At 52.5% G+C, this 71557-nt stretch overlaps 2 protein-coding genes and 1 long non-coding RNA gene across 3 annotated transcripts; 2 read left to right on the forward strand and 1 right to left on the reverse strand.

Moving 5' to 3' along the window:
* The first annotated feature begins 17921 nt into the window (after positions 1-17921).
* LOC119095885 (uncharacterized) lies at positions 17922-26579 on the forward strand. Its single transcript, XR_005093943.1, has 3 exons — positions 17922-17940; positions 25327-25680; positions 25919-26579. It is a non-coding gene; the product is annotated as an uncharacterized LOC119095885 (long non-coding RNA).
* Positions 26580-34777: 8198 nt separating this feature from the next.
* LOC119096108 (2-oxoisovalerate dehydrogenase subunit beta, mitochondrial) lies at positions 34778-43135 on the forward strand. The gene is made up of 8 exons (XM_037218962.1): positions 34778-35078; positions 37015-37156; positions 37576-37714; positions 38763-38918; positions 39292-39463; positions 40048-40193; positions 41600-41686; positions 42177-43135. Exons 1-8 carry the CDS (start codon positions 34946-34948, stop codon positions 42315-42317), a joined length of 1116 nt encoding a protein of 371 aa, XP_037074857.1. The 5' UTR covers positions 34778-34945; the 3' UTR covers positions 42318-43135.
* LOC119096109 (guanine nucleotide-binding protein-like 3 homolog) lies at positions 43125-48183 on the reverse strand (the record flags this gene model as incomplete). Its single annotated transcript, XM_037218963.1, is given in 6 exon segments — positions 43125-43558; positions 43560-44250; positions 45321-45349; positions 45351-45494; positions 47813-48111; positions 48114-48183. Coding segments are annotated over 6 exon segments (1599 nt in total), but the record flags the coding sequence as incomplete, so codon positions are not given.
* Positions 48184-71557: the final 23374 nt, after the last annotated feature.

The following is a 71557-nucleotide window of genomic DNA, read 5'->3' on the forward strand; positions in this document are numbered from 1 at the left end:
ATTGATATTTCGGCAACATGCCTTTCTCGAAACAATAGCAGAAGTGAATTCAAAATTGCCTGCCAATGCACGTGAACACCTGAACACCTATTCGTGTGAGATATAAAGAACACCTGCGAGACGCTAAAAACAAAGCAGGGAATGCCCCTTTCGGTGACCATTTTTTGGCAAAACACGCTCGGGCTGAAATCGAGGGAAGTATGGACCCTATGCCCCTTTTAGAGTTCAAAGTCATCTACAGAGCACAGGACCACGCAGACAGGAAAATAAGTGAATCTTTTCTTATAAAAAGTCGGTGACCAAATCTTAACATACAGGGCTCATCATGGCCGATTATGCGAACGTGCATATGTGCCTCCATGTGTGATGTGCGCTAGCTTAATATCGTTTACATCAGGCATCACGTGCAGGTGATGCCTGATGCGTGATGTGCGATGCCTGTTTGATTGAAATCGTTTGCATGTAGGATTGGTGCGCGATGTGTGATGCCTGTTTACTTCAACTCGCTTGCATGTTCGAATGAAGCGTGATGCGTGATGCCTATTTGCTTGAATTCGTTTGCATGCACACGTATGTCCGGGCATTCTAATTCTTAGGTAGGCACTGTATCTTGGTAATGGCTGGCAATCGCTCTTTGTTTAATCCCCTGAATGTTGGTGTCCTGTAAAAACTGTGGCTTGCTCTTTTGAAAAGAAATCTGAAAATTCGAGTAAGATCATCGGCAGGCAATTTTAAATTCACTTCTGCTATTGTTTCGAGAAAGGCATGTTGCCGAAATCTCAACCTAGCTTTATCCCCATTGTAATGGCTTGCCCGAGGCATAAGGCTAATACTACTGCCTTATCTGTGTGACTAATATTCCTCGTTAAGGCACTGAACAACTTACAAACAAAACATTAACGAAATGATCGCGTTTCAAGCAGAGGCATAGTTTCAAAAATAAGTGCGTGCGTGAGGAAGGGCTGGACAGTGAAAAATGTCAATTTTCCACCCAAATATGTTTGTCTCCCCAGATTTGGCACACTTCCTCACAACTTTGGAAGAGGGGGGGGGGGTACAGCCCCGAACTTAATGGCAACTAGATACAAGCCCTGATTTGAAGACTTATTTGACCGGTAACCATCCTCAATCAGGAGCAAAGCAGCAATGACATGAAGTGGCACTTCATAAGCATTCTCACCTCCTGGCATTGCATTCGCTGCGGAGTGACATCAGCCCTCAGCACCGAACCCATGGTTTACTTCAAAGGGGGGGGGGGGGGGGGAATGTTCGGCGCTTGAGACTGATGCGTCAAACCAACAGCCGTTTCTGTTGCTTTTATGTGTCTTGAAATGACAGTCTGAATACTCACAGGCCAATTGTTTCCTTGATTGGATTACCACGCTGACTCTCTCTGAAGTTCATTAATTGACAGCCAACGAGGCCCAAAAATTAAATCTAGATAGGTGTTTAAGACACTGCAATGCGAATGTCGCTTGCAAAGCCACAGTGCAATGATAGTCACTGCCAGCCTCACATGTCTCAGTAGCATCGCAACGATTGAAACATCTCCTTATGGCCTTATGAATCGTCATGTCTAGATCTTTTCAATATGTCCTGCTGTCTGGTTTTAGACGCTGAGAGTCGGCTGGTACGAAGAGTGACTCGGATATCGGCCGTGCCATAGGAAATGCACTGACTTGTCGCCGAACTGTCACCAAAGCGAGCGACCAACTAAAAATCAGGATATTTGCCGCAGTATTGGGATGGAGTTTAGGAAGATACCAAGGTGCTGTAAGGTGCGGTAAAGGGTCTTTGCGGGAAGGCTTGCAGGTGTTATGGGATGAAATGTATTACCCTTCAAACACCGTACAAGGTTGTGGAATGCCCGCCGTAATATTTTGTCGTGGCCGTCACCACAACGTTCCGTCAAGAGTATTTTTGTCACCAAACGTCAGGTGAAAACACACACTTTTGTCACTGCCCTTACCCACCACGTCGTCAGTTTTACCACCCCAGCCTGCAGAAGACAGCACCGCACCAGGAGCATCGGCTGACAGAGTGAAAGGGAGCAACGGAGCGACCGGAAGGCCTCGGTCTCGTTGGCGGGGCAACCAACCGTCTCAAAACATGGAGTTGAGAAGGACCTCGGCGCATGCGATCACCCCATAATCCCAACCGCAGCGGCTGAAACTGCCGTGATCTCCTGGGAAATTCTAAGCTCCTGAAAGAGGAGCGTGGAATGTGAATGGACCAAGCTGGCAGATTGACCAACGCTACCGGCTGGCGATATCCTGGCCCGCGTATCCGCTGGTTCGTCTGATCCCCACACAAATGTAACGGCATTAGACAACCTGCGATGAAAAAGATGCATTCTTAGGATTTTAGGATATGGTCATTAGTGGGATCAAAAGGCACATGGAAACCTTATGCGCGAATAGTGTCAGCATTTCATTAACAAAATATTAACGATCAGTCTCGAAGCATGGGGTCACACGCGTTTGATATTAAAAGTGCAGGCCTGTCAAAGGACATATTGACGTAAAGCCCGGACACCGGCGCCATGTTGCCCTATAGGCTGATAACCGCTCATTAAATCTCATTGAAAGGCAGGTAACTGCTCTTCGCTTAAAACAATGCTTTGTCGCCACTTTGTGTCTACACTCAGCAGCTACCTCCAAGCATACAGTGGTAAAGATGCATTTTAAACGCTATGTGGCAGCCGCCAGCAAATGTCACCAGTCACGTTAAACCCTAAGCGCAAAATTACGGCAACTTTTAGAGATATTTATAATCGGGTCAAGAGAGCAAGGGCCATGCGCTTATGGTATCACTGGTGTAGAATTGTCGAATGACATCCGAATTTCGGGCCCGACCGCGAAACCATTTTGTTCCATAGGTTGATCTTTGTCCCACGTACGAAACCTTATTTAAAGGAAATCAGCCGCTTTGCGCTGAAAAACAAAAATGTTGATAGCAAGACCCATTTCAACCTGCATTTAGCACTTGCCGACGTCGCTACGGTAGATAGGGCGCAGTTTTAGAATTTTGGTGGCGGCCACTGCTAATGTCACCACCCATATGCAAACCCTATGCAAAAGTCCATGACTCCGTTTGAAATGGCGAATAATCGAGCGTGTTAAGTGGGACCGTACTTATTTGATGTCATGCGTGTAGGTCTATTGAACGGCGCGCAAACATGGAGAACGGCTACCGACGCCATTTTGCTCGACGCACTGATGTGAATGTCGCACGTTGCTTTACTGAAATGTGGGCGGCCGCTCAGCGTTTGTAAAAAAGTATATATATATATATATATATATATATATATATATATATATATCATAATGATAGTGATGACCTATAGGTCATCATTATCATCATCGGCAACATGGCAGTGCTACCAAAAACATATCCAGCGTAGAATGGTGACCGTGTGCGGCATTCCATTTTTCAGTTCTGACAAGTAGTGTCTAAAATCATTAGATGCGAGTCTCGAAACGGCAAAATGGCGGCGAGAGCGGGGCTGACGTATGAGAAAGTATCAGCTGACCGCTGCGGCAGTCAGTCGCACCCTGATCATGTGCCCCTACTCCATCTTCTTTGGATAGCTGGATACGCCTACTGCACATGCTATATAGGCACCATACCTCATTTGTATCGCATCGCTATGGTTGAGGCGGACAACAGCATGTTTGACTCCTTTGTCCTATCCCTTTTACCATCTAAAAAGGCACAATGGTTCTGCCTGCGCCAGCAACAGGTTTTCTACCTGTTTTAATGATAAAAGCAAACATCGTGATTTTTGCTTCGCGTGCGCTCAGTTATAACCCGTTGTCATAATTGTTGTTATTGCCTCACATTGTGTATCCTAGAAACAAACACAATTTTTGGGTTTCGAGCCTTTGACACTATGAAGCAACCTCGATTAGATCTGGTCGATCTGGGTTGGTTGCATCGAAATCGGTTCAAACGCTTCACAACTGCACTGAATCAAACACACTTAAAACCTTTGGGTTCTCTCTGCCAGTCCCAATCCCAAGTTCTTGAGATTTGCTTTACATGAATATGAACCTCGTTGAGCAAAATTAGACGGTGATTGATTTTAATCGTCACAGTAACTCCGGAGATCTCGGGGGAGGGGAGAGGAACCGCGCTCATGCCCGGAATAGGGTTGTCGGAAGGTCTGCCCGAGGGAGGAGAAGGAGATGAGCTAACAAGGTAGCGGCTGAATTAGATTAAGAGCAATACTTAAGTTGTGTAGGGCACTTGAATTAGGTTTACCTGCGTGCATTGCACCACAAAATGTAAACTAATGTGCCTATGCTAGGCCCCAATTTGCAAAGCTGTTAGATATGTAGTACACCATACAACGCTGGGATATACGTATACTACGCAAACTATAACACTATTTGACCACACCTCCTAAGCATGATGGCAACTGGTTGGGTTAAGTATTGTTTGCTCAAACTTCAAGCATGGCACCGTCAGTAACTACGGCACAGAACAGTGTTGTATAGTGTGTCAGAACAGTGTGTGAAGAACAGTGTCAGAAGTGTCAAATACAGTGTCAAATAACAGTGTCAGAATAGTGCCGTAACTACGACGCGACACAGAGCAGTGTCGCAGTTACTGACTTAATGGGTCATTGTCGCACTACACCGTGGTGGTACGACAACTATCCACCAAGCAGGTTTTTGAAAGATCTCGTCAACGACAGAAGATCCCTGAGTTGTGACGCTCGTCGACATGCATCTTGTCACGCACGACCATCTGCTGCTATGATGAAAGTTATGGTTATGTACGGAACAGACATTGCGGGCAGCCAGAAATGTCAAGCGCCAAAACACTTAACTGATGATCTTTCGTTTTTAACGGCATGTCCGATCTGTCCGTAAATGAACTCGGTGCTCAACTGTTGGCGAACATCCTTTTTCTTTTTTAGACCCTGGCGGGTGTCAGCGCAGATGACAGCCGCAGTAAGACGTGACTGATTTGTTACGGATGACATTGCCGATCTAGCACCACGTGACTGGTGCATCACACGTGGCGTCGCCGTTCCAGTACCGCGTGACTAATGTGTCACTTATGACGTCACCGTGCCAGCAGTGCATTACCGGTGCGTCACGCATGACGTCACTGTTCCAGCCCGCACGACTGATGTACCCCAAACCGAGTGTCTGGTGAGGGCGGATCCGACCTGCGGTACAGAGTCCGGGGGGGGGGGGGGGGCAGCGGGTGAAGCCACGTTGGCGACCTTTGCAACCTGGGGCAAAACAGGCACGGACTTAAGACGTGGTTGTTACACTGTGTAAACTGGGACATGTGGTGCGTGCAAGCCTAAAGCAACACTCGATGAGTTATAAGGCGCCCATGCCCAGTAAAAAAAGAAGCCACGTGACACTCGGTCTGAACACTCGAGCCGGACTTTGCGAGCCAGGGTTTATTTTGCGCTTAACGACCATTTCGAAACGGTGGGACAAAAGTAAGAAGCTCCTCATACCGGAGGTTTTGCGTTCCTCACTCAAACCGATCTTTGAATAAGCATTCTGGTGCAAGCGACTTCTATAAAAGCCTAGACAAAATCCAAATCATAATCCGCGCCAAACACTTCCGGTTGTCACACATTATCCACAACTTAGTCAAATAGTGTTACTGCTAACGGTTTCTGTGACTAAAAGTTGAATGCTTCTTTTTCCTCTTCTGGAATCACCAAAATACGCAAGACACATCAAATGTACAGTTCTGCATCCCGCAGTTCCACCAACTCATAATGATTATCAACGGAGGATATAGCTCCGATGTAATTTATGCCTGGTACCTATTGGCGACAGTTTTAAAGTGCATGTGCGTGCCGCATTCTTGTGTTGCAAACATCTAGACCGTTTGAAAGCAAAAACAAGGGCCCTTTCAAAGTTGTACGGGGTTGAGGATTTGACAGCGCCCTGTTGAGGTGCATGTCAAAAGCGCATTCACACAGCAGACAACGTTTGGCGTATTCGGAGCACAAGAGCAGCATTCGAAGCACAACCTTGATCGGATCCGTGCTTAAATCGCCAACGTCATAATTCTGAATCTTTCAGCTGACGTCTGACTGTTACGAAACTATGATGAAACCACAAACGATAATTTCCACCTACGTACCTCTTTTGGGTGGTAGGAGACCAACTGGTATAAGCCTTGCAGCAGATTATGGTTTACCTCGTTATGCTCGCTCAGCCTCTCCGCCTTCTTATTAACTAGTGAAAGGTCATAAACTGAAAGCTTCGTGTGTTAACCATGACCGTGCTAACCATGTAGGTGACATGATTATGTGACATCAACCATGTGACAAGCAAACAATCGAATCAAAAGCTCTCACACAAAGACAGTCTCGATTTCATGGGCGCAGGTGCCCGATATCGATTCCTCAACACCGGTCAGACGTATTTTACAAATGCATCCCTACCAACGTGACGTCACTCGGACTTTTGTGGTGCACGCTACTGCGTACCCTCAGGTTCTGATTGGATCTCTGCGACCGTTGCTTTTGCCGAATCGCTTGCTACGTACCTGTTTATGTGTGTTCTGGGAATGTTCAACTGTTCCATCCAGACGCACGCTCAGCAGTCGAACAGGGAGGTCCAGTCGGAGTTCATTGAACTTAAGAGCGTTTTGGCGTGCGGAAATCGGAAGGTGCTGCCAATTTCACACAGCTGAGCCCATCAGCACATTACGTCATATCACGGATGGTAACTGATAAAACGTGCTAAGTGAGGCTCTTTTCGATAAGAGCGGGAACCTCAGCTACTGAGAGTCACGCGAGTCTACCGCAAGAACACGATGCACGTAATACTAAGCGGCATGGGCGGGTGGAGTGTGAGACAGCAGATTACTAAGACACCGAACTTATCCTCTGGACCGCAGCCACTTCCGTTGCCTTAGCATGACCTATCAGACACATGCCTGGCTACCCTCTTATCCTCAGCTTTTATTCTTGTTGTTCCCCATCAAGCGTTCTTCAATTTAATATGATGCACCATATACCAGCTATTGGTCTGAGATCCAGCGCGTCCTCCGCCTCACGTGCGGCGCGCGTTCAACCAGCCCTCGTTTCGCCTTACGCCCGGTCCGCCCTCCCTGCTCGCTGTGCCGCGCCGGGCTTTCCCGCGCCCTATGCTCTCCCAGCGTTCTGTTTGTTCTGTGTCCTCCGCGCGCTCTGATCTTGAAAGCAGGCAGCGAGACCTCGCCGACAGCGTCAGCTTGGTACAGCTTGCGGCACATCAGCGGCCTCCGCTCTCGACCGCCTGGCACATCTCCGCAGCAGCACACCGGCGGCCTCCGCTCTCGACGGCCTGGCACATCTCCGCAGCGGCACACCAGCGGCCTCCGCTCTCGACCGCCTGGAACATCTCCTCAGCGGCACTCACTGGTACTTTTGCCCGCTCGGCGTTCTTTGCCTGAGGTGCCGAATGTGAATACGACTATAGTTTATTTGATATGGAAAGGTATGGAGACGTCTGTGAGACGAGGTATTCTTATCTCCTAAAACTGATCCGTGCAGTGTGTGATGCATCTCATCCCAGTCCGACAGGAAAACGCAAGCTCCACGGGATGTGAACAGCACGTGCAGGCAAGGTGAGCCTTATCTGTCAAACAGGGAGTGCTAACGAAGCTCTTGTGAGCAGGATATTTGCGTTCTTGGCGCACACAACATATGTTGGTGCATCCCGCGGATAGATTTGAGCGTTGGCATTTAATCGAAAACATCTTGTCGGAGGAGTAGAAAAGTCATACCCTTCTATCACGACCAGCAAATTGCTGTAGATAGATTGGTAAGCGTCATTGTTTTTTAGATGATCATAGTTTATTGAGCCTGTCTCAGATGAAATGTCATTTTTTGAGCCTGTTATGATATCAAAATGCCATGTAGGATATTCTAGGCCTGTAAAATTGTTCAACATAGCAAAGGACTGAAATTAAATGATATTATTCACTTTTTCATAAATGCGTGGTTGGCGTTTCCAGCAATCATTCCTTACCAGCATTGAACGCAATCATGTCGTCTGGATGCATGTCATAACAATTCTATTCACCTTCTTCCTCGCAAGTGCAATCGGAGTCAAACGGGTTACAAAAACACTATATGGCCAGACGCGGGCACACAGCGACCCTCCGCCCCTGCCTCCGCCTCCGCCTCCGTCTCTGCATCTGCCTCTACCTCTGCATCCGCAACCACCTCTGCCTCTGCCTCCGCCTCTGTCCCTGCCTCCGCCTCCGCTTCCGCCTCTGCCCCTGCCTCCGCCTCCGCCTCTGCTTCTGTCCCTGCCCTCGCCTCTGCCTCCGCCTCTATCCCTGCATCCGTCTCTCCTCTGTCTCTGCATCCGCATCTGCCTCTGTCTCCGCCTCTGTCCCTGCCTCCGCCTCTGCCTTCGCCTCTGCCTCTGTCGTGAGCCCCGCTCTTTGGCGCTCCAGACCTGGTGCAGCGAACAGGACCTTTGATCCCGGTGTTGACGCGTCAGCAGCTTCATCCCTCCCGAAAGCACTGGCTGACAGATTTTTGGAAGCAAGCGTGACAATAATTATTGACAATATTGTTTGCTGCAAAGCAGGCAGCAAGCAGTAACACACGTAATAAGCCCCCGGGGCACGTGCCCACACTTGCCAGATTTTGGCGTGTCTGATGCGTATGTGACCAAATGTTGCCAGTCAGAAGTGTCCGGTAGACACGCAAAATAGGAAGGTGAGGAACATGTCATGCTGTTTAACCTCAAGCGAAGAAATTGCGCACCATAGCAGTTCATCCAAGTTGGTTTTCAGAGGAAAAATTATGAGCTGCTCCCCTGTTTATCATTAATCAAACCTGCGGCCCGGTGCCCCGCCCCCCCCCCCCTTCTTGCTCTTCATTGGGCAGCGCTACAAGGCAGGTGTATTAGATAAATATCCCACGGCCCAGTGTCGACGCGCAGCACACCAGCGGTCGCCTTCCCTCCTCTGCAGCACTACGAGGCGGGCGTACCCGGCGGACTGTCGCCGGTCTCCACGGCGGCCCAGACCGGCTCGGCGGCGCCCCACTCGTCCCGAAGCGCCTCGGCCGCCGCCAGGCAGAGGTGGTCGGCGCCGGGCGCCGCCACTGCCTGCACGGCCAGCGGCAGGCCAGCGTCGCTCCGGCCGCACGGCACCACGCTGCTGGGCGCGCCCAGCGCCCCCCACAGCTGCGCCGGCAGCGCGTTCAGCGGGCGCACGTAGCTCTGGAAGAGCAGCGGCGCCGGCGTCGGATGGACCGGGAGCAGCAGCACGCCGTCAGAGCCCAGCAGATCAACGAGCCAGCGGCGAAGCTGGCGGCGAAGTGGCTGGCCGCCGCCGCCGCCGCCCAGCAGCGCCTGCACCAGCGTCGGCAGCGTCAGCTCGCTGCGGCCCAGCGGCCAGCGCAGCAGGTCGGCAGCCAGCGCGCCGTCGCCGGCAGCCAGCGCGTCCGCCAGCCGCTGGCCGGGCCGTGCCGCCCAGAGCAGAGCCGCCGCCTGCGCCAGCTCAGGCAACGCCGTGCGCTCCACTGCGGCACCGCGTGCCTCCAGCGCAGCGGCCGCGGCGAACAGCGCGCCGCGCACGTCGCGCTGGGTGGCGCTCGACGCCAGCAGCGCAGGCAAGTCGGCGCGGAGCACGCGCAGCTGCGCGACGGGCACGGTTTCGCGCAGCCGAGCGGCGGCCACCGGGCCGTGCGCCATAATCTGCGCCACCAGGCGCAGGTCCTCGGCGTGCTGGCTGAGCGGGCCCACCTGCTGGCCGACGCCGCTCTGCTCACCGTGGTGTTCACTGGTATGGTGCCCGTCTTGCTCGTCTTCCTGACTCGTCTCTTCCCACCTTTCGTGCTTGTCCTGCTTACCGCAATCTTGGTGTTTAACGAGCTCGGCATGCTTGTCTTCGTCTTCGCCTTTGTCGCACTCGACATGTTCGCTATGGCCTGCGCGCTTGTGCTCCCCATGTCGCCCGTCTTCATCGAGCAGCGCCTCCAGACCGACGCCTGCGGCGCTCACCAGCTCAGACGAAGCGGCGTGGCCGAACAGGCCGCAGAAGGCGGCCGACGTACGGAGCGCGCCGCTACCATCGGCGAGCAGCGCCAGCGGCGCGCCGGCGGCCGCCACCAAGGCGGCGCCACCGTCGCCGGGCGAACGGCGCCGGTCGTGCGGCAGCCGTGCGGCGCCGCGGAGCGCGCTGCTGCACTCCCACCAGCCGGCCGCCTCGGCGCCGGCCGTGCTGGCCATTAGCACAGCGCCGGCGGCCCGCAACGCCGCCACGGCCGGCGCGTCGCGCGCCCAGCGCTGGTCCGAGCGGCGCCGCAGACCGGCGGCGGCGCTCAGGCCGCGCGCCGCCACCGTCTCCTGCGCGACAAACGGCACGCCGAGCAGCGGGCGCCGGTCGCGCAGGCGCGCCAGCAGCTGCCGGTCGGACTCATGCGCGTCCTGCGTCTCGGCCAGCAGCTGATTGTGCAGCAGGGCGATTTCGGCGTCAGCGGCGCGCGCCTCGGCGAGCGCCTCGGCGAAGCGGGGCTGGGCGAGGCAGCGCAGCAGCGGCGACACCTCGCGCGCGCGCTCGACGAACGCGCCGACCACCAGCTCGCTGGTCAGCTGACGCGCGCGGATCTTGTCCGCCAGCTGGCTGACCGAGAGTCGGAGAAGCGACTGCCGCGGCAGCGGCAGTGGAGGGCGCAGTCGCCGGTACGCCCACTCGAACAGCAGGTTCAGCGCCTGGTCCAGCAGCTGGCGCGTCACGTAGAGCACGTAGAAGGCCGACGCCCGCCACAGGAAAAGCAGCAGGCTCACCAGGTTGAAGGCCTGCGGCAGGGTCCTGGGTCTGGCGCTACTCGGATGCGGCGCGGTGGCTGCAGCCACCGCCGCATAGAGCGGGCTCTAAGCATATTGCTCGATTGGCACAAGGCAAAAATCGCACATGCCTCAAATCACGAGCCTTAAATGCGAAATTAATCATCATGATTAGCATTAACGAAGGCTCTATCTGCAATCGGAAATTCCTGAACTATCCGACTCCGAAATTGTTTAAAATTAATTTGTTTTCTTTGCATGGTGCCCGGCTTAGTCGATGAAACAAGGTTTTAAGGCATGAGCCACTATGGGCGAAGCATTAATTGGAATAGCTAGACGCCATTCCACTAAGTCACCTAGACGACAAGGAAGAAACTTTAAATCCAACCGCAGCACATGACCACAAAAGAGCACCACGGCACAACAAAACTCCGAGGACAGAGAGCACAAATCTAGCCATACCAGTCAGGGCACCACCGCCTGACCTGAACTTGTGCAGGGTACCACCGTGACCTTACCTTTGACCTGATGCCTCGCCAGCTGTAGTCGCGTCTGTCCGAGGTCACCCACGGATACTGCTCCTTCACTGGCCGCTCCATCTCGTGAAAACAGTCGGCCACTCTGAGCGCGGCAGGGTTATTCGGCTGGACCCTGGGGAAGGTCGAGGCACGACTGGCCAGGCACTCCGGTTACGTCCTATGCACGACTTACGAGGCACTCCGCCTCGTAGTCCGCCCCACGACGGTCAAGGCACTCCGGGTACGTCCGCCCCACGACGGTCAAGGCACTCCGGGTACGTCAGAGCCACAACTGGCGAGGCAATCCGGGTACGTCCGAGGCACGACTTACGAGGCACTTCGGGTACGTCCGAAGCACGACTTACGAGGCGCTTCGGGTACGTCCGAGGCACGACTTACGAGGCACTTCGGGTACGTCCGATGCATGATTTACGAGGCACTCAGGGACTTAGAGGCACTCCGGGTACGTCAGAGCCACGACTGGCGAGGCACTTCGGGTACGTCCGAAGCACGACTTACGAAGCACTTCGGGCACGACTGGCGAGGCACTCCGGTTGTGTCCGAGGCGCTCAACCCTTGACACTCCGGCACTCCGTGTACGGTCGAGACGCTCAGGCCGAGACCCGCCGGTACTCCCGGCTGATGAGAATCAACGGTTCCGAGCAGAGCCAGTCCGACCGCTCTGCCCTGCAAAAACACACGACCCACCAGATCCGCGCGGCGTCCTGCGGCCGGTCACTCGTGTAAACACAGCGGGCCCAGCTCAGCTGTCGCCGAGCGCCGGCCAGCTCTGCCAGATCAGCAGACATCACCAGAAGTGCGGCCTGACACAGGCGCGGATGGGGCAGGTGTGACTCACGGGCCGGAGGAGCGGAGAGCGCAGGCTGCTCTGGTGCCGGCGCAGGTGGCTCCGTTCTTTTTTTAGTGTGCGAGGGGGCGTCATAGCATTGTGGTGACATGACTCCCATCACCGAGGTTTCATCCGCGGCAGGCTAGGGAAGCGTGCGTCAGATTCGACGGATGAGACGTGAAAGGAACATTGCTTGCCAAGTTGAATGTTCCAACTCCCAAAGCCAATTGGATAATTTCGAAAAGGGGACTTAAGTTGTGTTGAATTTATTTGGAGTTGTAGCCCAGTAAGCTCGCGCGTATGAGAACCGCCGTTCAAGCGAAGCATCTTACACGTTTGTCCCGAACACGGTGCGGGATGCGACCTCATAGTGCTCATAGTGCGACACATAGTGCTGGTAGCCCCGTCGAGGACGGTGCAGTTCTTCGTCTCGGCGCACTACGCAGGGACAGGTGGCATGTACGCATGATTGATCCGCAAACGGCAAGGCATCGCATCGTTTTTTGCGTCCATGGGTGACCACGATAAGCGCGGAGCTTCAGTGCTCACAACGTATTGTTACCGATCGTTTCCGATGAGTCTTGCTATTTTTCTCGTGGCGACGCGGGAATGGTCGGTTAGTCGACGTTTGAAACTGGCCCAGTCTGCGCGCGTTGCACTGTTGAATACTGCACACTTTTCACTTTTTGCACTTTGACGTAAGCAGGGCGTCGGTTGGATTGAGGCACTGAATCCGCAGTGAAGGCAGGCTGACCTATGAAATCGCCCGATTCGTTACGTGATCCGGTCACCTGCATCTGCGTAAGCGCCTACACATACTTACCGGGCAAACTACGCCGCGCAGCTCAATGGCTTATCAAACCTTCACGAGAATCCATGATGTCAGCAGTCGTAGTAAACTTCCTGGACGTACAAATCCTTTGCCGACGGGAACGCATAATCTGTTACACGAGTCTTGTCCATGCAAAGCGGTAACTTCAAGCGTCTTCAGGTGATTATCCTAAGAGCACACAACATTGAGGTGACATTTCGTGTTGGTCAAGATTATGTCCAAATATTTTATTGCAACTCTAAAGCAAGTCAACGTTCAACAGGCTGGATGTGACATTGATTTCACGTTGGGAAGTTGTTCGCCGCTGGCGGGTGTGCAACCTAGGACGTCCATCTGAACACGATGTCGTTTCAACGTTCAAGGTGATGCAAAAGCTGGTCGCGAGAACACCCATACGACAAAAATATATGTTTATATAAAGTTAGCCATTGTACACCCTCAGTCCTCGCAAAATTTAACTTTTTATGCTTCTGTGACTGTCGCACTGTGACATCTAAGTGAAAACCATTGACTCATTGTCATATTGAGATCGCGACATAGAGAAACTTGACATTGTACCGCGATATATTTATCACGTTTCTTAATTGGCGATATAGGGGAACAATGACCAAGGAAATGCTACATCAAGAACCACGACAGTTCACCCGCCGAATCCTCACTGCTCGGCAGTGAAATCCTTATGTTGTGCTTAATCTTATTGCCATGAATGAAAATCTCGTTGACAACATGGAGTCGCTGCAGCACCCTAAGTGCTCCCCGAACCTTACACCAAGAAACTTCTGGCAGTTCCCTCGGCTGAAGGAGCACCACGCGGGGGCGCTGCACGCTACGATCCCCACTGGGATCCGTCACAAGCCAGTCTGGCAAGCATGCGCCCATTCAAGGTTTCCGTGAGGCCATGAAACACCTGGTAAGCCGCTGGAAGCACTGCATTGAAGGCAGAGGATACGTGGAGAAATGAGCCGCGGGTGACCGGCGTTCCGGCGTCTGCAAAGATCCGCCAGATGTGGCAGAAGTACTCACTTAGGGTCCTGCGGACTTTTTGTAAGCGTGATGCCGGCTTGCGGGTCTAAAAGCGGCAGCTTTTGTTCGTATGCTAGTAAAGGTCCATAGCACTGCCAGTGATGATACGCAGACTCGGCTGATCTCAGCGCGTGCTCCGCCCTGTTCAGTTCGGTCAGATTGCTGTCCTTGTCTCGCCCCCCCCCCCCCCTGCCGATCCCTCCCTGTGCTGTTCCGCCCACCCGTCCTCCTCGGTCGTATTACCTACTTGGAAATCCCTGCATTTTTCCCAGATGACTATCACGGCGTTGGCTGGCATCGTTTTCGCGTTCCCAAGCGCGCCACTTCATGAGTGCTGCTCGCCGACTTTTTGGGCCTCGTAACCTACAATAGGTTGGCCCTATCAATCATCACTGATAGGTCGTAATCGATCGATGTTAAATGACCATGGTCTCGGCCTAAGCAAAACTCCAGCCCAAATGACGGTATGTCCCACCCCTACACGTACTGCAACTTTTTTGCATAAGTAGCCAGAAAAAAGCCAGCAAGAGCAAAGTCCCTTGAGTGTATAGGGTAAAGCCTCTGTAGGCTTGTTAGCAGAGATTTTTAGCAGCATGGTAGTCGACAGCAGCAGCGGTGCCACGCATTCTGAGGAGGGAGGGGCATGAGTTTACGGGATGCTTTCTGGACAAAATCGGGGTATCCTGGGCAGCTTTGTATTCAGTGGGTCGGGTGGGGGGGGGGGGGGGAGGACACCAAAGGTGCGTGCCCCTCCATTTATTTTACTACAGGTATCAGTATTCATAAGGATGGAAATGAACAACTTCGCATTCAGAATAGAAACTCTGGTTTATAGAGACAGGTCTCAGGGTCCAGCAAAGGGCTTCCTCACTCTTCAACAGGGCTCCCGTTCTAAAAGAAGGGTTTGTGATGCATAGAACAACCCCTTTATCTAGCAAAGAGCCCTGTTGAATCGAAAATGGGATGTTTAAGTCCGGACGGATGTTAAATGTTAAATTAAATGTAACTGGATGTTTACTTCTTCAGGGGAGCCCGTGCTGCTCATTATTGACTTCCTTACGATTCGTTTCCATCTCTACCCACCATCCGAGTAAGCTGCCATCGTCGAGCCAAATGACAGCCAAGCGTAGCGGACGTCGATGTGAACTGTGAGCTGTGGATGCTTTCACGGAAGCTTGTGGTACACCTCACTGACGCGATCCTGATACACATCACGCCATCATTTTCTTTTTTTCATTCGGTTGAAGAAGTGCAGCGACACGAGTAGCGCCTGGAGTGATTGTAAGCAATATCTATTTAATGTTTATTTAAAAACTTAAATAATTTTGGCCAGTTTTACTTTTTTGAGCTTTTTTGGCGGGTGGCTGGTCCATCCTTGTACACTGAATTGAACTCTTAACAATACCTTTCTGAAAACGGCGCCTCAGCGTCCGCGTCAACACAGCGTCATCACAGGTCGCATGTATTGATGACCATGCCCGCCCATCTGCCAGAGTTTGTCAAGAATCACGGAATTGTGTTCCCAGCATCGTCATGGCATGTTTAATCTTAAACACGCGCTCGGCTGGTGGGCCATTTTGACCCCTTAAGGTTTTTTCGGAATAATTTCCGAAAAGCGCAGCGCAGCCGCCCTAAACTATGCATAGCTGTATTTAATCGACCAGCGGATCTAAGCATAACCAATGGAATTACCTGGTAAGATCGCAAACTTGCGGCAGGTCAAAGTCAGGCCGTGGCAGTCAGCGAAGACAATTGCCTTGGAATCGTTCAATCAGATGTGACACCGGAGTGTTAGACGAAATTAGTTATCTCTGGGATTGTTTTTTGGATAATATGGCCATTGCATGTCTTATTACGACAAATTATATTAACCTTGGGCCAGGTATGAAGTCAACCAAGGGAAGCCAACCTGCTTTTTACTGGAGTGCCTGCCTTATGAGATTATTTCTGGTACTCATTTCCAATTTCTTCATAGCAGGGATCGCAACAAACATTTTCCATGGACTTTTGAAAGGTCAGAGTGGGTCACTGACATCAAGTGACCTAGACTAGCCTATTACTTTTAAAGATCAGACTGAGTCACTGGCATCAAGTGACCTAGATTAGCCTATTACTTTTAAAGATCAGACTGGGTCACTGGCATCAAGTGACCTAGATTAGCCTATTACTTTTAAAGGTCAGACTGGGTCACCGGCATCAAGTGACCTAGATTAGCCTATTACTTTTAAAGATAAGACTGGGTCACTGGCATCAAGTGACCTAGATTAGCCTATTACTTTTAAAGATCAGACTGGGTCACTGGCATCAAGTGACCTAGATTAGCCTATTACTTTTAAAGATCAGACTCGGTCACTGGCATCAAGTGACCTAGATTAGCCTATTACTTTTAAAGGTCAGACTGGGTCACTGGCATCAAGTGCCCTAGATTAATCTATTACTTTTAAAGGTCAGACTGGGTCACTGGCATCAAGTGCCTTAGATTAACCTATTACTTTTAAAAAACATACCGCCTGGTGTAATCCTTGTTGCTGACACAAATTCAAAAACCAAAACAATTTCCTGAGTTTTTGGTCACCACGACATTTCAAAAACCAAACAAGGTCACTGACCTAAAATTAACGCCAGTGACCTTTGCTTAGAACAGGTATCCAGGCACAAGGCAGTTGCATGAGGAGGTCTGGGGGAAAATTCAGACATAAATGTGGAGTTCGAACTTGTTTGACATCTAAATTGACCCAAAGTCGTGACACAGGAGCCTCACGTTTTTGACATAAGCGAGCTCATATACAGTTCAACACACCATGTGAATTTGGTGTCGCTTGCTCCCATAGTTTTTTTTTTTAGATATCAGGCGTTTAAATTGACCACCACTAGAGCATGTAGTAACTAATCGGCGACATGGGCGCGTGTTTAGAAATTAGCCTACTCAGCGCTAACCCGTCCCCCTTTACACTTTCACATCGCACAACGTTGAGAAAGGTTGAGGAATGTTTTCCTCTTCCGAGGTCTAGTGTAGGCAAAGCTAAAAGACGTGAGGCTCGGTGTCAAATGTCCGTTTTCCAGCATCCGTCAATGACGCACGCGCACGCACGCACACACGCACGCACGCAGTTCAGGTATGCACTGTAGGCCTCATGGCATGGTCAAAGGCCGCTTTCTTCAACCGCTTAAGTCAAGAAATGGCCGTTCCGTTTCCCATTAGTTTAATGGTATGCAAACAATGTGGCATGGCAAGCGTGACATGGATCATACCAAATTTCTATGAAATAACATACGGTGGCCATCTAATCGGCGCTCTCCAAAAGATATCCATCACTGGGGCTTCAGGTTTAATTTTCAGATGCGAACAGTCCTTCGTCAGGCGTGCTTGAGCCGAAACGTTGCTGCTTGGTACATCTGAGGGTTGGCTCTGTCGGGGTGCAAGTGTAACTTAGAGTGTCTATCATCGATAATTTTGGTATGTAAGGCAGAAGGTCAATTAAGAAGCCCAGGAATGTCGTCATGCTCCAAGCGCAGGTAATGCGAAATTTTCTTTGAAATTAGTTTGATTTCTTTTTTCTCTATTTGTATATGCTTCACAGTTAAAATACGTATGTTGGGGTAGCCGTGGCAGCCTGCTGACATGAACTTTTCTCAGCCTGCTCCATCCACGGTTTCACTTTGGTGGAGGTCCCCGCTCTTAACCCCGATCCTGTTCGAGAACATTCCACTCCTGGTGGAAATTCCCAGCTCCTACCAACGCCACCACGTGACGGTCCTGCTCAGCTTCCTTGATCATGCAGACGTGGCTTAGCGTTTCATAAGTAGAAGGATGCGGATTTGAAGATAAAGAGAGGATCGGCGGAAAGCCCAACACGCCACCACGTCTTCACAGGTGTATAAAACACCCAGCTGTGCCTGAAGGCAGCGCCCAGTACTTGCACCGTTCCACGACAGCAGGTGAGTGTCTGCAGCAGCGTCGTTGCTCGGCCTGGATCGGCGATGGCACTAGCAGTAGCTGAAATAAGGAGAGAGTTGCTGGAGTCTGGCCCTCGGTGTCAACCAGTTTCACAACAGATATTTCGGTGTTTTTGGCAATAGCTTGCAATGCTACTTGGACAACTGGTGGGACAATCCAAGGTATGAACGCCGCTGCTGTTGGTTTTTCCTTTGGCTGTTCTGCTTTTTCAGCATACTTGTTGGGCTCCTAGTCCATAAAGCCCATGATGCACCCGTGGCCTGGGGAATACCTAGGTCACGCGGTGTGACTGAAAGTCCAGGTCTTACTGATTTTTGACTGGAAGTCCAGGTGCGATCAAGTGCTATCGATTTCGGCCAACTCATGCCGTGAACGTGTTGTTGGTCGCCTCGATCTGAGCGTCTTGGGACAATGGCCTGTTCTCGCCGGCTGGGTAGATGATCTCCAGTCGCTGATGTGGTCCAGGAATGTCGTTACGTCTTTTTAGGGTCGTCGACATATTTTAGACACACTGCTGGTCTGAGTGATGCAGTTGCTATTACCACATCCTCGAAATCTTTCAAATGCATGTTGGAGCCTTCATTGGCAGAGGTGGTCCTACGGCTACCTCCTCGGTTTCCTGACAGCATTGTTCGATCACGCCGAACGTGAGCACCTCCACGCTGTTGTTCGTTTGCACACCTGCCCTTTCAAAAGCGCCTCGTCGCTCCCCAACGCGATCAGCGCAACGTTGAGGGCGTCATGAGCTGCACGTTGGTGAACAGGACACCACGTCGAAGCAGAGCGGTAGTGAGTCGGGGTTTTCCACTAAGAGGATTACTTTAATTACCTGCGGATGGCGAGATGGGCCCGGCAGACGACGATGGGTTTTGGGGTGATGGTTATATGGTTTTGGGGTCATGGTTATATTTTGTATTTTATGGTTATACTTCTTACTTGGATCTCGTTGGTCACACTTGGCCTCTGGGAGTTGGGCCTATTTCAATGGTTGTCACGCGCTGCACTTGGCTTGTCTCACTGCTTCCTCTCGATTCGGAAGGTGCAGGTAGTTTTTGCGCGTTTGAAGCTGGCAAATTTAATCCTTTGTTCATTATTGCTTCCTCTTGCGGTGATTGATGTCCGTCACTTGTTTCCGGCATCGCCTTGTTTGTTTGTGGTTTGGTTTTAATGTTTTCTTGTGTTTGAGTGTCTCCATCGTTTGAATGTCAGCCTTTGCCACCCTTTGACCTTTGGCTGCATGAGCACTTTTGAATGAGTTCTATATGTGGTCGAAGCTGGTTCTTACTATGTGAACGTTGACTCCACGCTCGGTGTTGATTGCCCCACATAAATTTTGTTCCTGTGGTGGAAGGTAATTGGCTTTCTTACCAGAACGTGGGTCGTTTTTTCTCCCATCAGTTTGACTCATTTGATTTTGACGTTAATTGGTGCTTTCAGTCCTGCATGAATGGTCATGCTGTCTATATATATATATGCACACGGAGATCAAAGGTTGCGTAATGCGCGCTCGCTTGGTAGTCAGTTGCACCCGCCTACACCCGAAGGATGCCGCTTCGGATTTGCAGCGATAGATTTCAGTTTTTTGTTGCTGTTTTTTTTTTACTAAGTGAAGCGGGGTTTGAGCATTGCGTATGGAGTCCGTGCACGGACTACCGCTCTCGTACGATGTGTTGGCACGCACACAACGTTCCAGTCAGTTCATTTTTTAGTTGTCGTCGGGAGTTATTGAGTCCTGAACGGACTCCATGAGACTAAACGAACTCAAATCAGGTCATGTAATATGGTGAAGGAAGACTGTGCTTTGTTATGGCAGGCTAGCACGGAACACATATCCGTTATATGGCGCCGGATTTGGTGGAAATGCACGTCACGTGCCAGACCTCTACATCCGGTTTTTGGGCATTGCACATCGCGGCAAATACCGTGAAAGATGAGCGCTGCATCGCCCCATACGGCAAACCACACAGCGGCTTAGTTACAATATTGATAGCTACATATTTATCAGAATGAAAATGAAATGTTTTTTAGTAAACTGATTTTAGATCAAGTTAATTGGCTAAATGTATCTGTTGCGACAAGGCGCAAGGTGCAGATAGTATGACACCTTGCCTAGCGGAAGGTCACGCAATAAACTGGGCAACATGTTAAGGAATCCGATGCGTCTTTTCTAAATGGGCATTTTTAGTATATAGCATGGGCTCACATAGAACTGCAAAAAAATAAAGATGTGATTCAGCCGTCGTTGCGAAACAAAAGGTGAACAATTGTTCCCGGCTTCAAAGGAAAGGCTCCAAATGTAAAAATACTAATGCAAGCATTAGGTGTGGTGAAACAGGCTCTCTTATAACTATTGTTCTACTTCTAGGTAGCAAAGACTGCTCCACACAACAAAATTTCTCTGCTTAGTGAATATGCTCCTCGATTCGTCATTGTTTGATTACGTCATCGTACCCTACACAACATTGATCGAGAGCCAATTGACGGCCGTTTGATCTGGAAATCGTGGTCACGAACGCCAGGCATGAACGACCCTACCATTACATTTTACTCGGCCTTGATCGCCGCGTGGCTTATGGGATTGCAATATTTCAGTGACGCTATCATGGCATCATAAGTACCAAGGTGGCCTGGAAATACTCTCCCGAAATGCTCTCCCCATTTTCGTGCGCGTGTGGGTCAGAAACTAGAGAGATTTTTAAGGCCTTGAGAAGGGCAGGATTGTGAAGTGCCCTGAGAGGCCGTCAAGATGGCTGCTTCAGCTCAAAACCCCATACAAATGTGGAACCTTCCCTTTCATAGACGCGACCAGTAATCAGGCTGAAAAACGGCACCCATTTAACCGAACCATGTTCTTAAACGCAACATACAAAAATGTTCAGAGCGATATACGTTTTGCACGCCCAAGATGCATACAACCGTGTGAACATTGCGAGCCTCTGTTCTTAACGTCAGTGGTGAGGAGTGTTTTTTTGGCGCCTACGAAATTCGGAAACGACTCATTTGTCACTTGGGGCCAATGCATCCAAAACCGTTGTAATATAACTAAAATGCGATAAACCCCATCAAGGACAAGTTAAATGCAGTGAGTCATAAGCAACACGAACATCTTTTTTCATCACAGCACGAACGTTAGTTTAGTTGGTGCTCGTTTTGGGGAGTTGCACTTGCAACAGCTTCACATTCCGTCAGTTCTGTCATATTCGACAGTTCCATCCCGTCCATGCCAAAAGCACCGGTGTTTGGAACGTAAGTATCACGGCACGAACTGCTGGTGCAACGAGCGTAAAGCCGACAGGCGTGTTGATTTGGCTAAGGCCTCAGACGTCGCGTGTGCGGAAAAAGACGAGGGCTTTTATGGCCAGTGGGCGTATCATCATACATGGCACGTAACATATCCCATGGACTATTTGGATACATATTGGAACGACGCCAAAACCTCGATAAATGCAGGAATAATCATGCAGTACGGTTTGAAATGGGGATGCAATCACCCCACAGCACAAGCCTAAGCATCACTCTGATAGGGGGAGGTGCGACGCTCGCGCTGAGATTTTCTGAGCAGGCCTCGCCATCATGTCGTGCCATCGCGCCCAAATTTCCTCCGCTTTTGGGGCACTCCTTGTGCGTGTTTTGACACCTAAAATGTAAACCTGGGATTTCCGATTTCTTAGAAGCGGCAGTGTTTTAGGAGCACTGCAAGGCGGACCATGGCCAGCGGGGATCGCAGGTCGGCGCCGACTGCTCCGCGGGCGGTGCGCGGTAGACCGACGCCGTTATGTTAACAGAGCCCTACGCTGCAAATGTAAGCTTAAACATGCAAAACTGCGTGTCGTTATGTTACGAATTTAGCAAGAAGCCCGCCTGTTTATGTGTCGAGTCGTCACGGAGCATGGCCTCGTTCAAAGGGGTGTTGCAAATTTGCATGAGGTTTTGAACCGAAAAAGCCATCTTGAAGATCTTTCGGTACTGTAAACAATCCTACCCTTCTTGAGCACTAAGGCCCTCTAGTTTCTGAGCTGCACGCCCGCCAAAGTGGGGAAAGGTATATCGGGGCGAGTATTTCAAGGTCACCTTTGCATTCATGACGTCATAATAACGTCGTTCAAAACCTGCCATTCAGTAAGCCACGCGGCGATCAAGACCGATAAAAATGTAATTATCGATCATATATACGTTCACATCTGGCATCTGTGAGCCCGATTTCCAGATATAACGGCCGTCAATTGGCTTTCAATCAATGTCATGCAGGGCATGATAATGTAATCAAGCCATGACACATTGAGGGGCAAATTCACTAAACAAAGTCTATGCCGTCTTTCCTACTTAAAAGTATACCAATCGTTACAAGTGAGCCTGTTTCATCATATCTGATGCTTGGTTCAAAGTCTTCACATATTATTATTATATACAAATTATATACAAATATTCCCTTTAAGCCGTGCCCGGCCTGGGTTTGGGACGCCCGCGCGCGTCCGGGAAGTTCAGCTCCCCTGGGGTTTCCAATTTTCGTACGTTGGACGAGAAAAACAAAGATGCCGTTGTGAAGGCCCTATCAAATCATGAAAAATGCACGCTTAAGTTGTGACCTCGAGCCAAATGTGAGATCACCAGATTACAAGAAAGGTAAAACACGGTCGCTCTGATAGATGCGGTTAAAACGTGCTTGAGTATGTCAATACGGATGTTGAGGACAAGAAAGTGAGTGTTCAGACTTTGCGAAGTCCATTCCGATCATTTATGTTTCCCCACAAGGGTCAGGTTAGGTTAGGTTACCGTTCAAGTTTGGTCTGTCAGTAATTACAAGACCGATATTTTTTCTTTCATAATGTGCTTCTGATTACGTCCATCGTATTAGGTGTACCTGTTAGAAAAAGTGTTTCAGATATAAAATAACTCCTTTAGGCTGACCTAGAGGTTAGCTGAGGTCAACATAGGTAAAATTTATAAACCATCCAACCTAAAAAAATTGAAGTGCCAACCTGGTCTAAGTGACCAGTGCAATGCTTTTCTGTGGTCAGAAATAGTGGGTTGTACATTCACAGGTACTCAAAATAACATACCTGTCCTATACATTATACAAAGTCCCTTCAACATTTGGCGATGCATCTGTAACAAGTAGAAGGGGAGCTTTGGCACATCGGGTTATATGTCATCAGCTTCACAAACACGATAAGGAGGTGGTTGCACGCGTCGCACTCGTTCATCTAGCCTCTCCGCGGCTAACAACAGAGGTGATCGACTTTGGCTGATCTCATATGACCTTGCATGTCCTCACTTGACCAGTTTTGACCTCATCTGGAGTAGAACGATACCACGGCATGCTTTCAGTGCGCTACTCGAATACCGCGCCGAAAACTACATAATACAACTGCCTGTTTGGCAATCAGCATGTGTTTTACAGAAGGCATCCACGGGGGCAGGTCATGACCTGGGCCAAGTTCATGTGCTCTGTGGTCTTATCACGGTTGTGGCTGTGATTTATTACCCTTGTCCTTGTATTGAAACATCAAAACTGCACAAAAAGATGAGCACTAACGTCAAATATTTACGACAAACCAAAATTGAACCGAGCTTAGGTCAATGAGCTCGCCTATTGAAAAAATATGACAGCGCAAACTGTACCCATTTAAAACCGAAACTCAAAACAAACTTCGAGGCTCACCTCTTTGACCTGGCATAGGTTTCTGGTCAAACTTCAAATCTGAACAAGGGGTGTTCAAGTAATTGATAAACAGGTACTGAAAATCTGGTGTTGCCGTCGTTTTTTACCTGTGCTAGATAAAAAAGAGGGAAATTCAACTTCCCCGGCCGAGCGCGGGATAAATCAATATGCAAAACTGAAAAGGTCAATTTTCAGGAAGACTTAGCCTATGACTTTGCCTACTAGGGTCAATTATCCAACAGGCAGCATATAATCCATTACCAATGATCTCATGGAGACCATCTTATTGTTTTCTTGCCAGGCTCTGTATTTCTTTGTTTCGAAGCGGCAGAGTGCATTGCACGATATCCCCAGCGTCTCGCATCCCATCCGGTATTAGTCAGTGGCACGAAAAGTAGGCCAAATCCGGGGAGAAACGCCGTTTGTAAATGCATTTTGTAGGTATGTTAAGTCTTTCAGGTCTTAGCTTCCCGGAACTCACTTTCCAAAACCACGCTCCAGCTATCATATCTGAAAAGAAAGTGGGATAAATTGGGAGCAGGTTTGTTTTTAGTACACTTGGGAGAAAGGCTCAGCAATTTTTCTTTGCTTAGCCTCCTCCTTCGCCCACCTCCTATGTATTTTGCAACGCTACGTTTCTGTAGCTATACATTTCCCGATAAACATGAACTTTCATTCGCCAAAGAATAACATCATACATAGCTTGAAACGAGATTATGCAGTTCAGGTCATACCCCTTGCACCCTTGCCCCAGTTCAACCAGCGGCTTACCACCTCAAAGCCGCTGTTCTTCTCAGGGGCAGGGGGCTCCAGATAAATCCCTGACATGCGCCACTTCAATGTCCATCGTTGGCCTCTGAAGTTACAGTTAGGGTATCCGTAAATAGCAAACCTGTTAGATCAGCGAGGTTTTCAAACACTCCTGCCCGCCCGGCCGGCATGGTAGATCTCTAGAAGAGCCGTACAGCTCCTCATAGAAAGTGACGATAAGCTTCCACAAGCCGATGAGCTTCTCACGACCCAAGCACAACCAGCGGCAGCTTATGCACATGTACATACGGTCTTTCACTGAACCCAGCTCACGACCGTGTCTCCACCATTCGAAGCTATCCGTCTGAAGTGGCGCTACTTTTCAAAACGTCTCGTAGCAGACTGATCACGTCCGGCTCAAGGTGCTGAAGCAAGCCACCGTTCCTACGGCTAGTAATGAGTCTAATTATCTGTTACTCGTTCATACTGTTTGTCATCTTACAGAAATCTTGGATGGCCAATATGTGAAAAGCACTGGTCTGACGGACATGGAAAAACACTGCATCACCACTGATCTGTGACATCAGCACTGATATAGTATAGTTTGCTGCATATTTCTGCCCATTTCTTCCAACAATCCGGACGGAAGCTGCAATATTTGGAAATATTTGGTGACTCAGCCCGCTCACGGCAATGTTCTGACATATTCTGGACGAGCACGCGCTTCAAGTGTTGGCGAGTGCAGACCAATGCTAAGGCTATGGTTTGCTGCATTCGTTTTTCTTTTGAATTTTGTCACAAAACAGCTCACAAAAAGTGTCATTTTTGTGACCGACCATATCCAATAAATCGGAAGCTTCTTCACCACTGCTTAACGCATCTAACTCAGCTCGTGTCGACGATACCAAACTGTGTTTCCTGACTTCTGGCGCACCTCACCAGTTCTACTCCTCAGGTCGCCATGAAGCGGTTCGCCATCCTCTTCAGCGCCATGAACATCGTCAGCTGGGGCTTCCCCCACGGGATCGGCTATGGAAATGTTGGAATTTACCCCAACGGGGGCGTGGCTCCCCTCGGATATCCCTTGGGCGGAGGACTTCCCCTTCATGCTCCCTGGCAGGGCGGACTTCCTGTTAATTCCCCCTGGCAGGGCGGAGTTCCCGCTCATGCTCCCTGGCAGAGCGGACTCATCTATGCACCCCCAAGCCCCGGCGTAGCCAGGGGATCTGCCCAGGGCAATGTGGTTACGGGTCAAACTCTGGGCCCGGCCGGCTTGTCTTCAATCACCAACGTTAAAGCCACAGCACAGGTGAGCTTCTGCTGGTGTGTTCTGCTGGCAGATGCGGCAATCCGTTTTTGGCGACTCGTGCATTGTGTTTTAACATTATAACGATCGATGTATAAACTTTCTGAATTTGGCCATGCTGCGAAAAGTAACTGCAGAGTAAGCACCACAGTCGGTGAAAAGGGCGACGCGGCGACTAGGAGTCGCCTGCTCCATCCTGTTCTCCAGCCCAGAATGTGACGCATGCGTTCTCTGTTTGCAGGGTTTCGCCGCGAACGGCGGCCGCAGCGAAAACTCAGCGTATGCCAACAATGCGCAGCTCGGCGGCCTCCTGGGCCAGAGCTCGACCTCCGACGCTGGAGCTGTCTCCAACCAGTCCGGCGGGGGAGGCTACTTTTGGTAGCAAACAGATGGCGGTCGCGACCAGCGCCGGACTGGAGCACGGTGCTCTTGACGATTGGAAAACCGAGAATAGTTTTAGACTGGTGGAAGATAGCGTTACCTAAGAGGGATCCTGAACACCAAGCCTTTCGTGGAAGCCACATATATCCAAGCAAGTCCGAAACTTCACAAATGTGTTGTCATATCGAACTTCTGAGGAACAACCGCTGGATAGCGAGTGACATTGTTTGAAGGTCGCTGACCTAGCCGGATGACTTCTCGTCATACACTGAGTCCGCGGTATGTCAGGGCGTGTCTCGAGATACGAGTGTAACAATGATCACCACAGTCAAATTTCCCCCTCTTGTTTATGCATGATAATGTCCTATGCTGTTTGTATATTAAGAATAAAAAGCTCGCATTGTCCTGTATGGTATCGCTACCACTTAACTTCAAAGGGTATGTTCTACATTTGAAGATAGCAAAACAATTATCAGATAGGATCAAATAATGGTTTACTTTTAAGTGAAAAAACTGCTTTAGACCACACAACTTATCTTTTTAGTGAATATGCTCCTCACTGTGACGTTGTTTGTGTCATCGTACGTTACACAACATTCGTTGAGAGCTAATTGACGGCCGTTTCATTTGGAAATCGGGCTCATGAACGCCAGATATGAACGACTCGTCCGTAATATCTTTATTGGCCTTGATCGCCGCATGGGCAGCGCAATAACGGGATTTGAATGAAGTTGTTACGGCGTTAACGATGCCTGGGTGACCTTGAAATAGTATGCACGAAATAGGTTGCACATCTATGCGGGCGCGTAGCTCAGAATCTGGAGGGGTATCGGTCTTAAAAAAGGCAGGGCTGTGAACTGCACCGAATTATCGACAAAACGGTTATTTCATTTTGATACCCCATTCAAACGTGGAACCTCCTCTCAGATCCCAAAATTGTGGCGGCAATTATGGTGGTGTTACTACCGAGACTTTTCACCAAAGGTATGCAAGTGCTGTGACTTACTTTCCACATCTGGAATCAAGCATGGTCGACTTGTTGACAGGACCAAGGCCATGGGTCCGAACACGATCCAAACAATGCCGAGAGAGCACGCTGCAGTTTCGTAAAGGCTCGGTGTAGCCGCGCCGAACTGCACGGCTGTCGGCAGTTGAATAGTGGGTCTTTTGGTGTACAGAGCTAGACGCGCCTTGTAAGGCCCACGACCTTACAGGTCGTGGTCCTGGCAGGTCCAAGTCAGGCGCGGATGTCAACAAAGGGCAATTTCTTGTTAAGTGAAGGTGGTTTATTTTCAGCATAACAACGCATAGGGATCGGGGCTGTCAAATTGGACTACTAAACCAATGTTATCGAAACTCTTACTAAAAGCTCAGCCTTTCACTGCGAACCATACATATATTTAATGTATGAGGTTTTTAACACGCTTGGCGACATTTCACATACTGTTTTTGTTGCACGGACACCAACTACAGGCTGGTCGAACAAACAGGCTGTGCGTGAAGCAGCTAGGCGAGAGCTGGCAGAGATTACGAACATTGGCTAAGCATGTTAGCATTTCACTGGGCATTGCTGCTGGGATGCCATGGATATACTTGTGTAGGAGAACGTAGCGACGCGCCCGCCAGGACTCGTCCAAAAACCGACTGACACCCGCGAGGGTCGGGCCCCTGCCGCCGCCTCAGCCGCCGACCCTTGACCCCCGGCGAATCGGGAGACCCGCAGTCACGTGACGCCCCCCGGCACCCAGTCAGATGCAGAGCTCTGGAGACGAGGGCGAGGGCGGACATCCCGCACAATCACACCACAACCTGTGCCTGCAGAGCCAGTGCAGGGGGCTCGCTGGTACTGGTGTCCTCAAAGCAAGGGATTTTCTTGCAGCTTCCAATGAACTACTAGGATCTTAATCGTCCTTGTTCATTTCGTAAATTGCTAGTAATCCTCCCGTAGTTCTTGCCTAAACGAATTTTGCGCTCGTTTGTTAGGGTGGCATTACAATTTATTCGTGGTTTTGAGGTGTGTACGAATTTACATGAAGTGGTATATCTTAATGGCAAAGCGTTCCAGGACGACCAACATATTCCCGGCTTCTCGACAGGGGATCTAAAGGAAAATACGATTATTACACAGTATTTATAAGTAGCCATGGTCAGATGTATTCAGCCTGCGTCGAACATACTTTGCTGTGATGCCATGCAACACCGCGGCTTCACTCCAAAAACGCCAAAACGTTAAGAAAGCCATCTCTTATCGCAGAGCTCCTTGCAGTCGGCACCCGTCTAGCCAAGGAGCTTCCTCAGAGTTCAGATCGCGAGACCTCGTTGCAGGTAGGCTACCGTGGTAAAGGGTGCACAACCATATATGGGTAGATAGACGTGCATGGCGCCTGACCGGGCCTACCGTCCCGCCAATGCCCCGATTACCTGTCTCATCCTACCCTTGTGGCTCACATGAGTGTTGATGTCGGGCGTGCCTGAGTCACAACGGGTCGAGTCGTACGCTAACACTTTCTGCCCCGTATACTGACCAATAGGCTCCTCGATATAAATTCGCTCTTGTGGGGAGGCGTGACAGCGGCAGCCGGCGACGCACAAACGTCCAGCGGCGGCCCGGCAGCAGCGCAGCGCACGCATCCCACCACGGAATCCCCCCCCCCCACACCATGCACACACAGTAACAAACTATTGTGCATTTTTAACAAAACTAACAAAGAAAAAAGTTACTTAAATGGTTTAGAACATGCCGGCTTGCGAGCTTTTGGAGCAAAAACCCTGACGCCCGGCGTTGCGTCCTCCATAACCCGCGCGGCGTCGGCTACACCAGTACCGCCGGCTAATAGGCGGATGCAAATGATGACGCCTCTGAAAGCTGCACTTCCGAACGATTTAGCACATATATTCGTAGAAGGCAATTCTGATGTTTAAAACACTTGTGCAATTTCTAAATTTACCATAGGGACGGATTAGCATGCACAACAAGGCAAACGAGAGCAGAACTCTGGTAGTGGAACTGGAGGCGTAAAGGAGCAATCTCTTTTTCCGTGTTGCTGTAACTGTAAATGCTTTTAGAGAGTAACGCGAGACTTCAAACGAAGTTCACGCCCAGTCTCATTTTTTCAACGGCACACATCACTTTTGAAATAGATTCGGAATACTTTTTCAGGGCGGCCGCTCTCGCACTCCGGCACTTACCGCCCGGTGATAGGTGCGTCGGCTAAGGCCGTTCGGTTTTGCAGACGCTGTAACCACGCCCACAGCTGTTCTCGCTCCTAAGACTGCGAACGCACAGACTCAAAAATTGTTTAGATTGAAGTGCTTCGCTAGTCGATTCTGAAAATTATGGACGTCCCGCAACAAACATGTGTTGGTCTTTTATCTTTTTTGACCTCGTTTCAATCGACCATACCAAACACTTATAGGAACCCTTACCTTTTTTCCAGACAAAGGGCGCCGTGGGTAAAACACTAAGAGGCACTGTATCGTTCCCGGACAGGGGTTGAGGGGCTAATCGATCCAAGCGCGGGGCGAGTACCGACTGCCATTCTGACGTCACTGAGGCTGGTTCCCCAGCTCGATCCAGGGCCCTTAGAAGGATGCATCATACACTATCCCTTCCCATCACACATCATCCTTGACGCGCATGACAACGTCTCTCATCCCCGCAGATTGTCCGATGGTTACGCAGGGACTTAAGTTCGGCTCAATGAACGCCTAGTTTAAATGGGGTGAATGTACTCTGTTCCAAACAGGGGCCCTAACTGGCACAGGCTGACTGACTGACTGACTGACTGACTGACTGACACCTTTTTTCCTCAGTGTGAACTCTTGTAACTCACACGTGTTTTCCTTGTCAGAGGGCCCCGACCAACGCAAAAAGCCTTCTGGCATTCGGGGTCCGGTCCCGTTTTATTTTAAACAAATGCTCCCCCGGGTCAACACATGACCCCTTATTAACACAGGAGCCCTTGTTGGTCACTGAGGTCCCCTAATCAACACAGGCCCCCTCATTGTTTCAAGGACCTCGATCGGTGCAAACTGCGTGCACCAGCCTCGCTCCTGCTCGGGAAGTAGGCCCTAGGACTCAAGCCGACACGGAGCCAACCGTTTAGCGCTGGTGGCCTCCGGCCGAAGTAGACGCTAGCGTTGGCCCAGAGTCTCAGTCGGCGCAAGGTGTTCTCTGACCTACAACTAGCTCTTCGTGCCCTTCGGTTCCTCACGATCAGATCCTTGATCGCCGGTGTCGAAGGGTCCCTCGGTTCCCTCTGCGGGCCCTTGAGACACTGCCCCTGTCCGACTCTGGGGCTCTTGTCAATACAGGACCCCCTGTTAGGCATTGCGGGCCCCTGACCGACAGCGGGGCACTCATTGACTCAGGGGCTCGACCAACAGAAATCGCTATCCACAGTTCTGTTCCTGCTTTGGAAATCGGCCCTCAAACCCAGGCCGTCTAAGATTTGGTGAGATGGCGAAAAAGAAGTTTTTGAGACCATGTTTTTGGTCGTCAAAATGCAATAATGGAATCAGGCTCAGCCTATGAAAGCGAGAAATTATCATGAAAAAAGATAAAATAAAATTATAACCCGCATCTTTCACATAACTGACAGAAATTCTCTGTCCAATGTTTCTAAGGCGCTGCTTTGGGTAGGAGTCAGTCATTTTCTTTCCTTCATAAGTGATATCCTTGGTCATCGGTTTTGGTTTCACGAAAGCGATGCCCAGTCAGCCATCCACGTACGAACCGGTTCGGTGCGTCTCAGGGTTCTCTGTTGACAACCGGACTTTATTCGTATTCACTGTATCATAAAATCAAGTCTGAAGCGCATGCAACTGGAAGCGGCTTGAGCATATCGCTATTATCAAGCCAACATCACCCATCTGTTGAGGGCCAGACGCACCCCTGTAGATCAGCCGCCCCAGCACCTTACACCACCCATCTGCTGAGGGCCAGGCGCACCCCTGTAGATCAGCCGTTCTGGCAACCTTCACCACCAGTCTGCTGAGGGCCAGGCGGACCACTGTGGATCAGCCGCCCCAGCACCTTACACCACCCATCTGCTGTGGGCCAGGCGCACCCCTGTAGATCAGCCGCTCTGGCAACCTTCACCATCCGTCTGCTGAGGGCCAGGCGCACCACTGTGGATGGCGCGTCCTGACCGGTGACACTAATTCGGAGCTGCCTTCGTGAAATGTCGAGTTTACAAACTCCATGTTGTGCATAAGCTTTGTTAAATCGGAGGGTTTTCCAACTAGAGGATCAGTAAGGTCAAGTGCCACGCGGCTGTGACGAACGAAGCCGGGCGTTGGCGGGCTGATTCTGACGGATGTTTAAGCCACATGTCATGGCAGGTAGGTGAGACTGCTGTCCTAAGCACCCCATGTAAGCATTAGCAATCATGGCGACTAACGAATTTCATTTGCCGTAGCGAAATCCTTGGTGTAAGCATCTTACCCAGATTGGAAAGCCCACTCAGATGTAGCTAACCGTGGAGCTTATTATCGCCAGAATACGTTCGATGCGTGCAGGTCAAGTCGGTACATTTACAGCAGTCATAATAATGATTGGAATGAAGGCGCAAACCACAAATGTTTCGCCACAGGAAGAGCGATTGCTTAATGTAGGAACTTTCAGAAGCGTAATATATATATATATATATATATATATATATGAATATACACCACACACATATATATATATATATATATATATATATATATATATATATATGTATACAACACATTACCGATAATCACGATGCCCGGTAATCATGTATATCACACCGTATCGTCGTCCCTTTTTGAAGGCGCGCGGGGTGGCGCAGACGTCATGCCCGGGCCAGCTGACCCGGATCGCGCGGTCACCGGCGCACGCGTACGCCCTGTGTCGCTTCCGTCGGTCCAGGAGGCCAAGCGTGACAAGTGCCGCCGGCGCCCAGCGGCGCCGTGCCAGGACAGAGGGCGGGTGGTTGTTCTCGAATCGCGTTGGGGACTGCTGCGCACACTATGTAAATATTTCCAGTATTTTTATTTAATTTCGATTGGGAAACTCCGCCGTTCTAGAAGATCCTAAGCATGGGCTCACCTTACATAACCCGAATCAAAATGCCTCCTCGGATTGCGCCATTCTATTTTGATATCTGATGAGGAACAACCAAAAATATAAGTATAATGATATATCTCATATATAAAAATATAAGGCCGATTTCGTACTGAAATTGTAAGTGCAACGTCGTTACATGTGTAATCGCAACGAACGGCCGTTAAAACTCGTCTTCTAACTTAGATCAAAACTTCTCAAAAGCTGGCCAGCTGATCGTGGGAGCCCCGGCGCCAAATGAACAGCTGCCACATGCACCAGGCGTTGGAGTCCTCCACGAAGTCGCGCCGCCGCAGTCGCAGTGGGGCCAGTCCCAGCGACGGCGCTTTGGCGTCAGGCGAAACCCGCCGCGCGGATAGGGCGGTAGTAATTACGCTGCAGGAATGGTAGGTCAGGGAAATTCCCAAGGAGGGACCGTCTTAAGCCACGCGGTGTCTGGTCCGATAAACGGCCATGACATCAGCGGCCACATTTCATGCTGACCACAACATAAAATTGGGGTTTGGACACTTTACTTTCAAAACGTCGTTGAATTTAACACGGTATGTAAAATACTTTGTTTCCGAAGAGGGATTCTTGCCTGAAACGAGGTAGTCATGCCCTAGCCATTCCCCACAATAATTCTTACTGGTTGTTGGGTCGTTATAAATGCATTTATCTATACTGAAGCAATACCAGATGTACACTCGTAACCATGTGAGCATTCTTAAAGCAGTCAGTCGTTGACGTGTCGTGACATTCCCATCAGTGTGATAAAGTAATTCATTACGTCATTCCATGAGCTGGATATTACCACTTCTATGTGGCACGATGCAATAAATGGACGCAGCTAGCTCCTGGAGTGAGCAGTATTCTTGTCTCAGTTTAAACCAAACATCAGTTTACTATTCGTTGCGTTTAACAGCATATTCAAGAAACGTAACCGAATTTGTCACTGATAATGCACTCACCCAGCAGCGTTAAGCCGGTGAAATCACACCTAGCAAGCAAGCCAACACAGACAGCAGGATGCTGCGGCATAACCGTCAGTAACGTCACCATGTGCTATCAGGATGTCACTGTCAGGCGGGAGCGAGCGGCTGGAAGCAGGCATCAAAGAACCACAGCAACCTAGGTTCCTCATCCACTCCCGCTGGTTAACAATAGCCGTGACTACCCTCGCTCTGTATACCAGGAGTGGGTCCAAGTGGTATATGAAGAAGATAGTCACCTTCGTACAGCAAGTGCAGAGCCACATGTGGGTTAACCTAAAAGCGCAACACAATTTAAAAGTGGTAATGTTCACCTCCTTCTGCGTCGTGGAGCCGCTTGGGCTTTAGCCAAACATGTTCAAGATGTGACTCGTTACATCGCGCAACATAACGCGTGTTTCACGCATCGCGACAAGTACTTGTGGTCATGATAGCTGCCAACAAGAGCGTGGTACGGAAGGAGGCAGCGGACAACGTTATTGCTGCCGTGAGACTTGCGCAACATTCATGTCTTTGGCATTCTAGAGCTGAACTGGGAGACGTGGCGTGTCTCCATGCTGCATGGTTACGTACAGAAACACGTTTCGCGTTGCTTTCATTATCGCATTGCAATCACGTTACGACCGATAACTGCCGACTACACATTATAACTGTTTCTTTGAATGCTGCAGTCAATCCAGGAAGGTGCCATCTGGTCTCATGGCGCCCGTTCGGTTGTCTGAACGCAGCATGACAGATTAATAGGTCAGAAACGCGGACTACGAGGCGGCTCCCTAAAAACTGTCCAGGGAAAAGATCGCGATGTTCTTGAGTTTAATCATGACGATCACCTCTCCGGCCGTCGTGAGATGCTATGGGTCCTGAGAAGACCTGGATTGCGTTCGGCTTTTACTCACGTGCGCGTCACGACGCGAATTCTCTCAATGGAATTACTGAGACTCGAACCACGGTTTCTAATCGTGAGCCCGGTGCTCTACCAACTGGGCCTTTCTATCGCACCCCTTTGCACTCGCTGTGACTGACACTTGTGTCGATAGGCATAGTGGCTAGTGCGTCGAACTCCCACTTGGGGAGCCCGGGTTCGAATCGCGGTTGTGTCGTAGCCTTTGAGCGATAATATGGTCAATGCAGTCGCCGGCGCTCAAAAGGCGGCGACGTTCGTTGAGTTCGACGCGTGACGACGTTTTTTGAGTTCTCTTTTTTAAATGACAATTGTATCGGACCGGTGTGGATTTCTGGCGTGGAACATCATAAAAGTGAGCCTTATTGAACCCGTTTCCAGCGTAAATTCACCGCAATCAGTGCAGGCATATAAAGGGATGCAGACATACAAACAGGCAGATAAACAGTTAGCCAGACGAGCAACAGGAGCGAATTCGGTTACACTTGTCGGGCCATAGCGGAAGAGCCATGAAGAAACCTAACTGATCGCTGGATGGGAGGGGAACAACTTACAGCAGGGACCATAGCCTCACGGTAGAAGACGTTCTGGAAATCATATTCCCGGCTTACTGTACGCAAAAGAACAAAAATGGTTTCTGATGCCAAATGGTACCGAATCTGAAGACCTATTTGCAGTAGATTAGTTTTTCCTTCTGCCCATGAATACAACTGTAGCGCTATACAGACAATATATTGCACACAGCATTTCGCTTATTATTATTCCGATCAAGGCCATATACTGTGAAAGTCGGCAACGGCCTATATTTATATTTATTATTATTTCATCTTGCTGACTGGTTAGCAAGGTATTTGTTTGTACGCTATAACATCAGACTAAAGTTGGGCAGATTCGTTGCCAATTTGTGTCACAAGATAAAGAAAAATGGCGACAATTCGCTCGATTGCAAGACATATTAAGCCGGGCTGGAAAGTTGCAGGTGTTCATTGTCAAAAAGCTGCAATCAGATGCGCATCTCATTTTACATATTTTCCTGACACGGTGTCTGAGGCTCAAGGTATGGATCAGTGCAATTTACAGCACATTTGATGGAAGTTTGACCAAGTGCTGTCGGCAGGACGCATTGGACCCAGAGTCTGTGCTGATTGGTGGCTTGCTGTGCAGATCATCCCCATCACCCCAGTGAAGTAGTCATTTCAGTGAGCAGGTCTTAATAGAATATTCACATTTCATACAAAATGTAGTTGTGTGTCAATGCCAACATTGGACTTGCTTTTATCTTATACTTCATGATGATAAGGAATTTAAAACACCACAGCCTGGGATAAAAGGGACAAAGTGATCAGAGCTACCTCTATGTTTTTTATGTCTTGTCTTCCATTGGTGTCCTCTCATCCTCCAAATTGTGTCTTGTCACCAACTCCTTCACTAGCAGGCAACATGCCTCTGCCTCCTGAAACATTTGAAACACTGCAACCATGTCTCCTGAGCATTGATAGTAGAGTATTGATGGTACAGCATTGTTGGTACAGCATTGATGGTACATTGACGGTACATTGATGGAGCAGCGAGTGCAGCTGGAGGGGTCCGAGCCTCCAAGGATGTGGTATTGCCTCACTTTGTGGACAAGATGTGCATCTGTTGCTTAACCTACTCCAGCTACTCCTGGTGCTGTTTGCTGAGGGGCCCAGATGATGTTGCCATACTCAAAATACAGGGATATTGTTGTCTTGCAAAGCAGTGGTAGCATGCAAATGTCTATGTTGGCCAAAGACCATCTCACAACTGCCAGCATCTGGCAGGCTTCGGTTTTGCTTCCGCCATGGCCAGCAGGTGGAACTTACATGTGTAATCTACTAAGATTCTGAGGTCTGTCTAGGAATCTTATCAGCCTACAGTTTTCCCATTGATCTTCAAAGATGTGGCAAGGCGTGTTGGCATCTTAGTAGTATGCTTGATGCTCACTGGTCAGTGGGTGTGGTGCTCTACTAATGGATATGGGGGGGGGGAATACATTATTTGGAACTAATGTAAGCCGTGTGTTATGGTGGGAATGCAGTTATTGATGCTGCAATGCTAGTGGTTATCAAAATTTGGTTACAGATTAAGAATGCACAGCTCTCATGTTTAAAGGCGAGGCAATTTTCATCAGGTTTTTATCCAATCTAGCCTAACCGATAAGCTTGTATTACTAGGAACATGTAACACTAAATGTGAGTTGTGAGAAGTGTATTTTTGTGTTGCCCACAAGGCAACAAGACATTTCCCAAGTGTTTTTTTATAGATTTTTCATTCCATGAAACTGAATGTTTTATAATGGACACCATGCCAGCCTTCTGTGGCAACATGGAGAACCTTTTTTATCACACATTCCACTGAGGTAAACCATTTTAGTCACCATGGCTGACAAAAGTCACATGCAGCAAGTGCAAACTGGGAGAGGATTAGTCAACCCATATGAAGCCCTAGCCAGCTATGACAAACCTTTACAATTTCAGCCTTACTAACAGACATGTAGACATTGCAACTTGAATGTGCAGTCAGTTACTTTGACAATCCCATTGGCTTGTGCTTCTTCCTCAAGTGTGCTTGCAGGCAATTGCTTTGGGTGCAAGTTGTCATTGTCTTTTTTGGCATGCTGCCCATCAAAGCAGGCCTGATCCCATGTTGAAGGCCTCATTGTTATGAGTTCTGGGAACATGCAGACCCTGCCAGGCATTTGCCATTGCCTAGTATTTTGGGAATACCTACCATATACTATGTTGCTGAAGTTTCAATAAGTCCACATGCCCTCAGGCCTTTTTTATCCAGTTGACTGGTGACCTATTGATTGTGGCAAATTTATTCATGATGCTCTGACTTTCAGGTGACCAATGCCTCAGATGATCATGCTTGAGGTGTAGTGTGAACTTTTTGGCCATCTTTTGTCTGTTGTGTGGTTGTCTGATCATTTTTGGAGCAGATTGTGTGAAAAGGATATTCTTCACTTCCAGGAGAGACAACTCGGATGAACCTGTTCCAAGCAGTTAACAACGCTCTGGACACAGCGCTCACCACAGACAGCACAGCAGTCGTCTTTGGAGAGGACGTCGGGTTTGGAGGTGTCTTCCGCTGCACCGTTGGACTCCAGGACAAGTGTGTGGTCTTCTATATGATTATGTACAGACCGTTGTAAGAAGGCACTTAATTTAACAAAAGGCATAGGTCATTTAATAATCACAAAAGACAATTGTGTTGACAAAAATATTGAGGTACCTGCTGGGAGCCTGACATGGGTTTTTCTGTGCAACTGTAAACAGGGTCAGAAAAGCACCTCAATATGCTTCTTATATTTGTGTGCAAGAACTTACATGCATGCTCAGTAAAACATGTAAAAACTGTCTTCCAAATAACAGAATACCATATTCACTCAACATCTGCACTCACCCATCTGGGAATATTCCCACCTCTCCCTGTCAGTGGCCCACGCCTGAGCGTCGTCCAATCTCACCCATCGCGGGTTCTCGAGGCTGTGCTGGACAGTCCCCATCTGACCGGCCGTCTCCCTGCCGCAGGCACGGCGCAGACCGTGTGTTCAACACGCCGCTCTGTGAGCAAGGCATCGCCGCCTTCGGCATCGGCCTGGCCGCAGCCGGTGCCACGGCCATCGCCGAGATCCAGTTCGCTGACTACATATACCCGGCCTTCGACCAGGTGGGGCCACCTGAAAGCTGCCTCCCCCCACCCTTCCACTCCCACCCACCCCTACCCCACCCCACCCACACTCATATTCACAACCACACTGCACCCACACCCACCCCACCACACCCACACACCCCACCCCACACCCACACCCACACACACCCACACCCACAGCCACACTCCACCCACACCCTACCGCACCCCACCCATCCCACACCCACACCCACCACACCACCACACCACACCCACACCCACACCCACACACCCACCCCCACCCCACACCCACCACCCCCACCCACACCCCACCACCCACACCCCACCCACCCCACCACACCCCACCCCACACCCACACCCACACCCCATCCTCACCTTCCATGCTTCTCTTCTTGCACCACACCACCCTCCACCGCCCCTCTTATACCCGCTGTCTTCCGCGAAAAGGGCAGGAGGTAAAAGACGGCTCAAGCTCAAAACTGAATCGCATTCCAAAAGAGGCTGCCTCGATTTACGGCCTTGCCTGTAAGCGTATTACAGACATTGCATCAGCGATACAGTTGCATGGCGTTTCCTGCTGGCGGATATTGAAAAAAAATTCGGGGACTGAGATGTTCTGCAAGTCGCCTAAAAGCAGAACGTGGGCCCGACCGCCTGCGTCCTGATATTTCGCAACCGAAGGGCTCGGGAGGTTGATCAATGAGGACAGATTTTCTCCCGTCGTGCTCACAGGCTAATCATGACACCCGTATGTATGCTTATCTCGCGATCAATGCTGCAGAGTTGATGCGGATACGCATTACCGGCCTGTGTCTTTCCGTGGCTGTCCTTTTGTGATGACTGTAGCGTCGTGTAGCGTCTTCAGGAAAACCCAGATGATAACCTCACGACACGTGGATTATTGCCGTGGCGGCGCGCCTGCCAGGGTATGAACTTATTGCGTGTACGACCGCAGATGATGTCATTGAGTGGCTGACCTCGAGAACGCGCCGCGAGCTCCCTGGCGCACTAGCAGGCCGCCCTGTGCGAGGCTGTGACGGCCGGCGCCCCCCCCCCCCCTCTCCAGATCGTGAACGAGGGCTCCAAGTTCCGGTACCGCTCCGGTGGCCAATTCAACTGCGGCAAGCTCACGCTGCGCGCGCCCTGCATGGCCGTGGGCCACGGCGCGCTGTACCACTCGCAGTCGCCGGAGGCGTTCTTCGCGCACGTGCCCGGCATCAAGGTGCGATGCGGCGTCACGGGCGGCGCTGAGGGCTGTTGGTATCAGCAGCGGCGGTGGCGAGTGGCCGTCGTCGTCGATGCCGTGTTTTGGGTTGGAAAAAAAACTGGAAGTTCAGGGTTTATGCGCGACTTCTGTCGGTCTGGCGGGTAGCAGTGATGATGTGCCAGCCCGGATTTGGGAAGTCGTTGCTTCTTACTCAGATCGTTGGTATGGAGTCGGAAAATAGTTTGAGAACGCCTCAGATGGAACCCATATCAACATGCTCTCTGTACATGAACAGGCGCCATGCACTTTCTTCAAGACATCACCATCATCCTCATCATCGCCATCATCACCGTCATCACCACCATCGTAACGGTGCGGTCTCGGCCAGGTGGTGATCCCGCGCGGCCCGATCAAGGCCAAGGGCCTGCTGCTGTCGTGCATCCGCGACCCAAACCCGTGCGTCTTCTTCGAGCCCAAGGTGCTCTACCGCTCCGCCGTGGAGGAGGTGCCCGTCGCCGAGTACACGGAGCCGATCGGCAAGGCCGACGTCCTCGTCGAGGGTGAGCTGGCCGGCAGAGCGCGTGGAGTTCACGCCGGTGTGCTGCCGGAGGGGGGGATGCTGGTCTCCATGCGGGGTGTAAGGGAATTTCGGTGTGTTTGGGGATCGTGAGCTTATGTTTTTTTTTTTTCTGCCAGCTGGTTCCGGCAAGCTGTTAAGGATGTATGGGCGTGTTGATGTGGCAGCAAGCCTTTCTTCGTCGGTGGTATAGGCTGTGCTCGATGGTCCCGTTGCGATGCGTTGTTTCGCCATGCTGCTGGTGGGCAGACATCATGCGTTGAGTGCTGCAGGACTTCTTTAATGCAATAGCAGGAGCGCATGCATGGTTTTTACTGCTAGTGTTGATGAAATTTTGGTGGAAATGGCAATCGCTTTTCAACAGATGCGTCATTACAACCTATTTTTGTGAAGAGAAATTGATTACTGTAAAATAAAAAATAAAAATTAAAGTTAGCTTTGATTGAGCTTCATTTTGTTACGCGCTACACGTTGTGCTCTACGTCACCAGTTTCTGCTGTAAAACAATCGCACGCGTGCACGACGACACGTTTGCGAAGAGTTAATCGGTGGCATCACTTGCCGCAGGTGATGACGTCACTCTGGTTGGCTGGGGGACCCAGGTGCACGTGCTGCGCGAGGTGGCTGACCTGGCGGCCGAGAGGCTGAGCGTCTCGTGCGAGGTCATCGACCTCGTCTCCATCCTGCCCTGGGACCGGGAGACAGTGATGAAGGTTGGAAGCGTGCGCGGGCCGCCGCTGGGGGCGGTTTATCGAGGCGAAGTAAGAGTTTGCTCGTTTATGTGGATCGTATGGGTGCATAGGCTATTAGAAGTCTTTTGGGGATTACTTGTGAGTCAAATTTGCAAAGATGATGTGCATGCTTCTAGTTCATGGCGTAATTCAGGGTTGTAGTTTCGCAAAATAAGTTTGGATCTAAGCCATGAGAAATGACGAAATCTCCCGCAAAAATGCGCCAGCAATCGGCTTTCTCTCTGGATTTGGTCCGCTTTCCTCTCAAAGATGGGGCTGCCCATAAACTGAATTGGAAACTTCACCTCCAGTATTATCCGTTGTGATCTCAGAATTGTGTGAGTCGTAGTTTCACTTGTTAAGCCCGGCCTAGAGTACACAGGGCTTTATTGAAATTTTACGTCGAGGTAAGATCCTTGTTGTCACGTTACCGGCTGTATGGTCGCTGCGGTGTGCGGGTCACGAATGAGCTTGAGCTCTCAAGTCCTGTGATCAAAAACAGCGTGTGGATTCCGAGGACTTAGTTGTGGAGGCCTGCGACAGGTGGCTCGTCGGCGCGGTTCGTATAGGTGGCGCTGGCAGCGCGGGAGTGGGCCTGACCGTCGGATAACCACCGGCTCCCGCTTGGGCCCATCCTGCCGCGTCCGTCGTGTACTGCCTTATTTCTTGGCACTGGCATGTAGAGTCTCAACAAATTTAGACATATATTTTACGAAGAGCCGCACTGGTATCTTTTTTATTCAAGCTTCGAAGAGCACGTGCGTCGCGTCCGCGCCACTTCTGTGTAATGCACCGAGCAGTCAGTGGGGTCTGCAATTAAGTCCGCCGGAACTGGATGGAAGTTCGAAGGCGGAGTAATCGAAGCTCGTAATAGCCGGGCGCGGGCCGAGAGCGGGAAGCCCAAGTCGCTTTTGCGACCCTGCTGGTTGCGATTGAAGACCTGTGCTGGACCGCGGCATGCCGAAACTGGTGTGACGAGCGCAGATGCCTCATACTACAAAAGAGTGCAAGAGTGGTACTAGATTTCTACGATGACGAGTATCTTGGAGTAAAAAAGTGTATGGATCACGTGCAATTGGCATGTCGCGCTCTACAAACGGTGGAAATTAGGCGTGCATATGTACTACTTAACAATGCAACCGGCATGCAGGCATTCCATTCGATCCTATCTGTGAAGTCAAAAATGGGAAAAATCCGAAAATTGTCAGCGCCAATTTGGTCTATGCGTAAAAAGCCAAGTGTTCATCAGTTTACCTGGGGTCCAAAAGTTGTCATCATGTACGTGTATTCGCACCAGTCAACGCGAGCAATACGCTGAGGCACTCGGCTTGTGCTGCGGCGGCCGCGCGAGCCCGTGCTGACCGGCCTGTTGTGTCGCTGTCCGGCAGTCTGTGATGAAGACGGGCCGGTGTCTGGTGTCGCACGAGGCGCCGCTGACGGGCGGCTTCGGAGCCGAGCTGGCTGCCACTATACAGGTGCAATGCCCCCCCCGACTGTCGCGCCGGTCCCTCCCAGCTGTATGCTGGATGGTCAGCACACAGATGATTGTCATGTCCGTAGATGCTCTATTTTGTCGTGCTGTGTTGTGTCAATATGGAGGTCCTGATGCAGTTCGTGTCAAAGGAGAGCTCGCGACTGGCAGCAACTATGGGCCAGTTGCAGTAACCACATGGTAGTGATGGACGTGCATATTATTTTGGTCGGCGTACTTAGTTTCCGTTAAGCATCGTAATAGCCTGGTTATCCTGGTACACCATTATTCTCTCGGTGTTTGTTGGTTCTACCCACACATCCAGTCTTTGAACGCCGAGAGACTGGCGTTTGTTTCAATCGTTTGCATCCCGCCCCCCAACACTCCAACCTTAACCACGATCCGGAAGTCTCCCTTTCGGCCCCTGCAACGCCCTCGCGCGGCCGTGACCTCGTGTGCCCTCGTGTGACGCCGTCGTGTGCCGGCCGCCGCAGTCGGAGTGCTTCCTGAACATGGAGGCGCCCGTGCAGCGGGTCACCGGCCACGACACGCCCTTCCCGCTCGCCTACGAGCCGTTCTACATGCCGACCAAGTGGCGCTGTTTGGAGGCCGTCAAAAAGCTGGTCAACTACTGACCGCCCGCCCGGCGGCGGCCGACACGGGTGCTGGGAGTGCTGGAGCGGGGCAGGGCTGCGGCCGCGTGGCGCTACTGAGCGGAAACGGGACGACGTGAAGGCCGGCTTCTTCGAGGTCGTGACAGCGTCGGCGCAGGATGATTGTGTTCTGTTGTGCAGGTCGTAGAGGGCCGGGATGAAGTGTTTGCGCAGAGGGCCGTTCGCGGGCGGTTCGTAGAGGGCCGCACGTCGGTGCGGGACGGGCGGTCGTATGGGAGTTGCCGCCGGTTCGGGTGCGGCGCGCAGCGCCCGGTGTTCGGTCCGGTGCGACGGTAGCGTTCCTGTCACTTGACCAGCTAGGCGTTGTCTACCTTCGTGGGTGACCGTCGCAGCCCAAGTCTGTGCGTGGTAGTAATGAGTGACGTGTGGTTTAGATGATTATTATATTTTCGCCGAGCTTTATAGCGCGCCGCTTGGTTGCAAACGGGACTTCGCGAGATCTGGTGGAAGGGTACTGTTTTCGGGGCTTAGGGGGCGTCGCCAGCAACGGTCATTGATGGTAGCAGCGAAGTGCAATATTAGTGTATGGTAGACATGTAAAGCGCGCAACAGGTCGTGTTGTGCGCTGCTTGCCAGGGTTTTGTACTGCCTGAGTCGTTATCGCGACTGACGCCGTGTTGATGGAGGCTGCTGCGAAGCTGCGGTCCGTCGGTGGTTACCGCGGGTAATGTGCTCTGCATGTCCACGCCGTCAATGACAAACCATCGCGTCGTTCGAAACTCGGAAGTTCGATCCGACCGCAACCAAATGAATCTAAGAATACAAGTGTGCAAGCCAGCGATGTATGTATATCTTCACAAATCCGCCAGAACAGCCGCTGGCGCTTCAGACCGCGCTTAGAGCTGCAGGTCCAGCTCGTCCGCCAGCGAGTCCGTCTTCCGCTCCGTCCTCGCGTTGGTCTTCTTCCGCTTCTTCATCATAGCCTTGTAGGCCTTCTTGGTCATGACTCGCTGTTCCTCCTGCTGCAACTCACTGACCTTCTCCCCCTTCGTCTTCTTCTTGGCGGTAAACTCGACCTGGAGCCGTCCCCCGGCGTCGGCCGGCCGCCGATCTCCGGTCTCCATCTCCTCGGTCTCTTGCGTCTCGGCGGCGGACGCGGCCAGCGGCACCGCCTGCGAGGCGCGCGGCGCCTCCATCGCCTCCATCTCGGCGTCCGCCTCGGCCGCCAGCGCGTCCAGGTCGAACTCGGCCGCCATCTGGGTCCACGATGGTCGCGTCGCCGACCGCCGCCGCCGCCGCCGGCGGGTGCGTGTAGTACTTGATACGACCGGTGTTCCAATCCTGCAGCACGAGGCGCGCGGCGGCGGCGGCGTCCGGCACGCCGCCTCGCTTCAGCCGTCCCTGGCGCCGCGCCAGCAGCAGCAGGAACTCGGCCGTCGTGCTGAACATGGGCAGCCGGTAGTGCAGCATCAGCTGACGCCGGTCGGCGCGCCGCAGAATGGCCTCCACCGGCAGTGCCGGGTCGTCCAGCTGCTCGATCTTGAAGGCGTTGCGCAGCGCCGTGGCCGCGTCGCCCGCGTCACCCGTCTGCAGCACCATGCCCGGAGAGTCCAGCAGCTTGATCTTGGCGTCCAGCTGGATCTCCTGCACGGCGCGCGTCACCCCCGGCGTGGCGCCGACGCCGCACGCGCGGCTCCTCTTCAGGCTGTTGATGACGCTGCTCTTGCCGACGTTGGGCAGGCCGACCACGCCGACGGCGATGCTGGTGCTGATGCCGCGGTTGCGGCAGTAGTTGCCGAGCAGCTTCATGAGCGTGGCGGCGCCGAGGCAGCGCTGCGACTGCAGCAGCGGCTCCGGGCAGCTAAGCACGTCCAGCGCGCTCTGGCCCAGGTTGCGACTTTGCTGCTGCGTGCTGGCCTTGAACGCCACCGTCGGGAACTCGCCGCGCAGGTACCTGGCGGCGGGGAGGCTGGGCTGTGACTCTCGACTCTCGGAGGGCGAGCGGCTGCCCAGAGCATTGGTCGGCGGGGGGGGGGGGGGGGAGGGGGACGAAGGCCGCGATGCTCAGAGCTACAGTGTATGACGTCTGACACATCGCTGGAAACACATTTTACAGGTGCTAACCAGCGCGCGCTGGAAGCACCTCGCTGGAAAGGCCGCTGAATGTCATTTCAAGCCCCTGATCCGCAGCCGCATGTGTCGTATGCTAATTATGTGGAGATCTGATCCTAAAATCCAGAATTAGAACTATAGTGTACGACGCATACCACATAATCAAACTTCGGGCCCATGTCAGTACAGCTAGAATGTTGACTGTCATGATCACCCAGCAGCAATCCATCTCCCATGGCGATGTCATGCACTTCTGCGTTGTTGCAAATAGTACCTGTTTAGAACCAGCTACGCAGCATGACCAGCCACCCGGCGACTACGAAGCTCAACAGCACTTCCTGTTCGGCTACGAGCTGTGCCCAACGGATGATTTTTGGTTGGCAATGTCACCCGTTTTCACAATACGCTTCCGCTGTTCTGAAATTAGCCCGCTCTTTTCCCGTGTGCTTTCATGTACAGGTCTTCCGCTTGACATTGGATGCTCGTCTCATGTACGCCCAGCACAGTCACTCCGCCCGACCGATGCGTGGCGTTAGCACTGTTGCTGCTACTGTCGCGAGCTAGCCTGTCGTCCACGCCAGGGTTAAGACGCCACGGATGCTCAGGCCAGCGCTGTCTGGCAAACACAACATATTGGGGATGCGTGTGCGAGTGGGCGAGGGAGCCCGCATTCACGTTCCATCAGGCGAGGTGCCTGACAGAACGTCTGTCCTCCGCTGAAATATCTTTAAAATCACCATAAAACGCGGATGAGATCACCATGCTGCTTTTCCAGCCGTCTTTGTGTTGGTGATGGTGCCAACCACAGCATCCACTAGGCAGCATATACCGCACCCACTCCACCCAGACAGCCACCACTCCTCCCTGCTACGCTCCGGCGGCGACGCCGCGCGCGCGCCCTGCCCCACTCACTTGACCCAGGCGGCCAGGTTCTCGCGAGGGCACCAGGTCCGCCTTGTTGAGCAGCAGCACCAGCCGCTTGGAGCTGCCAGCTGCCAGCACCGTCTGCTCCACCTCCTTGCTGCGCGTGCCAAGCGGGTCACGCGCGTCCAGCACCTCGATCACCACGTCCGCGGATTCCACCACCTGTGGGGGCGGCAGGTGAGGTGACAGGTGACAGACAGGTGATAGGGGCAGGTGACAATTAAACAATTCCAGCAATGTTGGCCTAGCAGGATGAAGAGGGCTGATTGCCTAAAGGTTGGGAACTAACAACCTACAGGCAAATGTTTCTGCTGTGTCTACCTTCATGTGCTTCTTCTCATAACAGTTCCTCATGATTAAGTGGCTATACATAGAAAATAAAGGTTCAATCATTTGCAAGGACTTGAGTAGAGCATAAAAGAACAGACAGGTAAACAAGATTCATCTTGGAAAACTACTTCAGCAATTAATATTGATAATGCACCTAATTAGAGGGAGTGTCCCAGGATTCAGTTAAAAGTTTTTAAAGTAGCATTTTACACTCATGAAACAACATGTGGCAAAACAGCTGCTGCTGCCAAATAGCTAAATTGGCACCTATGACAAAAATACAGCTATAGTGACAGAGTCAAAACATACCTGCTGCAAGCCATCTATAAACAACTTGAGCACAGTAGTCTATGTCCATGCAGTTTTGCTGCAGGTAAATGCAGCTATCCATGACATTTCAGAAATACACTGCACTTCAGATGTATATGCACATTTCAAGCAGACTTCACAAATTATGACCTTAGATGCAAATGCCAAAGGCACAAGGAAGGCAGTTTAACAGGGGACAGGGGAGGTAGGTGAACTAGGTAGATACATTATTGTTTTCTAACATTCAATTAATAGTTAGATTGTATCTCTATATGTGTTTTTGGAAGAGACACCAGGTAATGCATTGTTTGATTTCAGTAAAAAATATTATCAATGGATGATGGCAAATGCCTTTGCACAATACATTTCAGCCTCAGACCCACAGCAGATGATAAAGATGCATGATTTTATCACCTGGTATAACTGATTAACTTGTTTTCCCATGTCTCTGCGTAGCCCTGTGCAGCTGTCAGCCATACTAAGCAAATAGATTTAACCCAGTACTTAATGCAGCTTACAAACATGGAGAAACCCCACAGCAGAAACCGATGAGAAGACAGGTATAAAACAAGCCATATTGAGGGTTTATACAGTGCACTTTCAACACAATGTACTACAAGGTTATCAAGCCATCAACTTGAAACCATGCCATAATCACACACACCCAAAGTACAACTGCAAGTGTAGGTGTACTTTCCTACCTCACATTAGAAAAAAAATTATTGTACACCATTTGTCATGTTTAAGGCGGAACATATAGTAAATAATCTCAAAACAGGTAGAATCATGCTCCTGCCTTCAAATTTTCATAACTTCGATGGCAAGCTCCTGGCGCGGCACACACCACACTGCCTGGACTCCCCAGTGCCATTTCTGCATTGCCGTTGTGTACTTACAATATTTCTGCTTACCAAGAACTTAAAAATGTATGGGACCAAGGTAACAATAATAATGCAATGAAAATTGTTTCTTATCGCGTCAAGGTACGTTTATGAAACACATAGGCTAGAATAGTCCAGAACATAGCCTAAACTAGCCTAGCCTAGCCAAGACTAGCCTAGCCTGGCCTAACCTAGCCTAACCTAACCTAACCTAACTTACCTTACCTTACCTATAACCTAACCTAACCTAACTGAGAATAGACCAGAACCTAAGCTAAGCTAAGCCAACCTAACCAAGAATAGACCAGAACCTAACCTAACCTAACCTAACCTAACCTAACCTAACCTAACCTAGCCTAGCCTAGCCTAGCCTAGCCTAGCCTAGCCTAGCCTACCTAACCTAACCTAACCTAACCTAACCTAACCTAACCTAACCTAACCTAACCTAACCTAACCTAACCTAACCTAACCTAACCTAACCTAACCTAACCTAACCTCCCCACCCTATGTCTCCTTCAAACCCAGCATCCCATTGGCATTCATGTTTCATGCCACATATAGGTACCATATAGTGAGCTTTTATTTAGCTGCCATGTTCTCATTTTGCTTTACATTCCCCACCCAATCCCCCTGCAGACCATCCTCCCCTTGGCATCAAAGATCAAATTTCATGGAATCTTGTTGCCTTGGCACCCTACATTTTTATGGTTCTTCATGCTACTTGATGCACAGTTATGTTGTGACCACGCACAGTAATGGTGCCAGTGTCACAGCTGCTGTGTGTGTGTGCAGCGCTCGGGAGCTCGCCAACTTATTATAAAAAATTTGAAGGTAAGAGCATGAACCTGCCTGTTTTGTGATTATTTAATATATGTCCTGCCTTAAACATGACAAATGGTGTGCAATAATTTTTCTCATGTTAGGTAGGAAAGTACACCCTGACCCAATTGCAACACTCACCTTTCTGAATTCCTTGTAAAATGCCTTTGCAGATGGATCAGTCGAACTGTTAGCTTGAGCCATACTTTCATATTCCTCATTTTTTGTTTGCACTGCTGAAACCAGGTCATTAAGGGAATTTGAGGTGGATGACCCATCCTTGGCCCTTCTTTGGGCTTTGAACTCCTCTCGCTTTTTCTCACGCAGTTGCTGGATGCGTTGCTTTTCAGCTTGTGCTTCCTCAATTACCTTCTCCTTAAATGGTGCTAAATTGGGCACTCCTGGATCCTTCTTTTTCTTTCCCTTCTTGGGATTCTTTTGGCCTCTTTTTTCAACTTTCTTGCATGCTCTTTAACTTTTTTTGCTATCTTGTACTTCATATTACATGAAAGTCGTTACTCTTCTTTTTTGAAAACTTGTTGGTCACCATCTTGGCAAATAGATGCGATAAAAGTCGTTTTAAGGAGACACCGTAAGCCTACTCGAACTCACACCCTCACCAGACCGCACACGCCATCAAAGGACGGATTCAACGTATCACGCGAATAGCATCATTACCGACACGTTTATTTGTCACAGCAGCGTCAAGATGCACGCCAAATACAGCATGCTGGTCGTGGAAGAATCTCGCACTAAATTCCAAATACGTTACAAATTCGTTATACAGTATGCCCTCTGACAACATAAAAACACATAATGAAAATGGGAGAGTATAGGTCAAAAATCCTGAAGAAAACTGGCTTTTGCAGCTGCGGATCCGTGAATTCTCAAGAGGAAAAATGATGCGACCACGTAATTGCTGATGAAAATCAGCGTGACATGTTTCACATCTACCAGACCGCCACATCGGTTTTGCTGGCGTCAAATACATACAAGTCTGATGGCGAGCCACAAAATTACAGAAGTGATGTCGCATAACCAGGTTTTTTGACTGAGCCAAGATTGTGAGTAGGGTGGAGGGGACGCAAAAAGCATGCGGGATAAAGAAACTCTAGAGTTTATCCGTAATTTTGTCTGTCAATGAGCAGTCGAAATATGTCGAAGAAGTCCTCAGATTCGGTGGGCTTCGTTATTTTAGGTGCAGGCAAGTTGTTACGCTCATCTCCTCCCCCCCCCCCCCGCTTCTTCCTCATCCCTTTGACAACGTTTACGACTTTCAGGTAAAGTTTTGCAAATATTCCAATCAAAACCCAGCAAGATATGTTTGGCTGCCGCTCGCATGTATATTCCATTTGCAACGCCAAAACGGTGTTTGTACTTCCAAACGCAACTCAATATGTTAGATACCTTGCCACCTTCCCGTTTGCATAATTTTGTAAATGTGGGAAGCGCAGACTGGGGAACAATGGCCTATGGCATTTTGTCTTTATGACATTTTGTCAGTGGCATTCACCCTATGGATCAACTTTATCCATCTCGATAGCTCAGTTGGGTAGAGCGCCTGGCTTCCGGTCCACCCACCCGGGGTGCGATGGGTTGGAGGCGCTTTGGGCGCTCATTATTTGCACTTGACATGAATACCCTGCAGCCGGTGCCAGTAGGCTACGACCTCAAAACGGTTTTCGTCCTTCACTTCCTGGGACGTTCCGACAGTGGAGACGTCGACAAAGTCCAATCCATGTAGGGCGTACGAATGCTCGTGACGAAGACACATTCATGGTCGGTCAACCAGGATGCGAGCCCGTTGCTTTGGCAATCAAAATAATGAAACCAGGGGCTCCTTCATGCCATCAAGGGTATCGCAAGGTTCCATAGGGGTATGAGGAAGACGGCCTTGTAATCCCCATCGGCAACGATGACCTGCCTGTGCGGTGTAAGCAGGTCACCCTAGCAGAGTCCGGGACAGCCTCCCTCTCGGCTCTCCCCTTCCTTTTATTGTCTGGTATGCATCTTTCTGGACGAAACTGACGAATTCCCCGTTGTCCTCCGACCTCTCTAATTTTGTATTGCGTGATAGCCTGGTCGAAATCTGATCTCGTCTCTTTTGCGAACGAAAACTGCGAAAAGCCAATCCACGCTTTCGTCCAAACTCTTACCGTGACGCTGCAAGTGATGCCTTCGGGGAATTTCACTTGCAGTCGCTGGCCAGCATGGTATGCAAGAATTCGCTGTGCAGGCGGCCCTGCGGACCCAAAAGATACTCAAGTACGACAAAAAGGCGCTGATCCTGCACGAAAATTGGTCTAGCGCTTCCATACATCACAAGCTGGTGCTGAGGGTTTAATCTCATCTCATTACTTTATTTTTATTAGTTGCATGTGACGGGACCACAGGGGCCTGTATGGACAACTGGCTGTGCTTTTACCGTTGTAATACATTCCAGAACCCACCTCATGTTAATGTGCTCAAGTGACTAAAGAGTTAAAAGTCAAATCTGTAATGCAACGTGCTCCTTAAAGAAGTTATGACTCACGTTCTGTGCGTGTCCTGTGCGAAGACTGGGCAGGGAGTTAAAAGCCATATCCGTCCTGACACCTGTTCCCTTAAAAATTTAGTCCACGCGTACGTCGTTTCCACGGCTGGCAAACACTAGGCATCACATTGAAAGTGATGTTCGTCCTGACACATGTTCCATTAAAGATGTAGTCCTCGCGTACTGTGCGTACCCTAAGCAAACACTTCGTGCTGAAAGGCGGTTGACTGTGCACCTCCTCCGCGGTCCACGCCGGCAGCGGCATTTTCGGCGCTTCTGGACGGCTGTTTGGCTCACGCTGCGGCCGTCCCAGCCAGGCCGGCCGGTCGTTTCCATGGCTGCCGATCAACAGAGCCCTATTATGTCGATTCGTCGTAACGCGGCGCACCTCTGGCGCCCCGGTCAACGGGCAGTGTGTGACCCGACCTGAGACTGACCTGTCGCGCCCGGGCCTGTGGTGACCCCACGTGCTGGTATAGATGTGAGCTGCTCCCACGTCAAGGTCACTAGCTACCCGCTGTGACCTTGGCAAGGTCGGTGGTAACAAGTTCGTTGGGCAGGTGAGATGACCTTGGGGACGCTTGTGGAAGAGGTCGAAATGCTTGGTTGGAATACAGTCGTTGTAGACATTATGTTCAGCATCAATAAGCGTTTGGTAGTTCGAAGAACGTCAATCACTTAGCAAGTTCGGCAAAACTCAACATTGTTGCTAACAAAAAGAAGAAAAGTAACTCCGGATTTCAAAGGGAATTATTTTATAATAACAGAAACCTTCGCTGATTTTATCGCTTTTAGAAGGCGATTATTGCGATTTCAGAACATAGCCTACCAACTACTTGAACCGTAAAAGACGATTTTTTACTGAAAAGTGTGATTTTAAAACTTTGCTCCGCCGCCCGGCGCCGTAATGTCACGTTCAAGCGAAGAGCTGCCGTCATGTTGGTATCAATGCAGTGGGCCATGCCGACCTCCATCCGGCCCCACGTTAAACCTTCACAGTTTTGAAGAAATATTGCAGCGAAAGGCTGTCTAGTTGAAAGAAACTGCGTGGAGAAGACAAGACACGGGGTGTCGAGGCGAGATGTCTTCCATGTTTATTGCTTCAAAACATGTTTTTAACAAGCCGAGGTCTTCTTGTACCGCATGACTTTTTGCTGTATTACGCAAAGTCGATGGGACAGAGCTCGACTCATATGGTTCTGCGTGTCGGACGCAGCGATCGGCAGATTGCCGTGCAATGTGTTCCTGGTCATCGCTACTGCTATTGCCCCGGTTATAGTTCTCGTAACTTTCGCCGCATGGATACATGCAATACTGTGCACGGTGACTCATTGTGGCGATGTATGTGGTCCATTTGGAAAACCCTGTATGATTCCGCGACCCTGGCTGAGCCAGCGGGGGCTGAGTCTCTACGCTTATGTCCGGGTGAATCGTAATCGATGCCTTTTTGCACTTCACTGCGGCTCGCACGTCGCCACCGTAACATTGCACGTTTGCAGATGTGTTGTGCCTTGATATAGGTATTGGAAAAGGTACAACTACTTCAGTTCGACGATCAATCGTATTAATACTTTAAATTAACTGCGTCGGTGTGGTCTTCTACCCCTGAGGTGGGTTCAAGGAGAAGAGATGAAAACTTCTTTTTTTAGTTTCGAAATGACTGGACAAACACGCGGCCGTACCAACCGCCAGCTCACCACCACTTAATTGCGTACTTGACGCATCTTCCTTGCGACATCGCGATAAGACATCTAGGTCAGGTATTTTTTCCAGCCTTGTTAAACTCTGGCATGCTATCTGCGATCCATCCGATGGCATCGTTTAGCGATTATAATCGGTTCGTCGACAAAGAACTATGAGTCTCTGTATCACTTTTGAGGACCAACAGAAGATCTCAGAGCCAGGAACAAGCACTGTAAGAAGATTCGGAAATGGGGCGACTATACTGAAGGCATTGCGTGCCAACGGTGGCAGCGCACGGCGCTCGCCTCGATAACCAAGTATAGCATCGATGACGTCAGATATTTTCACTGACAATTTCGTCCACCACCGAACAGCACGACACGACCGGCTGACGACAGGCCGACCAATCAACGGGGATTTATTTATTCGCTTTATTATTTCATAAACGCCATATCCCTCCGGGACTAATAAGTATTGATGTTCATCCATACTGCTGGGCAAGGGGCGGTCTGGACCCGAGCAGCTTCTGAGAATATTTTGTTTCCATTTTGGCTTCACCATATGCGGCAACATGGAGGCCAATGGAACCCAGACCCCGTGGTGAGTTATTACAACCCTACTGGCCAGACCGCCGCGATGGGGCGAAACCGCCGTGATGGGGCCAGAACGCCGCGACGGGGCCAGACCGCCGCGATGGGGCCAGAACGCCGCGACGGGGCCGGACCGCCGCGATGGGGTCAGAACTCCGCGATGGGCCCAGACCGCCGCGACGAGGCCAGATCGCCGCGACGGGGCCAAATCGCCGCGATGGGGCCAGACCGCCGCGATGGGACCAGACCGCCGCGATGGGGCCAGACCGCCGCGATGGGGCCTGACCGCCGCGATGGGGCCAGAACGCCGCGGCGGGACCGCCACGTACGACATAGGAGGTATTCAGGTGACAGTGACAGTGACGAAGCTGTGATCGGGACGGACGGAGGCCGTCGGGGGTTAACAAGTCGAGGTCAGTAGTCGCCTCATCGGGGATGTATGTACACGTGCTGTATGTGTCCCGGTTGTATGGCACAGAGACAAGCCACGCTCCGTGACAGAGAAACAGCGGGCATCGTCACCAGCCGTGACGTTGGGATGCACCAGGCGCGGCTGTCCGTTTTCAACTCAATGGAGGTGGGAGATCACAACCTATATTATATTCTAAGGTTACGACCATCATCATCACGACAATCACCATCACCGTTGCTAGGCACGGGCGTGTCGTGAAATGATGAAGCATGTGCTTCTAAAGACAAAGGAGCACACTCAGGTACAACTGCGCTCGCGCTGAAGCGGAACAAACCAGCTGAGGCGGGGGGGGGGGGGGAGGGGGGAGGGGAGCATGGATCAGCCGCTGAAGCTCATTTTCATACCAGTACAATGGATTGATGAATATGATTAGCCAATGACGCGGGTGGACGTCTAATTATAAACGATGCAAGTGTCATGCAAGTTTTTAGTAGTGTGAGCTCTTCAGTCGGCTCACATTGACTGAATGGTCAGCTCGAGCGGTAGCGTTCTAAACTGACTAAGGTTAGCTTTTGCGGGTGGTCGATGAAGCTGGCGTGGATCGAGTACACATAACTAGATCTGGAAACCTAGTTTTACGCCAGACCAAACCCCCAAACTCCAAGAAATCCGGCGATAAATCGACATGAAATCGGCATGTGAGACTATCGCTCAAGAGTGTCCGCAGCCACTGTGACCCTGTTGACAACGTCAACGTGTCATGTTGATGCCATCACTTCACAAACTGTCATTGCATTAACGCCTTCGTCTCGACGCCTGGCTGCATTATAATCAAGAGCAGAATGATTACCCGGCTGGGGGTCATAAATCAGACCGAAGGTCGTGAGAACGGGGGATTCCAGGCCCCTGCTGGCGACCGGTGGCAGGCTGACCCAATTGGATCCATTTCTCTAGCCTCAGCGGTAAACAGCTGCCGTAACGCCGGTGCAGCGTCGGCTGGTGGCAGCAGCTCTCGGGGAAGTTCAATGTCACCCCCTCCGCATTCGCTCCGAACGGGCCCACAGACGGGCCTGACTGAGCGTTCATTCTCATCAAGCATAGGCGCACGGTTGATGTGCTTTTAGACATTTCACGTGGCGGTGAAATCAGGCAAGCTTTAAATCATGTTACAGTAACGAATGACGCAACTACGGCCGCCCATCGGCAAACTCGTTTGTCTCTCATTCGCCGTAATTGCATTATCCAAGCAGAAACGCACCAGCGACAGTCGCCACCCGGCTCTGGCGGCCGGGTTTAGTCTCGGCGCGCCTTTCTCCGGGTGCGTGGAACCCAAGGCCGTCAGTCGTCGTTTCCCCATCCTGTGTCCAAACACCCCCACGCCGCCAGGCCGTAATGACCCCAGTCTTGACCTCGCCCCCAAGTGGCCACACCACTCTCCAAACGGTCGGGCGCGTGCTGCGAACGATACCGTACCTGCGCCCTCGTATTCGCGCGCCTCGTTTCAGCGGCCACGCTCGTTCGCAATGGTGTGAACGGGGCAATCGAGCCCGGATTGAATGGACACATGCGGGTTTTTCCGCGGCGTTTGTATGGGCTGCAGGTGGAAACGAAGCCCGCGAGCCGTGTGATGCGTGCAAAGCGCAGGTGACCTGTGTGTAGGTGTCAACTGGGTCAGCCAACCAGGAGGGGATGGTGTTTTCGACGCCAGTGGCAGCTCGTTGAACGTCGACCGTCGAGGCTGCGTATTAATCGTAATAATCCATGCGTAATGGGAGTGTTGACCTGAACTCTGGCTTCCAGTGTGGCAGGGTGCGTAGACGCGTTCGCCCCATTTTCTTGTGGTCAACACCCCTATTACGCATCGATTATTCAAAATCTATTTCCGTTTTCGATGGTAGGGTTCGCGCTCGCCCCATTTTCCTCCGAGTGCGTTTTAACTGCATGCTGACCCGATCACCAGTGTCGTGAACGCAGTGCAATCGACACGATCACCAGTGTGGCGAATGCTGTGCGGTCGACACGATCACCAGTGTGGCGAATGCGGTGCGATCAACACGATCACCAGTGTGGCGAATTCAGTGCGATCGACACGATCACTAGTGTAGCAATGCAGTACGATCGACACGATCACCAGTGCGGCAAATGCTGTGCGATCGACACGATCACCAATGTGGTGAATGCTGTGCGATCGACACGATAACCAATGTGGTGAATGCAGTGCGATCGACACGATCACCAGTGTGCAAATGCAGTGCGAACGATACGATCACCAATGTGGTGAATGCAGTGCGATCGACACGATCACCAGTGTGAAGGCCTTGAAATAGAGCCGACGTCTAAATCAGTCGAACAGTCCTGAAGAAGACGCAGCTAAGCATTTCAGCTTCCGTGTTGTTTTTGCTGGCCTGGCAGCAAAACAGAAAAGGCTGGCCAAATATTTTTCACAAAAAGGTTGGCAAAAGGCTTCCTTTACACCACAAACGTGACAGGTCTTGGGCGTGAACTCCCGGAGTCGAACACTAAAGAGCTCCTGGATAGGGACGGATAAATCCTCAATGCCCGGTGGGCCTCGTCAAATGTATAAGAAACGGAAGCTGAAGCCACTTATATGCCTGTTGTGGGGTAAGACGAACGAGCAGATGATAGACGTAAGAGTTAAAGATAGTCACCGTGTGGATGATGTTAGATTTCACGGAGCTGAGCACCTTCGGCATGGGCTTCAATCGATGCATTGGCAATTTCACCTTTCATGACAGCTTAACGCGCGGGACGGGGCAACCGGTTGAATGTGACGCCGCTCGAGCGGAGGTCAATTCGACGCCCTGAGATCTTATAAATTAAGAGAGCTAGAGACAACAAATTCGCAGGATAGAATGCCCGTATATGAGTTTGCTTTCGTCAAGTTTTAGATCCCTAGTTTGTGACCTTCGCATCAAATAAGGTCCAATTCCAGGTTCGTGTCCGAATTTTCCTGAGAACTGCCTATGCAACCATATTTTACCTGGTCTCAACTGTTCTAAGGAAAGGTTCAGGGCGTTCATTTAAGCTAAGCGACCTTAGATGACATTCAGAAGGTCACGGTGACCAAAAACACACAAGATTGTTTTGATTTCTGAATTTCAATAAATGACAAGGCCTACGCTAGGCGGCATACCGCTAAAACACCAATCTGAGGCTTAAATGACACATTTTTTTACCTCGCTTTGTTCAAGAAATTAGAAATGAGCGTCAAAAACTACTTCTCAAACCAAGCTCTTAAGTAAAAAAAAGTTTCACCTCGACCTGACATTCGTACCCGACTTAAGATCCATGGACTTAGTCGCAATTCTAAATTTAATCCTCCCGCTGTTAAACAAGTCTTCTAAAAAGTGTACGGTCTCGTCCAATACACCGTTGTCGCATCAGATTGAACGATTTTATAGGAATTGCCTTTGCCGACAACCATGGCCTGACTGTGACCTACCATACGTCGGCGATCTTACGGGGTACCCCTAACTTTTAATACCAAAAGACTGGTTATTTAATTGTGTACAGCTGTGCTAAGTTTGCGACTACACTAGTCCAGGGAGTGAGTAGTGTACAGGGAGAGGAGGGGGGGGGGGCAAATTGACTCCCACCCCTACGCGTAACAAACAGACGCTCACTGTGCAGCCTTCCTTGCTAAATTTCAACAAAAGTCGTTCGGAGTTGGTAACTTTTACTCAGCTCACGAAGGTGCTTAATTTGTTGTGATTTACGGCTGTGGCATGGTGGTCAGGGTATCACAAAAAGAAGCCCAACTTTTTGCGTGGATATTTTTCGCCATTAGCAGGACTTCACTCCCGTATACATTGCTTAGCCAATTTCCCTCACCTTGGGTCAAAGCGGCTTCTATAAGAGAATGATGTCCGAAGAGGTGGCATCGGAGCTTTCCTCTGGAATACTGACGAACGCATGGGATGGAGAGTGTTCCTATTTGCCAGTGAATTATAGCCAACATTAAACCGTGCAGCTAGTGCCGCATCCTCATCTCCGAAGGAAACAAAACCCCCAAAAACACGAAATGGGCATATTTCTCGTTTGCACGCAAGAGCGTGTGACCGTCTGCTCGCACCGCGTCCCACTTCGCCGGTACGACTGCCCGGTTTTTCATCGGTCAAACTACGTTAGTCGTTTGCCGCTGCAACGCCGGCTCATCAAGATTCGCTGATTGTGACTCTGATTACTGATTGCCCTGATTTCGACTCGTGTTCTTCAGCTCGTCCCAAATTAACTATTCCACTTCTTGCGTGCTAATCGGGTGGGGGAAGTGAAATTGTGGCGTGTGGGCTCATCGTCAACGCCTGCGCCGAGTCGAGCCGCTCCAGTCAAGATGAAAATCTGCTCGCGGTTCGGGCAGCGCCTCGCCTGGCCTGCAGCCTCGCTCGTAATAACCCTCGGGCGTTTTGCATATCTGACGTATGCCACAACTCGCAGCGTTAGTTACGGTGCTAATGCTAACAATTGTAGTCCTAACTTACCACATTTGGGGAGGCGTGGCTAGTTTATTCGCGAGTTTTAATCAGCAGTGGGGTAAACTTGGGGGATGCTGAAGGTGGAAGGTGCTGACTGAGCGTGTGTGCGGAGATTGGGTTACAAATGTGCATGGTTCCTAGAGCTGAATTATGTGATAAATCATTGGTATGGTATTCCTCCAGCTACAAGCACTTATACATGTACAGCAAACACTGCTGCTACGGGGCATATGGACCTGCAGAAACTAGGGAGCATAGTATCAGCAAATCCATCAAGCATGTCCTCGTCCTTTGCAATCAGGGTACCATTTCATTACCAATATCCTACAAAACAGCAGCGTTCTAACGTTATGAATTCAGGCGGCGCGGTTATGAGTGTGCCACTACTGACGAGGGCGTCGAGGGTAATCAGACCGCCACGCGCTGGGCCGCTTCGAGGAACAACAAGTGTGACCGCCTCCGAAAGGTCGTTGCATTGATTGACCTGGATCGCGACAATCCTATCAAATACACCCCTGGCCCGGGCACTGAATAGGGAATACTGCGCGCACGCTAAGCGTGCACATGTGGGTCATCGACAGGCCTGGTTCGGCCGTTCGTGGGATGGCCGTGCGTCTGTCGGTCGGTCCAGTCGACCGCAACGTCTGCCGGCGGCCAGTTGTCTTCGTCCGACCGGCACTGGTAGGCTGACGGCGTCTGTCAGGATCGGACTAACGGCTGTGACGTTCGTCCAGCAGGCGCCCACGTCCGCCGATCTGCTGGCGCCGCGCGTGCAGCGCGTCTTCTGCTGACTTCTGCTGCCGCCGCGCCGGAGCGCGTCTTCTGCTGCGTTAGCGGCGACTCCGCGCCCTGCCGCGACCAGCGGTGTTGGAGTCGCACGAGCGAGTCTGTCCGCGTGCGCGGCCGCCCCGCCGTGACAGCGGCGTCGCCAACCAGGTCCCGTCGTCGTCTCCGACCGCCCCGCGGTCTGTCTGGACCGTCCTCCGGCCGGTGAAAGGAAAGCGACGGGGTGACCTCGCACGTGCCCGCGGGGCAGGCGGGCCGACTGACCCCGGCGGCACCCCCCCCCCCCCCCCCCCCACGAGCGGTGGCCGCCACGCGGCCGGCCGGCAGACGGGCGAGTGACGCGGCCCGGCACACATCACCCGTCCTGCAGCCGCGCGACGACAGTCCTCCACAGCCGCGTGAGGAGTGACGAGCGGCGTCACGCCAGGCCCCAGTGGTTAGCGGTCAGCTGTCTGCAGTGGAGCGAACTGGGCTGTGCGTTACGGTCCAGGAACCGCTTGTGAACTGTGGTGATTGGATTCGGCGTAGCGCGGTGGAAGTGGAGCTGAACAAGCGTTAAGGATCACAGTTGGACGTTTGTCTTTCTTTGCCTGTGGTGAAAGTGAACAATCGCCTATACGAAAAAGGCAACTTAAGTGAACGTCTTTTTTCTGCAGCTGAAGTTGGACTCGGCCGTGAGGGAACAAGCGTTGGCTCCGGTGACCATCAAGCTTCTGCTGAACATTTTCAGGGCTAGCGGACGTAGTGAAGCGGTTCCATAGCACCACGCCCAGACCGACTTCTGGCTGCTGTTGCCTCCGTTGTGTAAGCGGTTCTGTTGCGAACGTGAGAGACTTCTGCTTGCAAAAATCGTCGTCGTGTTGCCTGTGGGACCGTCTACGGGTGATGAAGCTCTTCACACGATGGCGGTGATTGCGTTAAACTAGAGGTGACGTGAATGAGGCCGAAAACTTGACTGTCACCGAAGACACAAGCCCCCGTCGAGTTGCTGGATCAGCGCCGCACTCCACTGGGACGTAGCGCAGTGAAGACCTGTTTTATCCGTTGCGCGTCTGGTGTGGAAGTCCAACACCTCTTCTTACTGCTCACGCACCCACGTTTTGCTTGACGAGAAGTCTACATCTGCGTTAGAAGCGGCCAGTGGCGTCCAGCCTCCGCCTCATCGCCGGAGTCGGCCCCAAAACCTGCACTGTCGCACCGCCCTCGACTTCACACGGCGGCGTCCGGTGCGGCAGAGTCGACCCACGCGGCACGAGGTCGAGCCAGCTCACCCTCCCCGCCGGGACGGCCGCGTTCGCTGTTCCCTCCTGAGCCTCCGCAGCGTGACGCCAAGCTGAGGTCAAGAACTCGTGACCCAGCTCCAGCCGGGGAAGTGTGACCCAACTAAGGCCAAGGACGTGTGTGCGACCCAGCTTACGTCCAGGAACGTGGCGCCGACATGCTCCGCTGAAACCGTCGGGCCGAGTAAGCGTGTCGGTTCATCCCTGACCCCAGGTCACGTGACTCTTTTCACAATGGTGCTGCAGACCATGCTCTACGGTGGCTCGCAGCAGCGCAGAGGAAGCCTGATCCAGACGCTTCAAAGGTAGGTGGCGCGCTCAGGCGCGACGACTTTCTGAGCTCATGACAGGTGGGAGCTCATGACAGGTGGGAGCTCATGACAGGTGGGAGACGGCGGAGACAACACGCGCGCGGATAAACGACTCTTGCGCAGAAGGCGATGCTCGGGTACCTGCCGTCGTTGGTTTCTGCAAGCCCGTGGGAAGGGATCTAACCTGATTGATCAGCCTAGAAAGTGCTGATACCGAGAGATGTCTGCGCGTCCAGAGGAGGTCGGGCGATGCAGTAAAATGCATCTCTGACGCCACTCCCCTCTTCATATTTGTTTTGGATGTGGGTGCAAACTGGACTTTGTATACATTTTGGTCCCTGTTTCCGGCATTGTTGCTTCATAACTCGCTCACACTTAGTCAACATTCTTTTCTACTTAGATCAGCTAGCATCACTGATGCCAAAGCTGTGATGTTTATGCTTCATCGTTCTTTACACAAATTAATCAGACGAAGAATGTGCCATTACTCTGAGCGATGATCATTCTTTTGGCTCTTGGCACGACATGATCTGAATCAGGCCTCCCAAACCAGTGGCCAAGCGTCAGGCCAAAAGTGTTTTGGTCTGGCATGAAAGCTGTCTGCAAGTACGTCTGACATGGTCATGAGCAACAGTGATATATTTATATATATATATATATATATATATATATATATATATATTCCCTCCGACATTTATTAAAGTGTTGCCGTCGAACCATCGCCATGATTGAGCACGATCGATGCTTATCCTCTCTGCAATGAAATGAATACGATATGAAGTTGAATCACCGAATGGATGAAAATCGACTTGAACGACCCAGACTGGATCGCTAAGTCTGGGCCAGAAACTGCGCCATCCATCGGCCAAAAATGATGAATATCAGACCAGCTGCTACGGAACAATCTCCTCAAAGCGTCGCTAGCATTCCTCGATTACAGCTCGCCCTAAATGGAGATTTTATGGCCCAGCAAGCTGATGCGACCGTTCTGACGGCGCTATCGCCGCACGTGGGACCAATACCGGCGGCATTCTCTGTCGTGCAGTTGCTGCTGCACGTCTACCTGATCTCCTCCCTCGATTGAACGAGCCTCGGGTCAGAAGAGCGCTTCACCCACTGCCAGTAGGGCGCAGGTCACTGTGGGACGGGACTGATCCTCGCGCCGTTGTCGCGGCGCGAGGTCGCCGCAGCCGCGTCTGGGTCGGCGGGCTCGATGCCTCGTGTGAGGCTACAGCTCGAGCCCAGGACAGACCGGTGTACCAGGAAGCCGACTCGGGTTCTGGGAACTGAGCACGGTGTGTTATTGAGTGCTGAACCAAGTGTTGCCATCAGGGATTGTTTGTCGTGCAAAAACAAGCGGGGAACCTGCCGCTGTTGCTCGGTATAAGGAAAGGTGGCAGGCGTACCTGCCACACTTTGAACCCGGGGCAAAAAAGTAAACACGTGCTTCTGATGTGAGTAATGCATTTTTCTGGTGATTTTCAGCGGCGCCACCTGTGATGACATCCAAAGGCTTACGCAACGGGCTGCGTGCAAGCTGAAGCTTCCGAAAAAGCAATACACATATGACGGTTTTCTTGTTTGCCAATTTTCACAAGCCATTTGAGATCGCATCGCGCAAAAAATCCTAGCGATGCATAAATTCAAATGAGTTACTTTCAGTGTGGCGCCTAGTGGGATTGCCTGCACGGAGAGAGAATTCCCCCTGAGTTGATCGATATTCACCGCCATTAGACCAATGTGGCGGGCGTCCCGGATGTGCTGGGCGGCGGTGGCAGTTAATGACCGAGTGTCAAACTCATGCATATTCATCATGATTGAATGCCGGGGACGTTGAACTTCGCTGGCCTCGCTGGCTCGGAAAAAGCATGACTTTGTATGTTGCATTTTGCCCTTCGCACGGCCTGTAGCCCTGCAGTGAATAGTCATCCGTAAATTATGAATTGCGTTGAAGTAACGCCGCTGAACTCGATGACATGAGTGATAAAAAGCACTGCTCATCACGACACGGATGTTATGACACGCCTTGGTCATGTTACGATGCTATTTATGCGTGGATAGTTGACGCAATGTTTTTTTTTCTTCAGATGCATCTATCTGCCGACAATGCTATTACTTTGGATGCAATTACCAAAGGTATACAGGGAGGTGGTAGAATGTCAAATGCAGCATTAAGCCGCCCATACATGCCGTGGAGACAGACAGGCATACGCGCGGAACAAAGGCCAGACTTCGATACTTCAGCTCGGGTCAGGTGTTATGGTCTGGTGACTCGACAAGACCAACGGGCCACCGTTCGCTGGGGTCGATGTAAGCGGCCGGTCTGGTCTCCCTGTGCCAGACGAGGTGACTGACGTGACGTGAATGAGGTGACGAAGTGACTGACGTGACTGGGGTGACTGACGTGACGTGACCGACGTGACGTGACTGACGTGACGTGATTAACGTAAGCCACCCAACAAAGGATTGACATTCGAAACACAGTAATATCACTCCAGCTCTGTACTATTTTTGCGTTTATATGAGTTTGAAGTCGAGGTTTACTGTGTATAATCAAGTGCAAACCGGCTCAGAGAAGGGTTAGAACTTCTTAAAGAATCGGAAGTCACCGGAGAGAAACCAAACTATTTGAGACACTGTTTCTGACGGGTCAGGTCCCGGTGGTGAGGCACCGGCCTTGACCGTGCAGGTCACCTATCCTGACCTGCTGGCTGTTACCAGGGGCGTTAGGTGTGGTCCTCGGCGATGTCCTAATTCCGTCGAACGGCCGCGGGCTCAAGGACGGTCGATGCCTCCCCAGGCCGAAGTTATGGACCCCTTTCACAACCAAACGCCGCCTGCGGGACAGCGCCGCTTACGTCACGGTCTTGATAACGCGCTGAGGAGTGGCGCTTAAATTCGCTATCTATCATGGCATCGTTATGTGTTGGACGTCATGTGATGACGTCATGTGTGATGGCATCGTTATGTGTAGAACGCCATGTGATGGGTCTGTAGCCTTTATGAGAGGAAGGTTGTGGGTTCGAGGCGCGTCATCAGCTTGTTTCGTCACCGTTCTCGCCTCCTTGCCAGCATTCAAAATGCATCGCTAATAGCCACAACCGTGATGTGTATCGTGCGCTATTGGGAATGATACTCGTGCTTGTCAAACCAGAGGGGCCTCTGACTGTAGCGAACCCATGCATCTCTGATCCTACGGGTGCACTTAGTGAGTGGGAGGATGAAACGATGAAGCGAAGAGGCACTGCTCGCAGCGTTGATGTAACGCAGCGTTACATTTATGGACCGCGAGGGCAGAGCAAGCTGTTGAGCTTGACGTCTGACTGTCCATGGGGCTTCAGAAAACTATCTATGTGTCGAATCCATGGCTTATTTGATTCGTAGACCAGCATGATAATGCATTTTATATTCCTATCGTGATGTCCGCTCGCGCAGGAAATTCATTTCACGCTCGGCACGTGTGGTCATGGAATGCGTTTCACTGAAAGGCAGCTCTCCCTCGTTATAACCGACGTTTTGAGCATGACCAGCTTCACGTGTAAGATGCGGGTAATTGTGCGCGGCCTGTTATCCTCCTGAATCAGATACGCGACCGATGGGCACATGACACTGGTCAGCTGGGAAATTGACCGCTAGTTCAAATTTGCATTTTCTTGTCGGCCTTCCACTTCATTACAAACCAGAAGCTAGGCCGATGGAACGATTTTCCTCAGTGACAGAGCGTCAGTGTAGGGCAGCTGGCTACTTCAGTGACAGAGCATCAGTGTAGGGCAGCTGGCTACTTTAGTGACAGAGCATCGGTGTAGGGCAGCTGGCTACTTTAGTGACAGAGTGTCAGTGTAAAGCAGCTGGCTACTTCAGTGACAGAGTATCGGTATAGGGCAGCTGGCTTCTCTCCAGCTGCACGTTCCAGAACTGAGATGAGTCCGTGTCATGTCTGTCTGATGACTGATGGATCCGAGTGATGTCTGACTGATGACTGATGGGTCCGAATCATCTCTGACTGAGAGCAGGCCGTGAGAGTCCAGCCTCATGCCGCATTCTGACGGTTGGCCCTGCTGGAGCACGCTATCAGTGAGCAGCCGGGATTGGTGAGCTAACAGAGCCACGACAGGTGAGGCGTGCTCAACAAGTCAGGCACTGCAGCATGTCCGGTACGGACCACCTGTGACAGAGCCGTGACGTTGAGCCGAACTGGAATCACGATCCGATGTGTGGCGTCGATCCGAAACCGTCACGTCGATCCGAACCGTTTGATGTCGATCCGAAATACGATTTCGATTCCGAAGAGCAACACCGATCCGAACCGTGGATGTCGATCCGAAACGTGACGTCGATTCCGAAACCGTCACGTCGATCTCCGAAACCGTGATGTCGATCCGAATTACGATTTCGATCCGAAGAGCAACACCGATCCGAACAGTGATGTCGATCCGAAGAGCAATATCGATCCGAACAGTGACGTCGATCCGACGTCACTGATCGTCGATCCGAACAGTGACGTCGATCCGACGACGTCACGACGTGGCATCGATCCAAACCGTGATGTCGATCCGAACCGTGACGTCAGCCGAGCCCGATTGACCAATGGCCACGGCCTTACCAGCTGACGGCAGCTCCGTCACAAAACGGAGACTGCCAACGGAACCCGAGATCAATACCCGTCGTAATGGCGCCGGTGATTTAGAGCACCCTGCACGGTCGTGCCGCCTCGCCGCCGCCTTTGACGCCGGCAGTCGTTAGTGAGCCTCTTGAGCCGGTTGAGCCGAGTAACCGCCTAGTCTGAGGCCGGGATAGACGGATGTTCCACGAATCTCCATTTGACGATCGGTGTCTGATGGCCGCGCGTAAGCCGTGTCAGATGACACCTGAGCACGTGTCAGATGACACCTGAGCACGTGAACAGTTATAGCGCGGTATTCCTCGTGATGCGGACGTGATAATTCCCCGTTTGGCGCTCATGGTGGTCGTACCGCGCCACCAAGATTGAAAACAATCATCCCATCCGCACAGCGTAATTGCTTCCGTGACTGTGGTTTACTTCCTACTGCGCAGCGCGCCGCCGTTCCGCGCAGCATTCGGAGGGGTGTAGGCGACCATGGCCACTGCAAGGAAAGCCAATGAGCGCCGAACAGGAAGTGGGAACCGTCGAGCAAACCAAACGGCAGCCGGCGCCTGGCGCTCCACCCGGCGGCCCCACAGCGGCTAGTTCGCGGTTCCTCCGCCGGCGGCGCTGCCATCGAGCGCCAAGTGTGTTTCGTGGTGCCAGTCGCGATCTCCGCCGCACCAGAGCGGGTCATCCGGCGACGTACGGGGGCCGCGGGTCGGCAGCGACGATCGCTGGCCTCTGTCATCACGCCGCGGCGCCAGGCGACGTGCGGATCGCAGCGCCGGCCGCACCGATCCAGTCGGCGGGTCCCCCTGTTTTTTTCGGCCCATCTCTCTCCGGATCAATACCACGTCGGCCCCGCCCGCCGCCGACCTGACCGCCGCCCACCGGCGCCCGGTGCGGGGTGTCGCGCGCCGCGCCCGGCCTAACGGTTATCGTCAGCTGGGCTGACCCCTGGGCAGAGCGCGCCGGCCGTGACGTCACGGCGGGCAGAGCGGCGGCGCGGCGGCCGCGGCGGCGCGGCGGCGCGCCAGTGCTGGAGCGGCGCGGCTGGCGGCTGCGCGGGGGTGTGGCGGCGCTCCGGGCTGGCACGACGGAGAGACGCGGCGAGGCGCGGCGGGGAGCGGGCCGCGGACACGCTCCGGGCCGCCGGCGACCGTCACTGGCCAGCAGTGACCGCGCCGAGACCGTCACTGGCCCCCGGTGACGGCCAGAGACCGGCAGTGACCAGCGCTGGAGAAGTCGCCGACGTCGACCGATCGCGGCGAGTGACGGGCGACCACCTCAGCCCACTGACAGCGGGCGGCAGCAGGCGAGGTGACCGGCGCTGTCAGCCCGCCTGCCGCCGGCCGCCAGTGACGGCAGTAACCGGCTGACGGCGGCGGCCGGTCCCAGTGACGTGTGGCCGTCAGTGACGTCAGTGACGCGCGCTGACCGGCGTCAGCGAGCGGTCAGCGGCGCAGGCCGCGGGCCGCCGGGGCCGCCGCCGGACCCGTCCCCCCATGACAGGTAAGCGCCAGGCTCCCCGTGAGTCAGCTGGGCACCGCCGACCGCCCGCGTCACCCCCGCTATTTCGCTGTGCGTTCCACCACCGCCGCCTGGCATGACCCGATCCGCGCTCATCTCGGCCGGGTCCGCGCGGGGCCCGCGGCCGGACCGTGGCAGCTCGCTTTCTCAGCACAGTCGGCACCCGCTCTGCCGTCCTGCAGGGCCGCATGCACAGGTCCCCTCCGCTCTGGCCGACTTTCTGTCCGCCCGGGGATGTTCCACGTGACTCACGGCGGCCGCTCTGGGAAAGAGGTCGGTGCCGGCCTGGCACGTCCAGGAGCGAGGGCGGGTGGTCACGCTTCCGCCGAATACCGCTGCTCGGCCTGCAAGCGCCGCTGACTTACGCGTCCGGCTCCGCGTCTGTCAGACGCGTCTGCCACCCGCAGGCGTGCACGGCTCACAGCTGTGTCCACGCCCGCGCTTGCTCCACTGTTTTTTCTGCAGCTGCCCCTTCCGGCCGTTGTCTGGCCATGCCTGCCGGCGCTTTTCGGGACGCGGCGGGCCTGGTCGTGTCTGAATCTGGGCTCAGTCTGGCCGTGTCTGCCGCAGCCCGGTGGGTGTGTCTGGCCGTGTTCTGCCGTCGCCCGGTGGCTGGGTCTGGCTGCGTTGGCCATGTCTGCCCGTGTTTGGCTGTGTCTGGCCGTGGCCTGGCCGTGCCTGGCCGTGTCTGCCGCCGCCGGGTGGGTGTGTCAAGACCAGGCGTTCTCACGCCACACCGCACGCGCCCTGTAAAGCGCGCGTTGACCCAGTTGCCTGGCCAGAGCCGTCGCTCCGCTCCGCCGTCGCCCAGCCAGCCGCGGCGGCGGTGGTCCCGGCCGGCTGGCGGTCCGCACCGGACCACCGGACCACCGGACCACCGGACCATCGGGGAGGCGCGGTGTCGACCGCCACCACCAGCGGACACAGGCCCGGACCGAGGCACCCGCAGTGAAAGGCTCTCTCGCACAGTGCTCGAGCAGCTGTCCCTCTGTACTACTGCAGTGTGTCATCTTGCTAGGACCACTGGGTCAGGCGGCGGCCATAGAGGATATCGCGCACGACAGGAACAGTTCGGCGTTGAAGGCCGTCGCCAGCAAAAACCCAGCGCTGGTTTACCGAATGTACGTCAGTTCCTTGCTCGCAACAGTCGTGGCCAAGCGACACGCGTCGTCCGCTCGTCCGGCTCCGTCTGCGAAATCCGCTGTTCCCCGCACCAGGACCGTGCGTCCAATCCCAGCCTGGCGCGGTCGGGGCTGCTTGATCTTCCTTGCTAGGACCGCGACCGCCCTCGAAAGGACCTCTTGTCGCACCGAGTGGAATGCAAGCGGGTGCAGGGCTCTTTCCCTCTCCTGGCTAATGGACCCGGGGCTCTCTGTAATGGGAGAGCCCACTGCACCGCGCGGCCGCGCAGCTGACCGGTCATGCGATGGCCGCGCCGGGCCCGGCTCTCATGACGTACGTGCCCATCGGACGGGCGGGCCGCGCCGTTACCGATCCCCGGTCGACTGCCCGTATCCGCCCCCTCCCTCCGTGCCCGTCCCCGCTCTCCCCCTCCGTTATGACGGGGAAGCAGATGTCGTTAGCGGCCTCATCTGATCGGCTCGTGTCCACGTCCATGCTCTGTCCCCACCAGGCTGGTGACGTGTCGAGGGAGGCCGCCGCGTGCTGGGCCGCTCGCACTCGTCGTGCCGTCGCGGGCGTGGGCGCCTGGCAACTGGAGGTGCGGGTCGACCTTGCAGGCTGCATATTGCCATTATGTAACTGGTCGTCAGCTGTGTCAAACGACGGCCGGTATTTCCACATAACGCCAATTACGCCCGCACGAGCAACTCTGCAGTCAATCTATGCCCTGAGTGGCGTCGTTTTGGAAGGGTTGGAAGGTTTTTACAGGTGTCAGATTCGGATCGGCTACTGATTGTCAGCAGGATCTCAGCAATTCGCTTCTCCTTTTCCTTTTGCAACGCAGGCAAATGTGATCACTCACGATATCCTGCGCGGGAAATTGTTAAATGCAATGTGTACAACCCGACTATCGACAGTGTGAAACAAAGGTGGCGAGGCCAGATCATGATCATGATCATAGATATTTCATGATCCCAGATCATGGCTAGATGCTGAGCAGTCGGCATCGCTCTCTGCGAGCAATAGCTGCGTTTTCTCTCCTCAGTTTATATGTTTTTTTGCCACATCAAACACCGCACTGGTTCGGACGGGAACACTGAGACGGCGAGACAGGCCAGACGCCAGCGGCTGACACATGAACAGTGGGATGCGCTCGAGATTCCAGCGATATTGCTTTTCACTTGTATCGTTAATACCCCCGCGGCCGCTGTCCCCGATTCATTGTTTTCACCAGCGTCTGTTCCGTATTCCGGTGCTCCCAGCTCGGCGCTGGCCTGATCCCACGCTCGAAGCGCGCCGCGGGTCGGCCGTGCCCCAGTCCGCGCGAGAACTCCCAGCCCGTATCACTCCCGACATCTCCCAGCCACAGCCGCTCGTGTCACCTGCCCCCCTCCCCCTCCCCCGGGCACCCCGTCAGCGGTTCTGACCTGCCCGCGGGGGCGGCAGGGGACGGCGGGCGGCGCCGGTTTCACTTCTGCCCCGCCGGCGGAGGCGCCGGCGGGAGCCGGGCGGTGCCGGTCGCGGTCGCCGGCTGAGGACGCGACGCTTTATTGAACTTTCAGCTGGGCGCCGGCCGTAATTTTCGGGGAGGGGGGGCCGCGGACGCCGCCGCGGTCGGCCAGGCTGGCGGCCGGGTCGAGTGAGACGGCGCGGTGGAAATGGGGCCAGCTATGAGGACGATGCGGTCCGATTTATGGTGGCATCGTTTGGATTGGGACTTGCATTAGTGATGGCCGGTGGTCATAACAGCCGCCGTCGTAATGCGAAAGCGTGAGGCCGATGCGATGCCAAACCTTCCGCGTGTCACGAACTTCTCAGCGGGGCGTTATTGGTGGTTGTATATCTTGGCACATCGGTGGAAAGCACGTGCTGATGTTACTATTACAAAAAACAAAACGCCGGTCTTGTCTGTTCTGTTTCCACATGATTCCGCGTAATTTGTATCTCGTTAAAATCTACCAAAAATGTATGGAGTGAATGAAAGCCCTTGGATACTATGCCGTATGAAAATGCACAAATTTTGAGTATTTCCCCGTACCTATGTTTTTCGTTGGTTGTAATTGCAATAACACTAAAACCGATGAGATAAAATGCCGCCAGTGACACTACGTTGTTGCATTAATAAATGCGCTGGGTATCTGAATCGTTCAAACACGATGGCGGCGGCGACGAGTGACGGTTCCAGACTAGCTGCATGCCGGCTGGTCCAGACAACCATTTGCCGCCATGATGAATGGCCCAGGTCCGCTAATGCAAGTACCAGACGTGCTCAGGGGCTACATTCCAGAACGCCGCTGTCTGAAGCGTTAAAAAAACGCAACTTAAAACGACGGATGGAGCCTGGACAGGACCCTACCCATCTGTGCACGCCTTCTATTCGATCCCGCTCGAGGCTGATGCCCGTCTCGTCGCGCCGACCGCCCTGGGCGCTCCCCCCGCCGTCGCCCCTGGGCGCGCTCCCCTCTGTCGCCCCTGGGCGCTCCCCTCTGTCGCCCCTGGGCGCTCCCCCGCCGTCGCCCCTGGGCGCTCCCCTCTGTCGCCCCTGGGGCGCTCCCCGCCGTCGCCCCTGGGCGCTCCCCTCTGTCGCCCCTGGGCGCTCTCCGCCGTCGCCCCTGGGCGCTCCCCGCCGTCGCCCCTGGGCGCTCCCCTCTGTCGCCCCCTGGGCGCTCTCCGGCCGTCGCCCCTGGGCGCTCTCCGCCGTCGCCCGGGCGCTCTCCCCGCCGTCGGCCCCTGGGCGCTCCCTCTGTCGCCCCTGGGGCGCTCTCCGCCGTCGCCCCTGGGGCGCTCCCCGCCGTCGCCCCTGGGCGCTACCCGCCGTCGCCCCTGGGCGCTCCCCGCCGTCGCCCCTGGGCGCTCCCCTCTGTCCGCCCCTGGGCGCTCCCCGCCGTCGCCCCTGGACGCTCCCCCGCCGTCACCCCTGGGCGCTCCCCGCCGTCGCCCCTGGGCGCTCTCCGCCGTCGCCACGTCGGCAAACCGGACGATCGTCGTCCGCAAACCGCCGCGCCGCTGACGACGCGTGCTCTGATGACGTCCGACCGGCGGTGCGCCGCGGGGCCCGGCCGCCGCCGCGCTAAACGACGGCCGGCCGCGAGCGACGATCGGCGAGGTGTCACGCGCGGCCTGCCGCCGGCCGCCGGCCACTCCCTCCGGATGTGGCCGCCCGTCGTCACCCGCAGTGGCGCCAATATGGCCTGCCTGGGATGACGGCCGTGGGTATGGGTGACATGCATGGGGTGGCTGCAGCGCTGCAGCCACCCCATGCCTACGGAAAACGTGTTTTTTCCCTGATGACGGAAAGATGTTCTTGATCATAACGCTTAGTTTGCTTGGAGTTAAGCGTGGTGGTTTCTCCTTTTCGTGGATGTTTTGTAAGCCTGTAACCGCCGGCAGAGTGGGCACCTGAATGCAGCCACGCTTAGGGACGGGGCAGGGTCGTACTGTTCCCAAGCGCTGCTTTTTAAATAAACTGATGCAGCGCTCAACGAAATGCGACCGGCCACACGACCACAAGGCCGAATCCATTGTGCGGCCCAGCACCGGGTCATCGATACGCCCGTGGCACTGACAGTCAATTAGTTACACTGGTGGTGTGTCGACGCCAGCACACCAGCCGGTCAAAGGTTCAACGCTCTCGGTGACGTCAGAGCGAGGTACGAGCGGATTTGCGAAAGTACTCGCGACGTGGGCCAGGCCTCCATGATCGCAATCGTGCGGCGGCAGCGGCTGCAGCTGCGCGCGATCGTGGTTGACGGTCGCTGGTGTTTCATCGGAGCGTTTCAAGGCCGTTGATGGGGAGAAACCGAAGCTCATTTGCGAATTCCTTGTGCGGCGCTGAGTCGGCCAGGGTCACGGCAAAATCGAGCTCGCAGACACGACATCTGATGCGCGGGTGGGAAAACAGACGGGGTCAGCTAGGTCACGGCCGCCGCCGCCCCCCCCCCCCTTCCCCTCGCGGCACCCCGCCACCGGTCGTGGATGTGGTGGAGCGGGAGTCAAATTAACGGTTCTGTTACCGCACTACCATCAAATTCGGAAGTGATGCTCCCCCGTCCTTGCTCGACCGCTACCCATGCATCCCACCCCCGCATCCCCACCGTCGCCGGCCGGAGGTCAAGGGGCGGTGCGTGCAACAAAGAGACGCCTCGACCTCGCCACTCGCGGCCTTCTCGGCGCGCGAGCGACAACGGGGGCGCCGGCGGAGGACCGCCGGGCTGTGGCGTCTGGCGGCTGAGCGGCGACGGCGGTCAGGCGAAGCACGTGTGCCACGGGCGGATCCAGCGCGTGGGGAAAATGAGGACGTGATCTGCTCCAGTTCCTGATAGGTGAAATGCGGGATTATGAGTGACTGTGCTGAAAATGACAAAAGTGCGGCAGACAGGAGGTACTGATGAAAAAGAGATATCAAGCGCTCAATGAATGCTCTTATGAAAATGCCCAAACATTTCCGAAATGGCTGTGGGCCGCAAGTAAGCTATGCATGCACAAAAGTATCGGTTATTTCCGACATATAAACTCATAATGTCGTAACAGCGAGAACCCA

Source organism: Pollicipes pollicipes, unplaced genomic scaffold (assembly GCF_011947565.3).
Source record: "Pollicipes pollicipes isolate AB1234 unplaced genomic scaffold, Ppol_2.1 Scaffold_4219;HRSCAF=4965_pilon_pilon_pilon, whole genome shotgun sequence".
In the NCBI taxonomy this organism is placed as follows: domain Eukaryota; kingdom Metazoa; phylum Arthropoda; class Thecostraca; order Pollicipedomorpha; family Pollicipedidae; genus Pollicipes; species Pollicipes pollicipes.

Excerpts from the sequence above, each read along its gene's own strand:
- LOC119096108 (XM_037218962.1), top strand. The coding sequence starts at position 34,946 with ATGGCGACAATTCGCTCGATTGCAAGACATATTAAGCCGGGCTGGAAA. Across the intron at positions 37,715-38,762 it reads TATACCCGGCCTTCGACCAG|ATCGTGAACGAGGGCTCCAA; the intron begins GTGGGGCCACCT and ends CCCCCTCTCCAG. Across the intron at positions 39,464-40,047 it reads GGCCGACGTCCTCGTCGAGG|GTGATGACGTCACTCTGGTT; the intron begins GTGAGCTGGCCG and ends CACTTGCCGCAG.